Source organism: Nothobranchius furzeri, chromosome 8, assembly GCF_043380555.1.
Source record: "Nothobranchius furzeri strain GRZ-AD chromosome 8, NfurGRZ-RIMD1, whole genome shotgun sequence".
NCBI classification, from domain to species: Eukaryota; Metazoa; Chordata; class Actinopteri; order Cyprinodontiformes; family Nothobranchiidae; genus Nothobranchius; species Nothobranchius furzeri.
Genome location: NC_091748.1, coordinates 34,544,128 through 34,614,928, shown reverse-complemented (window position 1 = coordinate 34,614,928; position 70,801 = coordinate 34,544,128).

Sequence of the window (70,801 nt, the reverse complement as noted above, 5' to 3'; positions counted from 1 at the left end):
GCGCAGTAGCCGACGCCGATGAGCAGAGCAGAAAACAGCAGCAGGACCAGCGCAGTCGCCGACGAGCAGAGCAAAAAACAGCAGCAGGAGATGCGCAGTCGCAGACGCCGACGAGCAGAGCAGAAAACAGCAGCAGGATAAGCGCAGTCGCTGACGCCGACGAGCAGAGCAAAAAACAGCAGCAGGAGATGTGCAGTCGAGACGCCAATGAGCAGAGCAGAAAACAGCAGCAGGATCAACGCAGTCGCCAACGCCGATGAGCAGTGCAGAAAACAGCAGCAGGACCAGCGCAGTCGCGGACGAGCAGAGCAGAAAACAGCAGCAGGACCAGCGCAGTCACAGACGCCGACGACCAGAGAAGAAAACAGCAGCAGGACCAGCGCAGTCGCTGACGCCGACGAGCAGAGCAAAAAACAGCAGCAAGAGATGCGCAGTCGCAGACGATCAGAGCAGAAAACACTAGAAGGATCAGCGCAGTAGCCGACGCCGATGAGCAGAGCAGAAAACAGCAGCAGGACCAGCGCAGTCGCCGACGAGCAGAGCAAAAAACAGCAGCAGGAGATGCGCAGTCGCAGACGCCGACGAGCAGAGCAGAAAACAGCAGCAGGATAAGCGCAGTCGCTGTCGCCGACGAGCAGAGCAAAAAACAGCAGCAGGAGATGTGCAGTCGCAGACGCCAATGAGCAGAGCAGAAAACAGCAGCAGGATCAACGCAGTCGCCGACGCCAATGAGCAGTGCAGAAAACAGCAGCAGGACCAGCGCAGTCGCGGACGAGCAGAGCAGAAAACAGCAGCAGGACCAGCGCAGTCACAGACGCCGATGAGCAGTGCAGAAAACAGCAGCATGACCAGCGCAGTCGCCGACGCCTACGAGCAGAGCAGAAAACAGCAGCAGGATCAGCACAGTCGCCGACGCCGATGAGCAGCGCAGAAAACAGCAGCAAGACCAGCGCAGTCGCCGGCGAGCAGAGCAGAAAACAGCAGCAGGACAAGCGCAGTCGCAGACGCCGACGAGCAGAGCAGACGCCGACGAGCAGAGAAGAAAACAGCAGCAGGACCAGCGCAGTCGCTGACGCCGACGAGCAGAGCAAAAAACAGCAGCAAGAGATGCGCAGTCGCAGACGATCAGAGCAGAAAACAGCAGCAGGCCCAGCACAGTCGCAGACGCCGACGAGCAGAGCAGACGCCGACGAGCAGAGAAGAAAACAGCAGCAGGACCAGCGCAGTCGCCGACTCCGACGATCAGAGCAGAAAACAACAGCAGGACCAGCGCAGTCGCCGACGGCGACAAGCAGAGCAGGAAACAGCAGCAGGATCAGCGCATTCGCTGACGCAGACAAGCAGAGCAGAAAACACTAGAAGGATCAGCGCAGTAGCCGACGCCGATGAGCAGAGCAGAAAACAGCAGCAGGACCAGCGCAGTCGCCGACGAGCAGAGCAAAAAACAGCAGCAGGAGATGCGCAGTCGCAGACGCCGACGAGCAGAGCAGAAAACAGCAGCAGGATAAGCGCAGTCGCTGACGCCGACGAGCAGAGCAAAAAACAGCAGCAGGAGATGTGCAGTCGAGACGCCAATGAGCAGAGCAGAAAACAGCAGCAGGATCAACGCAGTAGCCAACGCCGATGAGCAGTGCAGAAAACAGCAGCAGGACCAGCGCAGTCGCGGACGAGCAGAGCAGAAAACAGCAGCAGGACCAGCGCAGTCACAGACGCCGATGAGCAGTGCAGAAAACAGCAGCATGACCAGCGCAGTCGCGGACGAGCAGAGCAGAAAACAGCAGCAGGACCAGCGCAGTAGCTGACGCCAATAAGCAGAGCAGAAAACAGCAGCAGGATCAGCGCAGTCGCCAACGCCGACGAGCAGAGCAAAAAACAGCAGCAGGAGATGCGCAGTCGCAGACGCCGACGAGCAGAGGCGAAAACAACAGCAGGACAAGCGCAGTCGCCGACGCCGATGAGCAGTGCAGAAAACACCAGCAGGACCAGCGCAGTCGCCGACGAGCAGAGCAGAAAACAGCAGCAGGCCCAGCGCAGTCGCAGACGCCGACGAGCAGAGCAGACGCCGACGAGCAGAGAAGAAAACAGCAGCAGGACCAGCGCAGTCGCCGACTCCGACGATCAGAGCAGAAAACAACAGCAGGACCAGCGCAGTCGCCGACGGCGACAAGCAGAGCAGGAAACAGCAGCAGGATCAGCTCATTCGCTGACGCAGACAAGCAGAGCAGAAAACACTAGAAGGATCAGCGCAGTAGCCGACGCCGATGAGCAGAGCAGAAAACAGCAGCAGGACCAGCGCAGTCGCCGACGAGCAGAGCAAAAAACAGCAGCAGGAGATGCGCAGTCGCAGACGCCGACGAGCAGAGCAGAAAACAGCAGCAGGATAAGCGCAGTCGCTGACGCCGACGAGCAGAGCAAAAAACAGCAGCAGGAGATGTGCAGTCGAGACGCCAATGAGCAGAGCAGAAAACAGCAGCAGGATCAACGCAGTCGCCAACGCCGATGAGCAGTGCAGAAAACAGCAGCAGGACCAGCGCAGTCGCGGACGAGCAGAGCAGAAAACAGCAGCAGGACCAGCGCAGTCACAGACGCCGATGAGCAGTGCAGAAAAAAGCAGCATGACCAGCGCAGTCGCCGACGCCTACGAGCAGAGCAGAAAACAGCAGCAGGATCAGCAGAGTCGCCGACGCCGATGAGCAGCGCAGAAAACAGCAGCAAGACCAGCGCAGTCGCCGGCGAGCAGAGCAGAAAACAGCAGCAGGACAAGCGCCGTCGCAGACGCCGACGACCAGAGAAGAAAACAGCAGCAGGACCAGCGCAGTCGCTGACGCCGACGAGCAGAGCAAAAAACAGCAGCAAGAGATGCGCAGTCGCAGACGATCAGAGCAGAAAACACTAGAAGGATCAGCGCAGTAGCCGACGCCGATGAGCAGAGCAGAAAACAGCAGCAGGACCAGCGCAGTCGCCGACGAGCAGAGCAAAAAACAGCAGCAGGAGATGCGCAGTCGCAGACGCCGACGAGCAGAGCAGAAAACAGCAGCAGGATAAGCGCAGTCGCTGTCGCCGACGAGCAGAGCAAAAAACAGCAGCAGGAGATGTGCAGTCGCAGACGCCAATGAGCAGAGCAGAAAACAGCAGCAGGATCAACGCAGTCGCCGACGCCAATGAGCAGTGCAGAAAACAGCAGCAGGACCAGCGCAGTCGCGGACGAGCAGAGCAGAAAACAGCAGCAGGACCAGCGCAGTCACAGACGCCGATGAGCAGTGCAGAAAACAGCAGCATGACCAGCGCAGTCGCCGACGCCTACGAGCAGAGCAGAAAACAGCAGCAGGATCAGCACAGTCGCCGACGCCGATGAGCAGCGCAGAAAACAGCAGCAAGACCAGCGCAGTCGCCGGCGAGCAGAGCAGAAAACAGCAGCAGGACAAGCGCAGTCGCAGACGCCGACGAGCAGAGCAGACGCCGACGAGCAGAGAAGAAAACAGCAGCAGGACCAGCGCAGTCGCTGACGCCGACGAGCAGAGCAAAAAACAGCAGCAAGAGATGCGCAGTCGCAGACGATCAGAGCAGAAAACAGCAGCAGGCCCAGCACAGTCGCAGACGCCGACGAGCAGAGCAGACGCCGACGAGCAGAGAAGAAAACAGCAGCAGGACCAGCGCAGTCGCCGACTCCGACGATCAGAGCAGAAAACAACAGCAGGACCAGCGCAGTCGCCGACGGCGACAAGCAGAGCAGGAAACAGCAGCAGGATCAGCGCATTCGCTGACGCAGACAAGCAGAGCAGAAAACACTAGAAGGATCAGCGCAGTAGCCGACGCCGATGAGCAGAGCAGAAAACAGCAGCAGGACCAGCGCAGTCGCCGACGAGCAGAGCAAAAAACAGCAGCAGGAGATGCGCAGTCGCAGACGCCGACGAGCAGAGCAGAAAACAGCAGCAGGATAAGCGCAGTCGCTGACGCCGACGAGCAGAGCAAAAAACAGCAGCAGGAGATGTGCAGTCGAGACGCCAATGAGCAGAGCAGAAAACAGCAGCAGGATCAACGCAGTCGCCAACGCCGATGAGCAGTGCAGAAAACAGCAGCAGGACCAGCGCAGTCGCGGACGAGCAGAGCAGAAAACAGCAGCAGGACCAGCGCAGTCACAGACGCCGATGAGCAGTGCAGAAAACAGCAGCATGACCAGCGCAGTCGCCGACGCCTACGAGCAGAGCAGAAAACAGCAGCAGGATCAGCACAGTCGCCGACGCCGATGAGCAGCGCAGAAAACAGCAGCAAGACCAGCGCAGTCGCCGGCGAGCAGAGCAGAAAACAGCAGCAGGACAAGCGCCGTCGCAGACGCCGACGACCAGAGAAGAAAACAGCAGCAGGACCAGCGCAGTCGCTGACGCCGACGAGCAGAGCAAAAAACAGCAGCAAGAGATGCGCAGTCGCAGACGATCAGAGCAGAAAACACTAGAAGGATCAGCGCAGTAGCCGACGCCGATGAGCAGAGCAGAAAACAGCAGCAGGACCAGCGCAGTCGCCGACGAGCAGAGCAAAAAACAGCAGCAGGAGATGCGCAGTCGCAGACGCCGACGAGCAGAGCAGAAAACAGCAGCAGGATAAGCGCAGTCGCTGTCGCCGACGAGCAGAGCAAAAAACAGCAGCAGGAGATGTGCAGTCGCAGACGCCAATGAGCAGAGCAGAAAACAGCAGCAGGATCAACGCAGTCGCCGACGCCGATGAGCAGTGCAGAAAACAGCAGCAGGACCAGCGCAGTCGCGGACGAGCAGAGCAGAAAACAGCAGCAGGACCAGCGCAGTCACAGACGCCGATGAGCAGTGCAGAAAACAGCAGCATGACCAGCGCAGTCGCCGACGCCTACGAGCAGAGCAGAAAACAGCAGCAGGATCAGCACAGTCGCCGACGCCGATGAGCAGCGCAGAAAACAGCAGCAAGACCAGCGCAGTCGCCGGCGAGCAGAGCAGAAAACAGCAGCAGGACAAGCGCAGTCGCAGACGCCGACGAGCAGAGCAGACGCCGACGAGCAGAGAAGAAAACAGCAGCAGGACCAGCGCAGTCGCTGACGCCGACGAGCAGAGCAAAAAACAGCAGCAAGAGATGCGCAGTCGCAGACGATCAGAGCAGAAAACAGCAGCAGGCCCAGCACAGTCGCAGACGCCGACGAGCAGAGCAGACGCCGACGAGCAGAGAAGAAAACAGCAGCAGGACCAGCGCAGTCGCCGACTCCGACGATCAGAGCAGAAAACAACAGCAGGACCAGCGCAGTCGCCGACGGCGACAAGCAGAGCAGGAAACAGCAGCAGGATCAGCGCATTCGCTGACGCAGACAAGCAGAGCAGAAAACACTAGAAGGATCAGCGCAGTAGCCGACGCCGATGAGCAGAGCAGAAAACAGCAGCAGGACCAGCGCAGTCGCCGACGAGCAGAGCAAAAAACAGCAGCAGGATAAGCGCAGTCGCTGACGCCGACGAGCAGAGCAAAAAACAGCAGCAGGAGATGTGCAGTCGAGACGCCAATGAGCAGAGCAGAAAACAGCAGCAGGATCAACGCAGTCGCCAACGCCGATGAGCAGTGCAGAAAACAGCAGCAGGACCAGCGCAGTCGCGGACGAGCAGAGCAGAAAACAGCAGCAGGACCAGCGCAGTCACAGACGCCGATGAGCAGTGCAGAAAACAGCAGCATGACCAGCGCAGTCGCCGACGCCTACGAGCAGAGCAGAAAACAGCAGCAGGATCAGCACAGTCGCCGACGCCGATGAGCAGCGCAGAAAACAGCAGCAAGACCAGCGCAGTCGCCGGCGAGCAGAGCAGAAAACAGCAGCAGGACAAGCGCCGTCGCAGACGCCGACGACCAGAGAAGAAAACAGCAGCAGGACCAGCGCAGTCGCTGACGCCGACGAGCAGAGCAAAAAACAGCAGCAAGAGATGCGCAGTCGCAGACGATCAGAGCAGAAAACACTAGAAGGATCAGCGCAGTAGCCGACGCCGATGAGCAGAGCAGAAAACAGCAGCAGGACCAGCACAGTCGCCGACGAGCAGAGCAAAAAACAGCAGCAGGAGATGCGCAGTCGCAGACGCCGACGAGCAGAGCAGAAAACAGCAGCAGGATAAGCGCAGTCGCTGTCGCCGACGAGCAGAGCAAAAAACAGCAGCAGGAGATGTGCAGTCGCAGACGCCAATGAGCAGAGCAGAAAACAGCAGCAGGATCAACGCAGTCGCCGACGCCGATGAGCAGTGCAGAAAACAGCAGCAGGACCAGCGCAGTTGCGGACGAGCAGAGCAGAAAACAGCAGCAGGACCAGCGCAGTCACAGACGCCGATGAGCAGTGCAGAAAACAGCAGCATGACCAGCGCAGTCGCCGGCGAGCAGAGCAGAAAACAGCAGCAGGACAAGCGCAGTCGCCGACGCCGATGAGCAGCGCAGAAAACAGCAGCAAGACCAGCGCAGTCGCCGGCGAGCAGAGCAGAAAACAGCAGCAGGACAAGCGCAGTCGCAGACGCCGACGAGCAGAGCAGACGCCGACGAGCAGAGAAGAAAACAGCAGCAGGACCAGCGCAGTCGCCGACGCCTACGAGCAGAGCAGAAAACAGCAGCAGGATCAGCACAGTCGCCGACGCCGATGAGCAGCGCAGAAAACAGCAGCAAGACCAGCGCAGTCGCCGGCGAGCAGAGCAGAAAACAGCAGCAGGACAAGCGCAGTCGCAGACGCCGACGAGCAGAGCAGACGCCGACGAGCAGAGAAGAAAACAGCAGCAGGACCAGCGCAGTCGCTGACGCCGACGAGCAGAGCAAAAAACAGCAGCAAGAGATGCGCAGTCGCAGACGATCAGAGCAGAAAACAGCAGAAGGATCAGCACAGTCGCCGATGAGCAGTGCAGAAAACAGCAGCAGGACCAGCGCAGTCGCCGACGCCTACGAGCAGAGCAAAAAACAGCAGCAGGATCAGCGCAGTTGCTGACGCCGATGAGCAGAGCAGAAAACGTCATCGGCGACTGCGCTGATGCCGATGCCGACGAGCAGAGCAGGAAACAGCAGCAGGTCCAGCGCAGTCGCTGACGCCGACGAGCAGAGCAGAAAACAGCAGCAGGACCAGCGCAGTCCCTGACGCCGAAGAGCAGAGCAGAAAACAGCAGCAGGATCAGCCCAGTCGCTGACACCGATGAGCAGAGCAGAAAATAGCAGCAGGATCAGCGCAGTAGCCGACGCCGATGAGCAGAGCAGAAAACAGCAGCAGGACCAGAGCAGATGCCGACGCCGACGAGCAGAGCAGAAAACAGCAGCAGGACCAGCGCAGTCGCCGACGAGCAGGGCAGAAAACAGCAGCAGGATCAGCGCAGTCGCCGACGCCGACGAGTAGAGCAAAAACAGCAGCAGTAGATGTGCAGTCGCAGACGATCAGAGCAGAAAACAGCAGCAGGGTCAGCGCAGTCGCTGACACTGACGAGCAGAGCAGAAAAAAGCAGCAGGAGATGCGCAGTCGCAGACGCCAATGAGCAGAGCAGAAAACAGCAGCAGGATCAACGCAGTCGCCAACGCCGATGAGCAGTGCAGAAAACAGCAGCAAGACCAGCGCAGTCGCCGATGAGCAGAGCAGAAAATAGCAGCAGGATCAGCGCAGTCGCCGACGCCGACGAGCAGAGCAAAAAACAGCAGCAGGAGATGCGCGGTCGCAGACGCCGACGAGCAGAGCAGAAAACAGCAGCAGGATCAGCGCTGTCGCTGACGCCGACGAGCAGAGCAGAAAAAAGCGGCAGGAGATGCGCAGTCGCAGACACCAACGAGCAGAGCAGAAAACAGCAGCAGGATCAACGCAGTCGCCGACGCCGATGAGCAGTGCAGAAAACAGCAGCAGGTCCAGTGCAGTCGCAGACGGGCAGAGCGGAAAACAGCAGCAGGATCAGCGCAGTCGCCAACGCCGACGAGCAGAGCAAAAAACAGGAGCAGGAGATGCACAGTCGCAGACGCCGACGAGCAGAGGCGAAAACAACAACAGGACCAGCGCAGTCGCCGACGCCGATGAGCAGTGCAGAAAACACCAGCAGGACCAGCGCAGTCGCAGACGCCGACGAGCAGAGCAGACGCCGACGAGCAGAGAAGAAAACAGCAGCAGGTCCAGCGCAGTCGCCGACGCCGACGATCAGAGCAGAAAACAACAGCAGGACCAGCGCAGTCGCCGACGGCGACGAGCAGAGCAGCAAACAGCAGCAGGATCAGCGCATTCACTGACGCAGACAAGCAGAGCAGAAAACAGCAGAAGGATCAGCGCAGTAGCCGACGCCGATGAGCAGAGCAGAAAACAGCAGCAGGACCAGCGCAGTCGCCGACGAGCAGAGCAAAAAACAGCAGCAGGAGATGCGCAGTCGCAGACGCCGACGAGCAGAGCAGAAAACAGCAGCAGGATAAGCGCAGTCGCTGATGCCGACGAGCAGAGCAAAAAACAGCAACAGGAGATGTGGAAGCAGGATCAACGCAGTCGCCGACGCACATGAGCAGTGCAGAAAACAGCAGCAGGACCAGTGCAGTCGCGGACGAGCAGAGCAGAAAACAGCAGCAGGACCAGCGCAGTCACCGACACCTACGAGCAGAGCAGAAAACAGCAGCAGGATCAGCGCAGTCGCAGACGCCGACGAGCAGAGCAGAAAACAGCAGCAGGATCAGCGCAGTCGCTGACGCCGACGAGCAGAGCCGAAAAAATCGGCAGGAGATGCGCAGTCGCAGACACCAACGAGCAGAGCAGAAAACAGCAGCAGCACCAGTGCAGTCGCAGACGCCGACGAGCAGAGCAGAAAACAGCAGCAGGATCAGCGCAGTCGCTGACACAGACGAGTAGAGCAAAAAACAGCAGCAGGAGATGCGCAGTCGCCGACGAGCAGAGCAGAAAACAGCAGCAGGATCAGCGCAGTCGCTGACGCCAACGAGCAGAGCAGAAAACAGCAGCAGGAGATGCGGAGTCGCAGACGCCAATGAGCAGAGCAGAAAACAGCAGCATGACCAGCGCAGTCGCAGACGCCGATGAGCAGAGCAGACGCCGACGAGCAGAGGCGAAAACAACTGCAGGACCAGAGGAGTCGCCGAAGAGCAGAGCAGAAAACAGCAGCAGGACCAGCGCAGACGCCGAAGAGCAGAGCAGACGCCGACGAGCAGAGAAGAAAAAATCGGCGGGAGATGCGCAGTCGCAGACGCCAACGAGCAGAGCAGAAAACAGCAGCAGGATCAACACAGACGCCGACGCCGATGAGCAGTGCATAAAACAGCAGCAGGATCAGCGCTTTCGCTGACGCAGACGAGCAGAGCAGAAAACAGCAGCAGGATCAGCCCAGTAGCTGACGCCAATAAGCAGAGCAGAAAACAGCAGCAGGATCAGCGCAGTCGCCAACGCCGACGAGCAGAGCAAAAAACAGCAGCAGGAGATGCGCAGTCGCAGACGCCGACGAGCAGAGGCGAAAACAACAGCAGGACAAGCGCAGTCGCCGACGCCGATGACCAGTGCAGAAAACACCAGCAGGACCAGTGCAGTCGCCGACGAGCAGAGCAGAAAACAGCAGCAGGCCCAGCGCAGTCGCAGACGCCGACGAGCAGAGCAGACGCCGACGAGCAGAGAAGAAAACAGCAGCAGGACCAGCGCAGTCGCGGACTCCGACGATCAGAGCAGAAAACAACAGCAGGACCAGCGCAGTCGCCGACGGCAACAAGCAGAGCAGGAAACAGCAGCAGGATCAGCGCATTCGCTGACGCAGACAAGCAGAGCAGAAAACACTAGAAGGATCAGCGCAGTAGCCGACGCCGATGAGCAGAGCAGAAAACAGCAGCAGGACCAGCGCAGTCGCCGACGAGCAGAGCAGAAAACAGCAGCAGGATAAGCGCAGTCGCTGACGCCGACGAGCAGAGCAAAAAACAGCAGCAGGAGATGTGCAGTCGCAGACGCCAATGAGCAGAGCAGAAAACAGCAGCAGGATAAGCGCAGTCGCTGACGCCGACGAGCAGAGCAAAAAACAGCAGCAGGAGATGTGCAGTCGCAGACGCCAATGAGCAGAGCAGAAAACAGCAGCAGGATCAACGCAGTCGCCGACGCCGATGAGCAGTGCAGAAAACAGCAGCAGGACCAGCGCAGTCGCGGACGAGCAGAGCAGAAAACAGCAGCAGGACCAGCGCAGTCACAGACGCCGATGAGCAGTGCAGAAAACAGCAGCATGACCAGCGCAGTCGCCGACGCCTACGAGCAGAGCAGAAAACAGCAGCAGGATCAGCACAGTCGCCGACGCCGATGAGCAGCGCAGAAAACAGCAGCAAGACCAGCGCAGTCTCCGGCGAGCAGAGCAGAAAACAGCAGCAGGACAAGCGCAGTCGCCGACGCCTACGAGCAGAGCAAAAAACAGCAGCAGGATCAGCGCAGTTGCTGACGCCGATGAGCAGAGCAGAAAACGGCATCGGCGACTGCGCTGATGCCGATGCCGACGAGCAGAGCAGGAAACAGCAGCAGGTCCAGCGCAGTCGCTGACGCCGACGAGCAGAGCAGAAAACAGCAGCAGGACCAGCGCAGTCCCTGACGCCGAAGAGCAGAGCAGAAAACAGCAGCAGGATCAGCCCAGTCGCTGACACCGATGAGCAGAGCAGAAAATAGCAGCAGGATCAGCGCAGTAGCCGACGCCGATGAGCAGAGCAGAAAACAGCAGCAGGACCAGAGCAGATGCCGACGCCGACGAGCAGAGCAGAAAACAGCAGCAGGACCAGCGCAGTCGCCGACGAGCAGGGCAGAAAACAGCAGCAGGATCAGCGCAGTCGCCGACGCCGACGAGTAGAGCAAAAACAGCAGCAGTAGATGTGCAGTCGCAGACGATCAGAGCAGAAAACAGCAGCAGGGTCAGCGCAGTCGCTGACACTGACGAGCAGAGCAGAAAAAAGCAGCAGGAGATGCGCAGTCGCAGATGCCAATGAGCAGAGCAGAAAACAGCAGCAGGATCAACGCAGTCGCCAACGCCGATGAGCAGTGCAGAAAACAGCAGCAAGACCAGCGCAGTCGCCGATGAGCAGAGCAGAAAACAGCAGCAGGATCAGCGCAGTCGCCGACGCCGACGAGCAGAGCAAAAAACAGCAGCAGGAGATGCGCGGTCGCAGACGCCGACGAGCAGAGCAGAAAACAGCAGCAGGATCAGCGCTGTCGCTGACGCCGACGAGCAGAGCAGAAAAAAGCGGCAGGAGATGCGCAGTCGCAGACACCAACGAGCAGAGCAGAAAACAGCAGCAGGATCAACGCAGTCGCCGACGCCGATGAGCAGTGCAGAAAACAGCAGCAGGTCCAGTGCAGTCGCAGACGAGCAGAGCGGAAAACAGCAGCAGGATCAGCGCAGTCGCCAACGCCGACGAGCAGAGCAAAAAACAGGAGCAGGAGATGCACAGTCGCAGACGCCGACGAGCAGAGGCGAAAACAACAGCAGGACCAGCGCAGTCGCCGACGCCGATGAGCAGTGCAGAAAACACCAGCAGGACCAGCGCAGTCGCAGACGCCGACGAGCAGAGAAGAAAACAGCAGCAGGTCCAGCGCAGTCGCCGACGCCGACGATCAGAGCAGAAAACAACAGCAGGACCAGCGCAGTCGCCGACGGCGACGAGCAGAGCAGCAAACAGCAGCAGGATCAGCGCATTCACTGACGCAGACAAGCAGCCGACGCCGATGAGCAGAGCAGAAAACAGCAGCAGGACCAGCGCAGTCGCCGACGAGCAGAGCAAAAAACAGCAGCAGGAGATGCGCAGTCGCAGACGCCGACGAGCAGAGCAGAAAACAGCAGCAGGATAAGCGCAGTCGCTGATGCCGACGAGCAGAGCAAAAAACAGCAACAGGAGATGTGGAAGCAGGATCAACGCAGTCGCCGACGCACATGAGCAGTGCAGAAAACAGCAGCAGGACCAGTGCAGTCGCGGACGAGCAGAGCAGAAAACAGCAGCAGGACCAGCGCAGTCACCGACGCCTACGAGCAGAGCAGAAAACAGCAGCAGGATCAGCGCAGTCGCCAACGCCGACGAGCAGAGCAAAAAACAGCAGCAGGAGATGCGCAGTCGCAGACGCCGACGAGCAGAGGCGAAAACAACAGCAGGACAAGCGCAGTCGCCGACGCCGATGACCAGTGCAGAAAACACCAGCAGGACCAGTGCAGTCGCCGACGAGCAGAGCAGAAAACAGCAGCAGGCCCAGCGCAGTCGCAGACGCCGACGAGCAGAGCAGACGCCGACGAGCAGAGAAGAAAACAGCAGCAGGACCAGCGCAGTCGCGGACTCCGACGATCAGAGCAGAAAACAACAGCAGGACCAGCGCAGTCGCCGACGGCAACAAGCAGAGCAGGAAACAGCAGCAGGATCAGCGCATTCGCTGACGCAGACAAGCAGAGCAGAAAACACTAGAAGGATCAGCGCAGTAGCCGACGCCGATGAGCAGAGCAGAAAACAGCAGCAGGACCAGCGCAGTCGCCGACGAGCAGAGCAAAAAACAGCAGCAGGAGATGCGCAGTCGCAGACGCCGACGAGCAGAGCAGAAAACAGCAGCAGGATAAGCGCAGTCGCTGACGCCGACGAGCAGAGCAAAAAACAGCATCAGGAGATGTGCAGTCGCAGACGCCAATGAGCAGAGCAGAAAACAGCAGCAGGATCAACGCAGTCGCCGACGCCGATGAGCAGTGCAGAAAACAGCAGCAGGACCAGCGCAGTCGCGGACGAGCAGAGCAGAAAACAGCAGCAGGACCAGCGCAGTCACAGACGCCGATGAGCAGTGCAGAAAACAGCAGCATGACCAGCGCAGTCGCCGACGCCTACGAGCAGAGCAGAAAACAGCAGCAGGATCAGCACAGTCGCCGACGCCGATGAGCAGCGCAGAAAACAGCAGCAAGACCAGCGCAGTCTCCGGCGAGCAGAGCAGAAAACAGCAGCAGGACAAGCGCAGTCGCAGACGCCGACGAGCAGAGCAGACACCGACGAGCAGAGAAGAAAACAGCAGCAGGACCAGCGCAGTCGCTGACGCCGACGAGCAGAGCAAAAAACAGCAGCAGGATCAGCGCAGTCGCTGACGCCGACGAGCAGAGCAGAAAACAGCAGCAGGACCAACGCAGTCCCTGACGCCGAAGAGCAGAGCAGAAAACAGCAGCAGGATCAGCCCAGTCGCTGACACCGATGAGCAGAGCAGAAAATAGCAGCAGGATCAGCGCAGTAGCCGACGCCGATGAGCAGAGCAGAAAACAGCAGCAGGACCAGAGCAGTTGCCGACGCCGACGAGCAGAGCAGAAAACAGCAGCAGGACCAGCGCAGTCGCCGACGAGCAGGGCAGAAAACAGCAGCAGGATCAGCGCAGTCGACGACGCCGACGAGTAGAGCAAAAAACAGCAGCAGTAGATGCGCAGTCGCAGACGATCAGAGCAGAAAACAGCAGCAGGATCAGCGCAGTCGCTGACACTGACGAGCAGAGCAGAAAAAAGCAGCAGGAGATGCGCAGTCGCAGACGCCAATGAGCAGAGCAGAAAACAGCAGCAGGATCAACGCAGTCGCCAACGCCGATGAGCAGTGCAGAAAACAGCAGCAAGACCAGCGCAGTCGCCGATGAGCAGAGCAGAAAACAGCAGCAGGATCAGCACAGTCGCCGACGCCAACGAGCAGAGCAGAAAACAGCAGCAGGACCAGCGCAGTCGCAGACGCCGACGAGCAGAGGCGAAAACAACAGCAGGACCAGCGCAGTCGCCGACGCCGATGAGCAGTGCAGAAAACACCAGCAGGACCAGCGCAGTCGCCGATGAGCAGAGCAGAAAAGAGCAGCAGGTCCAGCGCAGTCGCAGACACCGACGAGCAGAGCAGACGCCGACGAGCAGAGAAGAAAACAGCAGCAGGACCAGTGAAGTCGCCGACGCCGACGATCAGAGCAGAAAACAACAGCAGGACCAGCGCAGTCGCCGGCGGCGACGAGCAGAGCAGGAAACAGCAGCAGGACCAGCGCATTCGCTGACGCAGACAAGCAGAGCAGAAAACAGCAGCAGGATCAGCGCAGTAGCCGACGCCGATGAGCAGAGCAGAAAACAGCAGCAGGACCAGCGCAGTCGTCGACGATCAGAGCAAAAAACAGCAGCAGGAGATGCGCAGTCGCAGACGCCGACGAGCAGAGCAGAAAACAGCAGCAGGATCAGTGCAGTCGCTGACGCCGATGAGCAGTGCAGAAAACAGCAGCAGGACCAGGCAGTCGCCGACGAGCAGGGCAGAAAACAGCAGCAGGTCCAGCGCAGTCGCAGACGCCGACGAGCAGTGCAGAAAACAGCAGCAGGACCAGCGCAGTCGCCCACGCCTACGAGCAGAGCAGAAAACAGCAGCAGGATCAGCACAGTCGCCGACGCCGATGAGCAGTGCAGAAAACAGCAGCAGGACCAGGCAGTCGCCGACGAGCAGGGCAGAAAACAGCAGCAGGTCCAGCGCAGTCGCAGACGCCGACGAGCAGTGCAGAAAACACCAGCAGGACCAGCGTAGTCGCCGATGAGCAGAGCAGAAAACAGCAGCATGACCAGCGCATTCGCAGACGCCGACAAGCAGAGCAGACGCCGACGAGCAGAGAAGAAAACAGCAGCAGTACCAGCGCAGTCGCCGACGCCGACGATCAGAGCAGAAAACAACAGCAGGACCAGGGCAGTCGCCGACGGCGACGAGCAGAGAAGGAAACAGCAGCAGGATCAGCGCATTCGCTGACGCAGACAAGCAGAGCAGAAAACAGCAGAAGGATCAGCGCAGTAGTCGACGCCGATGAGCAGAGCAGAAAACAGCAGCAGGACCAGCACAGTCGCCGACGAGCAGAGCAAAAAACAGCAGCAGGAGATGCGCAGTCACAGACGCCGACGAGCAGAGCAGAAAACAGCAGCAGGATAAGCGCAGTCGCTGACGCCGACGAGCAGAGCAAAAAACAGCAGCAGGAGATGCGCAGTCGCAGACGATCAGAGCAGAAAACAGCAGCAGGGTCAACGCAGTCACTGACGCCGACGAGCAGAGCAGAAAAAAGCAGCAGGAGATGCGCAGTCGCAGATGCCAATGAGCAGAGCAGAAAACAGCAGCAGGATCAGCGCAGTCACTGACGCCGACGAGCAGAGCAGAAAAAAGCAGCAGGAGATGCGCAGTCGCAGATGCCAATGAGCAGAGCAGAAAACAGCAGCAGGATCAACGCAGTCGCCGACGCCGATGAGCAGTGCAGAAAACAGCAGCAGGACCAGCGCAGTCGCCGACGAGCAGAGCAGAAAACAGCAGCAGGACCAGCGCAGTCGCAGACGCCGACGAGCAGAGGCGAAAACAACAGCAGGACCAGCGCAGTCGCCGACGCCGATGAGCAGTGCAGAAAACACCAGCAGGACCAGCGCAGTCGCCGATGAGCAGAGCAGAAAACAGCAGCAGGACCAGCGGAGTCGCAGACGCCGAGAAGCAGAGCAGACGCCGACGAGCAGAGAAGAAAACAGCAGCAGTACCAGCGCAGTCGCCGACGATCAGAGCAGAAAACAACAGCAGGACCAGGGCAGTCGCCGACGGCTTCGAGCAGAGAAGGAAACAGCAGCAGGATCAGCGCATTCGCTGACGCAGACAAGCAAAGCACAAAACAGCAGAAGGATCAGCGCAGTCGCTGACGCCAACGAGCAGAGCAAAAAACAGCAGCAGGAGATGCGCAGTCGCAGACGATCAGAGCAGAAAACAGCAGCAGGGTCAACGCAGTCACTGACGCCGACGAGCAGAGCAGAAAAAAGCAGCAGGAGATGCGCAGTCGCAGACGCCAATGAGCAGAGCAGAAAACAGCAGCAGGATCAACGCAGTCGCCGACGCCGATGAGCAGTGCAGAAAACAGCAACAGGACCAGCGCAGTCGCCGACGATCAGAGCAGAAAACAGCAGCAGGACCAGCGCAGTCACAGACGCCGATGAACAGTGCAGAAAACAGCAGCATGACTAGCGCAGTCGCCGACGCCTACGAGCAGATCAGAAAACAGCAGCAGGATCAGCACAGTCGCCGTCGAGAGGAGCAGAAAACAGCAGCAGGACAAGCGCAGTCGCAGACGCCGACGAGCAGAGGCGAAAACAACAGCAGGACCAGTGCAGTCGCCGACGCCGATGAGCAGAGCAGAAAACAGCAGCAGGACCAGCGCAGTCGCAGACGCCGAGGAGCAGAGCAGACGCCGACGAACAGAGAAGAAAACAGCAGCAGGATCAGCACAGTCGCCGACCCTGACGATCAGAGCAGAAAACAACAGCAGGTCCAGCGCAGTCGCCGACAGCGACGAGCAGAGCAGGAAACAGCAGCAGGATCAGCGCATTCGCTGAAGCAGACAAGCAGAGCAGAAAACAGCAGCAGGATCAGCGCAGTAGCCGACGCCGATGAGCAGAGCATAAAACAGCAGCAGGACCAGCGCAGTCGCCGACGAGCAGAGCAAAAAACAGCAGCAGGAGATGTGCAGTCGCAGACGCCGACGAGCAGAGCAGAAAACAGCAGCAGGATCAGCGCAGTCGCTGACGCCGACGAGCAGAGCAAAAAACAGCAGCAGGAGATGCGCAGTCGCAGATGATCAGAGCAGAAAACAGCAGCAGGGTCAGCGCAGTCCCTGATGCTGACGAGCAGAGCAGAAAAAAGCAGCAGGAGATGCGCAGTCGCAGACGCCAATGAGCAGAGCAGAAAACAGCAGCAGGATCAACGCAGTATCCAACGCCGATGAGCAGTGCAGAAAACAGCAGCAGGACCAGCGCAGTTGCCGACGAGCAGAGCAGAAAACAGCAGCAGGACCAGCGCAGTCGCCGACGCCTACGAGCAGAGAAGAAAACAGCAGCAGGATCAGCACAGTCGCCTACGCCGATGAGCAGTGCAGAAAACAGCAGCAGGACCAGCGCAGTCGCCGACGAGCAGAGCAGAAAACAGCAGCAGGACCAGCGCAGTCGCAGACGCCGACGAGCAGAGCAGACGCCAACGAGCAGAGAAGAAAACAGCTTCAGGACCAGCGCAGTCGCCGACGCCGACGATCAGAGCAGAAAACAACAGCAGGACCAGCGCAGTCGCCGACGGCGACGAGCATAGCAGGAAACAGCTGCAGGATCAGCGCATTTGCTGACACAGACAAGCAGAGCAGAAAACAGCAGCAGGATATGCGCAGTAGCCGACGCCGATGAGCAGAGCAGAAAACAACAGCAGGACCAGCACAGTCGCCGACGAGCAGAGAAAAAACAGCAGCAGGATCAGCGCAGTCGCTGACGCCGATGAGCAGAGCAAAAAACAGCAGCAGGAGATGCGCAGACGATCAGAGCAGAAAACAGCAGCAGTGTCAGCGCAGTCGCTAACGCCGACGAGCAGAGCAGAAAAAAGCAGCAGGAGATGCACAGTCGCTGCGCCAATGAGCAGAGCAGAAAACAGCAGCAGGATAAACGCAGTCGCCGACGCCGATGAGCATTGCAGAAAACAGCAGCAGGACCAGCGCAGTCGCCGACGAGCAGAGCAGAAAACAGCAGCAGGACCAGCGCAGTCGCAGACGCAGACGAGCAGAGCAGACACAGACGAGCAGAGGCGAAAACAACAGCAGGACCAGCGCAGTCGGCGCCGCCTAAGAGCAGAGCAGAAAACAGCAGCAGAATCAGCGCAGTCGCCGACGCCGATGAGCAGTGCAGAAAACAGCAGCAGGACCAGCGCAGTCGCCGACGCCTACGAGCAGAGCAGAAAACAGCAGCAGGATCAGCGCAGTCGCTGACGCCGATGAGCAGTGCAGAAAACAGCAGCAGGACCAGCGCAGTCGCTGACACCGACGAGCAGAGCAGAAAACAGCAGCAGGATCAGCGCAGTCACTGACGCCGACGAGCAGAGCAGAAAAAAGCAGCAAGAGATGAGCAGTCGCAGACGCCAACGAGCAGATTAGAAAACAGCAGCAGGATCAACGCAGTCGCTGACGCCGACGAGCAGAGGCGAAAACAACAGCAGGACCAGCGCAGTCGCCGACGCCGATGACCAGTGCAGAAAACAGCAGCAGGACCAGCGCAGTCGCCGACGAGCAGAGCAGAAAACAGCAGCATGACCAGCGCAGTCGCCGACAAGCAGAGCAGAAAACAGCAGCAGGACCAGCGCATTCGCCGACGAGCAGTGCAGAAAATAGCAGCAGGACCTGCGCAGTCGCCGACGAGCAGAGCAGAAAACAGCAGCAGGACCAGCGCAGTCGCAGACACCGACGAGCAGAGCAGACGCTGACGAGCAGAGAAGAAAACAACAGCAGGACCAGCGCAGGCGCCGACGGCCACGAACAGAGCAGAAAACAGCAGCAGGATCAGCGCATTCGCTGACGCAGATGAGCAGAGCAGAAAACAGCAGCAGGATCATCCCAGTCGCTGACGCCGATGAGCAGAGCAGAAAATAGCTGCAGGATGGCGCAGTAGCCGACGCCGACAAGCAGAGCAGAAAACAGCAGCAGGACCAGCGCAGTCGCCGAGGAGCAGAGCAAAAAACAGCAGCAGGAGATGTGCAGACGCTGACGAGCAGAGCAGAAAACAGCAGGAGGATAAGCGCAGTCGCTGACGCTGACGAGCAGAGCAAAAACAGCAGCAGGAGATGCGCAGTCGCAGACGATCAGAGCAGAAAACAGCAGCAGGGTCAGCGCAGTCGCTGACGCCGACAAGCAGAGCAGAAAAAAGCAGCAGAAGATGCGCATTCGCAAACGCCAATGAGCAGAGTAGAAAACAACAGCAGGACCAGCGCAGTCGCAGACGCCGATGAGCAGAGCAGACGCCAACGAGCAGAGGCGAAAACAAAAGCAGGACCAGCGCAGTCGCCGACGAGCAGAGCAGAAAACAGCAGCAGGACCAGCGCAGACGCCGACGAGCAGAGCAGACGCCGACGAGCAGAGAAGAAAACAGCAGCAGGACCAGCGCAGTCGCTGACGCCGGCGATCAGAGCAGAAAACAACAGCAGGACCAGTGAAGTCGCCGACGGCGACGAGCAGAGCAGAAAACAGCAGCAGGACCAGCGCAGTCGGCAACGCCTACGAGCAGAGCAGAAAACAGCAGCAGGATCAGCGCAGTCGCCAACGTCGATGAGCAGTGCAGAAAACAGCAGCAGGACCAGCGCATTTGTCGACGAGCAGAGCAGAAAACAGCAGCAGGACCAGCGCAGTCGCAGACGCCGATGAGCAGAGCAGACGACGACGAGCAGAGGCGAAAACAACAGCAGGACCAGCGCAGTCACCGACGCCGATGAGCAGTGCAGAAAACAGCAGCAGGACCAGCGCAGTTGCCTACGCCTACGAGCAGAGCAGAAAACAGCAGCAGGATCAACACAGTCACCAACACCGATGAGCAGTGCAGAAAACAGCAGCAGGATCAGCGCAGTCGCCGACTAGCAGAGCAGAAAACAGCAGCAGGACCAGCGCAGTCGACGACGCCTACAAGCAGAGCAGAAAACAGCAGCAGGATCAGCGCAGTCGCCTACGCCGATGAGCAGTGCAGAAAACAGCAGCAGGACCAGTGCAGTCGCCCACGCCTACGCCTACGAGCAGAGCAGAAAACAGCAGCAGGATCAACGCAGTCGCCGACGCCGATGAGCAGTGCAGAAAACAGCAGCAGGACCAGCGCAGTCGCCGACGAGCAGAGCAGAAAACAGCAGCAGGACCAGCGCAGTCGGCAACGCCTACGAGCAGAGCAGAAAACAGCAGCAGGGTCAGCGCAGTCGCAGACCACGATGAGCAGAGCAGACGCCGACGAGCAGAGGCGAAAACAACAGCAGGACCAGCGCAGTCGCCGACGCCGATGAGCAGTGCAGAAAACAGCAGCAGGACCAGCGCAGTCGCCGACGAGCAGAGCAGAAAACAGCAGCAGGACCAGCGCAGTCGCCGACAAGCAGAGCAGAAAACAGCAGCAGGACCAGCGCAGTCGCCGACGAGCAGAGCAGAAAATAGCAGCAGGACCTGCGCAGTCGCCGACGAGCAGAGCAGAAAACAGCAGCAGGACCAGCGCAGTCGCAGACGCCGACGAGCAGAGCAGACGCTGACGAGCAGAGAAGAAAACAACAGCAGGACCAGCGCAGGCGCCGACGGCTACGAACAGAGCAGAAAACAGCAGCAGGATCAGCGCATTCGCTGACGCAGATGAGCAGAGCAGAAAACAGCGGCAGGATCATCCCAGTCGCTGACGCCGTTGAGCAGAGCAGAAAATAGCTGCAGGATGGCGCAGTAGCCGACGCCGACAAGCAGAGCAGAAAACAGCAGCAGGACCAGCGCAGTCGCCGAGGAGCAGATCAAAAAACAGCAGCAGGAGATGTGCAGACGCTGACGAGCAGAGCAGAAAACAGCAGGAGGATAAGCGCAGTCGCTGACGAGCAGAGCAAAAACAGCAGCAGGAGATGCGCAGTCGCAGACGATCAGAGCAGAAAACAGCAGCAGGGTCAGCGCAGTCGCTGACGCCGACAAGCAGAGCAGAAAAAAGCAGCAGAAGATGCGCATTCGCAAACGCCAATGAGCAGAGTAGAAAACAACAGTGGGACCAGCGCAGTCGCAGACGCCGATGAGCAGAGCAGACGCCAACGAGCAGAGGCGAAAACAACAGCAGGACCAGCGCAGTCGCCGATGAGCAGAGCAGAAAACAGCAGCAGGACCAGCGCAGACGCCGACGAGCAGAGCAGACGCCGACGAGCAGAGAAGAAAACAGCAGCAGGACCAGCGCAGTCGCTGACGCCGGCGATCAGAGCAGAAAACAACAGCAGGACCAGTGAAGTCGCCGACGGCGACGAGCAGAGCAGAAAACAGCAGCAGGACCAGCGCAGTCGGCAACGCCTACGAGCAGAGCAGAAAACAGCAGCAGGATCAGCGCAGTCGCCAACGTCGATGAGCAGTGCAGAAAACAGCAGCAGGACCAGCGCATTTGTCGACGAGCAGAGCAGAAAACAGCAGCAGGACCAGCGCAGTCGCAGACGCCGATGAGCAGAGCAGACGACGACGAGCAGAGGCGAAAACAACAGCAGGACCAGCGCAGTCACCGACGCCGATGAGCAGTGCAGAAAACAGCAGCAGGACCAGCGCAGTTGCCGACGCCTACGAGCAGAGCAGAAAAAAGCAGCAGGATCAACACAGTCACCAACACCGATGAGCAGTGCAGAAAACAGCAGCAGGATCAGCGCAGTCGCCGACTAGCAGAGCAGAAAACAGCAGCAGGACCAGCGCAGTCGACGACGCCTACGAGCAGAGCAGAAAACAGCAGCAGGATCAGCGCAGTCGCCTACGCCGATGAGCAGTGCAGAAAACAGCAGCAGGACCAGTGCAGTCGCCCACGCCTACGCCTACGAGCAGAGCAGAAAACAGCAGCAGGATCAACGCAGTCGCCGACGCCGATGAGCAGTGCAGAAAACAGCAGCAGGACCAGCGCAGTCGCCGACGAGCAGAGCAGAAAACAGCAGCAGGACCAGCGCAGTCGGCAACGCCTACGAGCAGAGCAGAAAACAGCAGCAGGGTCAGCGCAGTCGCCGACGCCGATGAGCAGTGCAGAAAACAGCAGCAGGACCAGCGCAGTCGACGACAAGCAGAGCAGAAAACAGCAGCAGGACCAGCGCAGTCGCAGATCACGATGAGCAGAGCAGACGCCGACGAGCAGAGGCGAAAACAACAGCAGGACCAGTGCAGTCGCCGACGCCGATGAGCAGTGCAGAAAACACCAGAAGGACCAGCGCAGTCGCCGACGAGCAGAGCAGAAAAAAGCAGCAGGACCAGCGCAGTCGCAGACGAGCAGAGTAGACGCCGACCAGCAGAGAAGAAAACAGCAGAAGGACCAGCGCAGTCGCCGACGCCGGCGATCAGAGCAGAAAGCAACAGCAGGACCAGCGCAGTCGCCGACTGCGACAAGCAGAGCAGGAAACAGCAGCAGGATCAGCCCAGTCGCTGATGCCAATGAGCAGAGCAGAAAAAAGCAGCAGGATCAGCGCAGTCGCCGACGCCGACGAGTAGAGCAAAAAACAACAGCAGGAGATGCGCCGTCGCAGACGCCGACGAGCAGAGCAGAAAACAGCAGCAGGAGATGCGCTGTCGCAGACGCCAACGAGCAGAGCAGAAAACAGCAGCAGGATCAACGCAGTTGCCAACGCCGATGAGCAGTGCAGAAAACAGCAGCAGGACCAGCGCAGTCGCCGACGCCGACGAGCAGAGCAAAAAACAGCAGCAGGATCAGCGCAGTTGCCGACGCCGATGAGCAGTGCAGAAAACAGCAGCAGGACCAGCACAGTCGCCGACGCCGATGAGCAGTGCAGAAAACAGCAGCAGGAGATGCGCAGTCTCAGACGCCGACGAGCAGAGCAGAAAACAGCAGCAGAATCAGCACAGTCGCTGACGCTGATGAGTAGAGCAAAAAAAAGCAGCAGGAGATGCGCAGTCGCAGATGCCAACGAGCAGAGCAGAAAACAGCAGCATGATCAGCACAGTCGCCGACGCCGATGAGCAGTGCAGAAAACAGCAGCAGGAGATGTGCAGTCTCAGACGCAGACGAGCAGTGCAGAAAACAGCAGCATGCCCAGCGCAGTCACCGACGAGCAGAGAAGAAAACAGCAGCAGGACCAGCGCAGTCGGCGACACCTACAAGCAGAGCAGAAAACAGCAGCAGGATCAGCGTAGTCGCCGACGCCGATTAGCAGTGCAGAAAACAACAGCAGGACAAGCGCAGGCGCCGACGCCTACGAGCAGAGCAGAAAACAGCAGCAGGATCAGCGCAGTCGCCGACGCCGATGAGCAGTGCAGAAAACAGCAGCAGGACCAGCGCAGTCGCAGACGCCGATGAGCAGAGCAGACGCCGACGAGCAGAGGCGATAACAACAGCAGGACCAGCGCAGTCGCCGACGAGCAGAGCAGAAAACAGCAGCAGGACCAGCGCAGACGCAGACGAGCAGAGAAGAAAACAGCAGCAGGACCAGCGCTGTGGCTGACGCCGGCGATCAGAACAGAAAACAACAGCAGGACCAGCGAAGTCGCTGACGCCGATGAGCAGAGCAGAAAACAGCAGCAGGATCAGCGCAGTCGCCGACGCCGACGAGCAGAGCAAAAAACAGCAGCAGGAGATGCGCAGTCGCAGACGCCGACGAGCAGTGCAGAAAACAGCAGCAGGACCAGCGCAGTCGCCGACGCCGACGAGCAGAGCAAAAAACAGCAGCAGGATCAGCGCAGTTGCCGACGCCGATGAGCAGTGCAGAAAACAGCAGCAGGACCAGCACAGTCGCCGACGCCGATGAGCAGTGCAGAAAACAGCAGCAGGAGATGCGCAGTCTCAGACGCCGACGAGCAGAGCAGAAAACAGCAGCAGAATCAGCACAGTCACTGACGCTGATGAGTAGAGCAAAAAAAAGCAGCAGGAGATGCGCAGTCGCAGATGCCAACGAGCAGAGCAGAAAACAGCAGCATGATCAGCACAGTCGCCGACGCCGATGAGCAGTGCAGAAAACAGCAGCAGGAGATGTGCAGTCTCATACGCAGACGAGCAGAGCAGAAAACAGCAGCAGAATCAGCGCAGTCGCTGACGCCGACAAGTAGAGCAAAAAAAAGCAGCAGGAGATGCGCAGTCGCAGACGCCAACGAGCAGAGCAGAAAACAGCAGCAGGATCAACGCAGTCACCGACGAGCAGAGAAGAAAACAGCAGCAGGACCAGCACAGTCGGCGACGCCTACAAGCAGAGCAGAAAACAGCAGCAGGATCAGCGTAGTCGCCGACGCCGATTAGCAGTGCAGAAAACAACAGCAGGACAAGCGCAGGCGCCGACGCCTACGAGCAGAGCAGAAAACAGCAGCAGGATCAGCGCAGTCGCCGACGCCGATGAGCAGTGCAGAAAACAGCAGCAGGACCAGCGCAGTCGCAGACGCCGATGAGCAGAGCAGACGCCGACGAGCAGAGGCGATAACAACAGCAGGACCCGCGCAGTCGCCGACGAGCAGAGCAGAAAACAGCAGCAGGACCAGCGCAGACGTAGACGAGCAGAGAAGAAAACAGCAGCAGGACCAGCGCTGTGGCTGACGCCGGCGATCAGAACAGAAAACAACAGCAGGACCAGCGAAGTCGCTGACGCCGATGAGCAGAGCAGAAAACAGCAGCAGGATCAGCGCAGTCGCCGACGCCGACGAGCAGAGCAAAAAACAGCAGCAGGAGATGTGCAGTCGCAGACGCCGACGAGCAGAGCAGAAAACAGCTGCAGGATCAGCGCAGTCGCTGACGCCGACGAGCAGAGCAGAAAAAAGCAGCAGGAGATGCGCAGTCGCAGTCGCCGACGAGCAGAGCAGGAAACAGCAGCAGGATCAGCGCAGTCGCCGACGCCGATGAGCAGTGCAGAAAAAAGCAGCAGGACCAGCGCAGTCGCCGACGCCTACGAGCAGAGCAGAAAACAGCAGCAGGATCAGCACAGTCGCCGACACCGATGAGCAGCGCAGAAAACAGCAGCAGGACCAGCGCAGTCGCCGACGAGCAGACCAGAAAACACCAGCAGGACCAGCGCAGTCGCAGACGAGCAGAGCAGAAAACAGCAGCAGGACCAGCGCAGTCGCAGACGCCGACGAGCAGAGCAGACGCCGACGAGCAGAGAAGAAAACAGCAGCAGGACCAGCACAGTCGGCGACGCCGACGATCAGAGCAGAAAACAACAGCAGGACCAGCGCAGTCGCCGACGGCGACGAGCATTGCAGAAAACAACAGCAGGACCAGCGCTGTCGCCGACGCCTATGAGCAGAGCAGAAAACAGCAGCAGGACCAGCGCAGTCGCCAACGAGCAGAGAAGAAAACAGCAGCAGGACCAGCACAGTCGCCGACGCCGACGATCAGAGCAGAAAACAACAGCAGGACCAGCGCAGTCGCCGACGGCGACGAGCATTGCAGAAAACAACAGCAGGACCAGCGCAGTCGCCGACGCCTACGAGCAGAGCAGAAAACAGCAGTAGGACCAGCGCAGTCGCCGACGAGCAGAGAAGAAAACAGCAGCAGGATCAGCGCAGTCGGCGACGCCTACAAGCAGAGCAGAAAACAGCAGCAGGATCAGCGCAGTCGCCGACGCCGACGAGCAGAGCAGAAAACAGCAGCAGGACCAGCGCAGTTGCCGACAAGCAGAGAAGAAAACAGCAGCAGGATCAGCGCAGTCGGCGACGCCTACAAGCAGAGCAGAAAACAGCAGCAGGATCAGCGCAGTCGGCCGACGCCGATGAGCAGTGCAGAAAACAACAGCAGGACCAGCGCAGTCGCCGACGCCGATGAGCAGTGCAGAAAACAACAGCAGGACCAGCGCAGTCGCCGACACCTACGAGCAGAGCAGAAAAAAGCAGCAGGATCAGCGCAGTCGCCGACGCCTACGAGCAGAGCAGAAAACAGCAGCAGGATCAGCGCAGTCGCCGACGCCAATGAGCAGTGCAGAAAACAGCAGCAGGATCAGCGCAGTCGCCGACGCCGATGAGCAGTGCAGAAAACAGCAGCAGGAGATGCGCAGTCTCAGACGCCGACGAGCAGAGCAGAAAACAGCAGCAGAATCAGCACAGTCACTGACGCTGATGAGTAGAGCAAAAAAAAGCAGCAGGAGATGCGCAGTCGCAGATGCCAACGAGCAGAGCAGAAAACAGCAGCATGATCAGCACAGTCGCCGACGCCGATGAGCAGTGCAGAAAACAGCAGCAGGAGATGTGCAGTCTCATACGCAGACGAGCAGAGCAGAAAACAGCAGCAGAATCAGCGCAGTCGCTGACGCCGACAAGTAGAGCAAAAAAAAGCAGCAGGAGATGCGCAGTCGCAGACGCCAACGAGCAGAGCAGAAAACAGCAGCAGGATCAACGCAGTCACCGACGAGCAGAGAAGAAAACAGCAGCAGGACCAGCACAGTCGGCGACGCCTACAAGCAGAGCAGAAAACAGCAGCAGGATCAGCGTAGTCGCCGACGCCGATTAGCAGTGCAGAAAACAACAGCAGGACAAGCGCAGGCGCCGACGCCTACGAGCAGAGCAGAAAACAGCAGCAGGATCAGCGCAGTCGCCGACGCCGATGAGCAGTGCAGAAAACAGCAGCAGGACCAGCGCAGTCGCAGACGCCGATGAGCAGAGCAGACGCCGACGAGCAGAGGCGATAACAACAGCAGGACCCGCGCAGTCGCCGACGAGCAGAGCAGAAAACAGCAGCAGGACCAGCGCAGACGTAGACGAGCAGAGAAGAAAACAGCAGCAGGACCAGCGCTGTGGCTGACGCCGGCGATCAGAACAGAAAACAACAGCAGGACCAGCGAAGTCGCTGACGCCGATGAGCAGAGCAGAAAACAGCAGCAGGATCAGCGCAGTCGCCGACGCCGACGAGCAGAGCAAAAAACAGCAGCAGGAGATGTGCAGTCGCAGACGCCGACGAGCAGAGCAGAAAACAGCTGCAGGATCAGCGCAGTCGCTGACGCCGACGAGCAGAGCAGAAAAAAGCAGCAGGAGATGCGCAGTCGCAGTCGCCGACGAGCAGAGCAGGAAACAGCAGCAGGATCAGCGCAGTCGCCGACGCCGATGAGCAGTGCAGAAAAAAGCAGCAGGACCAGCGCAGTCGCCGACGCCTACGAGCAGAGCAGAAAACAGCAGCAGGATCAGCACAGTCGCCGACACCGATGAGCAGCGCAGAAAACAGCAGCAGGACCAGCGCAGTCGCCGACGAGCAGACCAGAAAACACCAGCAGGACCAGCGCAGTCGCAGACGAGCAGAGCAGAAAACAGCAGCAGGACCAGCGCAGTCGCAGACGCCGACGAGCAGAGCAGACGCCGACGAGCAGAGAAGAAAACAGCAGCAGGACCAGCACAGTCGGCGACGCCGACGATCAGAGCAGAAAACAACAGCAGGACCAGCGCAGTCGCCGACGGCGACGAGCATTGCAGAAAACAACAGCAGGACCAGCGCTGTCGCCGACGCCTATGAGCAGAGCAGAAAACAGCAGCAGGACCAGCGCAGTCGCCAACGAGCAGAGAAGAAAACAGCAGCAGGACCAGCACAGTCGCCGACGCCGACGATCAGAGCAGAAAACAACAGCAGGACCAGCGCAGTCGCCGACGGCGACGAGCATTGCAGAAAACAACAGCAGGACCAGCGCAGTCGCCGACGCCTACGAGCAGAGCAGAAAACAGCAGTAGGACCAGCGCAGTCGCCGACGAGCAGAGAAGAAAACAGCAGCAGGATCAGCGCAGTCGGCGACGCCTACAAGCAGAGCAGAAAACAGCAGCAGGATCAGCGCAGTCGCCGACGCCGACGAGCAGAGCAGAAAACAGCAGCAGGACCAGCGCAGTTGCCGACAAGCAGAGAAGAAAACAGCAGCAGGATCAGCGCAGTCGGCGACGCCTACAAGCAGAGCAGAAAACAGCAGCAGGATCAGCGCAGTCGGCCGACGCCGATGAGCAGTGCAGAAAACAACAGCAGGACCAGCGCAGTCGCCGACGCCGATGAGCAGTGCAGAAAACAACAGCAGGACCAGCGCAGTCGCCGACACCTACGAGCAGAGCAGAAAAAAGCAGCAGGATCAGCGCAGTCGCCGACGCCTACGAGCAGAGCAGAAAACAGCAGCAGGATCAGCGCAGTCGCCGACGCCAATGAGCAGTGCAGAAAACAGCAGCAGGATCAGCGCAGTCGCCGACGCCGATGAGCAGTGCAGAAAACAGCAGCAGGATCAGCGCAGTCGCCGACGCCGATGAGCAGTGCAGAAAACAGCAGCAGGACCAGCGCAGTCGCCAACGAGTAGAGCAGAAAACAGCAGCAGGACCAGCGCAGTCGCAGACGCCGATGAGCAGAGCAGACGCCGACGAGCAGAGGCAAAAACAACAGCAGGACCAGCGCAGTCGCCGACGAGCAGAGCAGAAAACAGCAGCAGGACCAGCGCAGACGCCGACGAGCAGAGCAGACGCCGACGAGCAGAGAAGAAAACAGCAGCAGGACAAGCGCTGTCGCTGACGCCGGCGATCACAGCAGAAAACAACAGCAGGACCAGCGAAGTCGCCGACGGTGACGAGCAGAGCAGGAAACAGCAGCAGGATCAGTACATTCGCTGATGCAGACAAGCAGAGCAGAAAACAGCAGCAGGATCAGCGCAGTCGCCGACGCCGACGAGCAGAGCAAAAAACAGCAGCAGGAGATGCGCAGTTGCAGACGCCGCCGAGCAGAGCAGAAAACAGCTGCAGGAGCAGCGCAGTCGCTGACGCCGACGAGCAGAGCAGAAAAAAGCCGCCGGAGATGCGCAATTGCAGTCGCTGACGAGCAGAGCAGAAAACAGCAGCAGGATCAGCGCAGTCGTCGACGCCGATGAGCAGAGCAGAAAACAGCAGCAGGACCAGCCCAGTCGCCGACGCCTACGAGCAGAACCGAAAACAGCAGCAGGATCAGCACAGTCGCCGACGCCGATGAGCAGCGCAGAAAACAGCAGCAGGACCAGCGCAGTCGCCGACGAGCTGAGCAGAAAACAGCAGCAGGAACAGCACAGTTGCAGACGAGGAGAGCAGAAAACAGCAGCAGGACCAGCGCAGTCGCAGACGCCGACGAGCAGAGCAGACGCCGACGAGCAGAGAAGAAATTAGCAGCAGGAGCAGCGCAGTCGCCGACGCCGACGATCAGAGCAGAAAACAACAGCAGGACCAGCGCAGCCGCCGACGGCGACGAGCAGAGCAGGAAACAGCAGCAGGATCAGCGCAGTCGCTGACGCCGACGAGCTTAGCAAAAAACAGCAGCAGGAGATGCGCACACGATCAGAGCAGAAAACAGCAGCAGGGTCAGCGCAGTCGCTGACGCCGACGAGCAGAGCAGTAAAAAGCAGCAGGATCAGCACAGTCGCCGACGCCGATGAGCAGCGCAGAAAACAGCAGCAGGACCAGTGCAGTCGCCGACGAGCAGAGCAAAAAACAGCAGCAGGAGATGCGCAGTCGCAGACTCCGACGAGTAGAGCAGAAAACAGCAGCAGGATCAGCGCAGTCGCTGACGCCGACGAGCAGAGAAGGAAAAAGCGGCAGGAGATGCGCAGTTGAAGACGCCAACGAGCAGAGCAGAAAACAGCAGCAGGATCAACGCTGTCGCCAACGCCGATGAGCAGTGCAGAAAACAGCAGCAGGTCCAATGCAGTCACCAACAAGCAGAGCAGAAAACAGAAACAGGATCAGCGTAGTTGCCAACGCCGATGAGCAGGGCAGAAAACAGCAGCAGGACCAGCGCAGTCTCCAACGAGCAGAGCAGAAAACAGCAGCAGGACCAGCGCAGTCGCAGACGCCGATGAGCAGAGCAGACGCCGACGAGCAGAGGCGAAAACAACAGCAGGACCAGCGCAGTCGCCGACAAGCAGAGCAGAAAACAGCAGCAGGACCAGCGCAGACGCCGACGAGCAGAGAAGAAAACAGCAGCAGGACCAGCGCTGTCGCTGACGCCACTGATCAGAGCAGAAAACAACAGCAGGACCAGCGAAGTCGCCGACGGCGACGAGCAGAGCAGGAAACAGCAGCAGGATCAGCACATTCGCTGACGCAGAGGAGCAGAGCAGAAAACACAGCAGGATCAGCCTAGTCGCTGACGCCGAAGAGCAGAGCAGAAAACAGCAGCAGGATCAGCGCAGTCGCCGACGCCGACGAGCAGAGCAAAAAACAACAGCAGGAGATGCGCAGTCGCAGACGCCGACGAGCAGAGCAGAAAACAGCTGCAGGATCAGCGCAGTCGTAGTCGCCGACGAGCAGAGCAGAAAACAGCAGCAGGATCAGCGCAGTCGCCGACGCCGATGAGCAGTGCAGAAAACAGCAGCAGGACCAGCGCAGTCGCCGACACCTACGAGCAGAGCAGAAAACAGCAGCAGGATCAGCACAGTCGCCGACGCCGATGAGCAGCGCAGAAAACAGCGGCAGGACCAGCGCAGTCGCCGACGAGCAGAGCAGAAAACAGCAGCAGGACCATCGCAGTCGCAGACGAGCAGAGCAGAAAACAGCAGCAGGACCTGCGCAGTCTCAGACGCCGACGAGCAGAGCAAACGCCGACGAGCAGAGAAGAAAACAGCAGCAGGACCAGCGCAGTCACTGACGCCGACGATCAGAGCAGAAAACAACAGCAGAACCAGCGCAGGCGCCGACGGCGACGAGCATTGCAGAAAACAACAGCAGGACCAGCGCAGTCGCCGACGCCTACGAGCAGAGCAGAAAACAGCAGCAGGAACAGCGCAGTCGCCGAACGAGCAGAGAAGAAAACAGCAGCAGGACCAGCGCAGTCGCCGACGCCGATGAGCAGTGCAGAAAACAACAGCAGGACCAGCGCAGTCGCCGACGAGCAGAGCAGAAAACAGCAGCAGGACCAGCTCAGACGCCGACGAGCAGAGAAGAAAACAGCAGCAGGACCAGCGCAGTCGCTGACGCCGGCGATCAGAGCAGAAAACAACAGCAGGACCCGTGAAGTCGCCGACGGCGACGAGCAGAGCAGGAAACAGCAGCAGGATCAGCGCATTCGCTGACGCAGACGAGCAAAGCCGAAAACAGCAGCAGGATCAGCCCAGTCGCTGACGCCGATGAGCAGTGCAGAAAACACCAGCAGGACCAGCGCAGTAGCCGACGAGCAGAGGAAAAAACAGCAGCAGTCGATGCGCAGTCGCAGACGCCGACGAGCAGAGCAGAAAACAGCAGCAGGAGATGCGCAGACGCCGACGAGCAGAGCAGAAAACAGCAGCAGGATCAGCGCAGTCGCTGACGCCGACGAGCAGAGCAGAAAAAAGCAGCAGGAGATGCGCAGTCGCAGACGCCAACGAGCAGAGCAGAAAACAGCAGCAGGATCAGCACAGTCGCCGACGCCGATGAGCAGTGCAGAAAACAGCAGCAGGACCAGCGCAGTCGCCGACGAGCAGAGCAGAAAACAGCAGCAGGACCAGCGCAGTCGCAGACGCCGACGAGCAGAGCAGACGCCGACGAGCAGAGCAGACGCCGACGAGCAGAGAAGAAAACAGCAGCAGGACCAGCGCAGTCGCCGACGCCGACGATCAGAGCAGAAAACAGCAGCAGGAGATGCACAGTCGCAGACGATCAGAGCAGAAAACAGCAGCAGGGTCAGCGCAGTCGCTGACGCCGACGAGCAGAGCAGAAAAAAGCAGCAGGAGATGCGCAGTCGCAGACGCCAATGAGCAGAGCAGAAAACAGAAGCAGGACCAGCGCAGTCGCAGACGCCAATGAGCAGAGCAGACGCCGACGAGCAGAGGCGAAAACAAGAGCAGGACCAGCGCAGTTGCCGACGAGCAGAGCAGAAAACAGGAGCAGGAACAGCGCAGACGCCGACGAGCAGAGCAGAAAAAAGCGGCAGGAGATGTGCAGTCGCAGATGCCAACGAGCAGAGCAGAAAACAGCAGCAGGATCAGCGCAGTCGCTGACGCCGACGAGCAGAGCAGAAAAAAGCGGCAGGAGATGTGCAGTCGCAGATGCCAACGAGCAGAGCAGAAAACAGCAACAGGATCAGCGCAGTAGCCGACGCCGATGAGCAGAGCAGAAAACAGCAGCAGGACAAGCGCAGTCGCCGACAAGCAGAGCAAAAAACAGAAGCAGGCGATGCGCAGTCACAGACGCCGACGAGCAGAGCAGAAAACAGCAGCAGGATCAGCGCAGTTGCTGACGCCGACGAGCAGAGCAAAAAACAGCAGCAGGAGATGCACAGTTGCAGACAATCAGAGCAGAAAACAGCAGCAGGGTCAGCGCAGTCGCTGACGCCGACGAGCAGAGCAGAAAAAAGCAGCAGGAGATGCGCAGTCGCAGACGCCAATGAGCAGAGCAGAAAACAGCAGCAGGACCAGCGCAGTCGCAGACGCCAATGAGCAGAGCAGACGGCGACGAGCAGAGGCGAAAACAAGAGCAGGACCAGCGCAGTCGCCGATGAGCAGAGCAGAAAACAGCAGCAGGACCAGCGCAGACGCCGACGAGAAGAGAAGAAAACAGCAACAGGACCAGCGCAGTCGCCGACGCCGGCGATCAGAGCAGAAAACAACAGCAGGACCAGCGATGTCGCCGACGGCGACGAGCAGAGCAGGAAACAGCAGCAGGATCAGCGCATTCGCTGACGCAGACGAGCAGGGCAGAAAACAGCAGCAGGATCAGCCCAGTCGCTGACGCCGATGAGCAGAGCAAGAAACAGCAGCAGGATCAGCGCAGTTGCCGACGCCGACGAGCAGAGCAAAAAACAGCAGCAAGAGATGCACAGTCGCAGACGCCGACGAGCAGAGCAGAAAACAGCAGCAGGATCAGCTCAGTCGCTGATGCCGACGAGCAGAGCAGAAAAAAGCGGCAGGAGATGCGCAGTCGCAGACGCCAACGAGCAGAGCAGAAAAAAGCAGCAGGATCAGCGCAGTCGCCGACGCCAATGAGCAGTGCAGAAAACAGCAGCAGGTCCAGCGCAGTTGCCGACGAGCAGAGCAGAAAACAGCAGCAGGATCAGCACAGTCGCCGACGCCAATGAGCAGTGCAGAAAACAGCAGCAGGACCAGCGCAGTCGCCGACGAGCAGAGCAAAAAACAGCAGCAGGAGATGCGCAGTCACAGACGCCGACGAGCAGAGCAGAAAACAGCAGCAGGATCAGCGCAGTCGCTGACGCCGACGAGCAGAGCAAAAAACAGCAGCAGGAAAGGCACAGTCGCAGACGATCAGAGCAGAAAACAGCAGCAGGGTCAGCGCAGTCGCTGACGCCGACGAGCAGAGCAGAAAAAAGCAGCAGGAGATGCGCAGTCGCAGACGCCAATGAGCAGAGCAGAAAACAGAAGCAGGACCAGCGCAGTCGCAGACGACAATGAGCAGAGCAGACGCCGACGAGCAGAGGCGAAAACAAGAGCAGGACCAGCGCAGTCGCCGACGAGCAGAGCAGAAAACAGGAGCAGGACCAGCGCAGACGCCGACGAGCAGAGCAGACGCCGACGAGCAGAGCAGAAAACAGGAGCAGGACCAGCGCAGACGCCGACGAGCAGAGCAGATGCCGACGAGCAGAGAAGAAAACAACAGCAGGACCAGCGAAGTCGCCGACGGAGACGAGCAGAGCAGGAAACCGCAGCAGGATCCGCGCATTCGCTGACGCAGACGAGCAGAGCAGAAAACAGCAGCAGGATCAGCCCAGTCGCTGACGTCGATGAGCAGAGCAGAAAACAGCAGCAGGATCAGCGCAGTCGCCGACGCGACGAGCAGAGCAAAAAACAGCAGCAGGAGATTCGCAAACACCGACGAGCAGAGCAGAAAACAGCAGCAGGATCAGCGCTGTCGCTGACGCCGACGAGCAGAGCAGAAAAAAGCGGCAGGAGATGTGCAGTCGCAGATGCCAACGAGCAGGGCAGAAAACAGCAGCAGGATCAACGCAGTCGCCGACGCCGATGAGCAGTGCAGAAAACAGCAGCAGGTCCAGCGCAGTCGCCGACGAGCAGAGCAGAAAACAGCAGCAGGATCAGCACAGTCGCCGACACGATGAGCAGTGCAGAAACCAGCAGCAGGACCAGCACAGTCGCCGACGCCTACAAGCAGAGCAGAAAACAGCAGCAGGATCAGCACAGTCGCCGACGCCGATGAGCAGTGTAGAAAAAAGCAGCAGGACCAGCGCAGTCGCCGACGAGCAGAGCAGAAAACAGCAGCAGGACCAGCGCAGTCGCAGACGCCGATGAGCAGAGCAGACGCCGACAAGCAGAGAAGAAAACAGCAGCATGACCAGCGCAGTCGCCGATGATCATAGCAGAAAACAGCAGCAGGACAAGCGCAGTCGCCGACGAGCAGAGCAAAAAACAGCAGCAGGAGATGCGCAGTCACAGACGCCGACGAGCAGAGCAGAAAACAGCAGAAGGATCAGCGCAGTCGCAGACGCAGACGAGCAGAGCAGATGCAGACGAGCAGAAAAGAAAACAGCAGCATGACCAGCGCAGTCGCCGGCGCCGACGATCAGAGCAGAAAACAACAGCAGGACCAGCGCAGTCGCCGACGGCGACGAGCAGAGCAGGAAACAACAGCAGGATCAGCGCAGTAGCCGACGCTGATAAGCAGAGCAGAAAACAGCAGCAGGACCAGCGCAGTCGCCGACGAGCAGAGCAAAAAACAGCAGCAGGAGATGCGCAGTCGCAGACGCCGACGAGCAGAGCCGAAAACAGCAGCAGGATCAACGCAGTCGCCGACGCCAATGCGCAGTGCAGAAAACAGCAGCAGGATCAGCGTAGTCGCTGACACCGACGAGCAGAGCAGAAAACAGCAGCAGGATCAGCGCAGTTGCTGACGCCGACGAGCAGAGCAGAAAAAAGCAGCAGGAGATGCGCAGTCGCAGACGCCAACGAGCAAAGCAGAAAACAGCAGCAGGATCAACGCAGTCGCTGACGCCGATGAGCAGTGCAGAAAACAGCAGCAGGACCAGCGCATTCGGCGACGCCTACGAGCAAAGCAGAAAACAGCAGCAGGATCAGCGCAGTCGCCGACGCCGATGAGCAGTGCAGAAAACAGCAGCTGGACCAGCGCAGTCGCCGACGAGCAGAGCATAAAACAGCAGCAGGACCAGCGCAGTCGCAGATGCCACGAGCAGAGCAGACGCAGACGAGCAGAGGCGAAAACAACAGCAGGACCAGCGCAGTCGCAGACGCCGACGAGCAGAGCAGACACAGACAAGCAGAGGAGAAAACAATAGCAGGACCAGCGCAGTCGGCGACGCCAACGAGCAGAGCAGAAAACAGCAGCAGGATCAGCGCAGTCGCCGACGAACAGAGCAGAAAACAGCAACAGGACCAGCACAGTCGCAGACGGCGAAGAGCAGAGCAGAAAACAGCTGCAGGATCAGCTCAGTCGCTGACGCCGACGAGCAGAGCAGAAAACAGCAGCAGGATCAGCGCAGTAGCCGACGCCGATGATCATAGCAGAAAACAGCAGTAGGACAAGCGCAGTCGCCGACGAGCAGAGCAAAAAACTTTAGCAGGAGATGCGCAGTCACAGACGCCGACGAGCAGAGCAGAAAACAGCAGCAGGATCAGCGCAGTCGCAGACGCCGACGAGCAGAGCAGACGCCGACGAGCAGAGACGAAAACAGCAGCAGGACCAGCGCAGTCGCCGGCGCCGACGAGCAGAGCAGAAAACAGCAGCAGGATCAGCACAGTCTTCAACGAGCAGAGCAGAAAACAGCAACAGGACCAGCACAGTCGCAGACGGTGACGAGCAGAGCAGAAAACAGCTGCAGGATCAGCGCAGTAGCCGACGCCGATGAGCAGAGCAGAAAACAGCAGCAGGACAAGCGCAGTCGCCGACGAGCAGAGCAAAAAACTTTAGCAGGAGATGTGCAGTCACAGACGCCGACGAGCAGAGCAGAAAACAGCAGCAGGATCAGCGCAGTCGAAGACGCCGACGAGCAGAGCAGACGCCGACGAGCAGAGAAGAAAACAGCAGCAGGACCAGCACAGTCGCCGGCGCCGACGATCAGAGCAGAAAACAACAGCAGGACCAGCGCAGTCGCCGACAGCGACGAGCAGAGCAGGAAACAACAGCAGGATCAGCGCAGTAGCCGACGCCGATGAGCAGAGCAGAAAACAGCAGCAGGACCAGCGCAGTCGCCGACGAGCAGAGCAGAAAAAAGCAGCAGGAGATGCGCAGTCGCAGACGCCAACGAGCAGAGCAGAAAACAGCAGCAGGATCAACGCAGTCGCCGACGCCGATGAGCAGTGCAGAAAACACCAGCAGGACCAGCGCAGTCGCCGATGAGCAGAGCAGAAAACAGCAGCAGGACCAGCGCAGTCGCAGACGCCGATGAGCAGAGCAGACGCCGACAAGCAGAGAAAAAAACAGCAGCATGACCAGCGCAGTTGAAGACGATCAGAGCAGAAAACAACAGCAGGACCAGCGCAGTCGCCGACGGCGAAGAACAGAGCAGGAAACAGCAGCAGGATCAGCGCATTCACTGACGCAGACAAGCAGAGCAGAATACAGCAGCAGGAACAGCGCAGTCGCCGACGGCGACGAGCAGAGCAGGAAACAGCAGCAGGAGATGTGCAGTCGCAGATGCCAACAAGCAGAGCAGAAAACAGCAGCAGGATCAACGCAGTCGCCGACGCCGATGAGCAGTGCAGAAAACAGCAGCAGGTCCAGCGCAGTCGCCGACGAGCAGAGCAGAAAACAGCAGCAGGATCAGCGCAGTCGAAGACGCCGACGAGCAGAGCAGACGCCGACGAGCAGAGAAGAAAACAGCAGCAGGACCAGCACAGTCGCCGGCGCCGACGATCAGAGCAGAAAACAACAGCAGGACCAGCGCAGTCGCCGACAGCGACGAGCAGAGCAGGAAACAACAGCAGGATCAGCGCAGTAGCCGACGCCGATGAGCAGAGCAGAAAACAGCAGCAGGACCAGCGCAGTCGCCGACGAGCAGAGCAGAAAAAAGCAGCAGGAGATGCGCAGTCACAGACGCCAACGAGCAGAGCAGAAAACAGCAGCAGGATCAACGCAGTCGCCGACGCCGATGAGCAGTGCAGAAAACACCAGCAGGACCAGCGCAGTCGCCGATGAGCAGAGCAGAAAACAGCAGCAGGACCAGCGCAGTCGCAGACGCCGATGAGCAGAGCAGACGCCGACAAGCAGAGAAAAAAACAGCAGCATGACCAGCGCAGTTGAAGACGATCAGAGCAGAAAACAACAGCAGGACCAGCGCAGTCGCCGACGGCGAAGAACAGAGCAGGAAACAGCAGCAGGATCAGCGCATTCACTGACGCAGACAAGCAGAGCAGAATACAGCAGCAGGAACAGCGCAGTCGCCGACGGCGACGAGCAGAGCAGGAAACAGCAGCAGGAGATGTGCAGTCGCAGATGCCAACAAGCAGAGCAGAAAACAGCAGCAGGATCAACGCAGTCGCCGACGCCGATGAGCAGTGCAGAAAACAGCAGCAGGTCCAGCGCAGTCGCCGACGAGCAGAGCAGAAAACAGCAGCAGGATCAGCACAGTCGCCGACACGATGAGCAGTGCAGAAACCAGCAGCAGGACCAGCACAGTCGCCGACGCCTACAAGCAGAGCAGAAAACAGCAGCAGGATCAGCACAGTCGCCGACGCCGATGAGCAGTGTAGAAAAAAGCAGCAGGACCAGCGCAGTCTCCGACGAGCAGAGCAGAAAACAGCAGCAGGACCAGCGCAGTCGCAGACGCCGATGAGCAGAGCAGACGCCGACAAGCAGAGAAGAAAACAGCAGCATGACCAGCGCAGTCGCCGATGATCATAGCAGAAAACAGCAGCAGGACAAGCGCAGTCGCCGACGAGCAGAGCAAAAAACAGCAGCAGGAGATGCGCAGTCACAGACGCCGACGAACAGAGCAGAAAACAGCAGCAGGATCAGCGCAGTCGCAGACGCCGACGAGCAGAGCAGATGCCGACGAGCAGAAAAGAAAACAGCAGCATGACCAGCGCAGTCGCCGGCGCCGACGATCAGAGCAGAAAACAACAGCAGGACCAGCGCAGTCGCCGACGGCGACGAGCAGAGCAGGAAACAACAGCAGGATCAGCGCAGTAGCCGACGCTGATGAGCAGAGCAGAAAACAGCAGCAGGACCAGCGCAGTCGCCGACGAGCAGAGCAAAAAACAGCAGCAGGAGATGCGCAGTCGCAGACGCCGACGAGCAGAGCAGAAAACAGCAGCAGGATCAACGCAGTCGCCAACGCCAATGAGCAGTGCAGAAAACAGCAGCAGGATCAGCGTAGTCGCTGACACCGACGAGCAGAGCAGAAAACAGCAGCAGGATCAGCGCAGTTGCTGACGCCGACGAGCAGAGCAGAAAAAAGCAGCAGGAGATGCGCAGTCGCAGACGCCAACGAGCAGAGCAGAAAACAGCAGCAGGATCAACGCAGTCGCCGACGCCGATGAGCAGTGCAGAAAACAGCAGCAGGATCAGCGCAGTCGCCGACTCCGATGAGCAGTGCAGAAAACAGCAGCTGGACCAGCGCAGTCGCCGACGAGCAGAGCATAAAACAGCAGCAGGACCAGCACAGTCGCAGATGCCACGAGCAGAGCAGACGCAGACGAGCAGAGGCGAAAACAACAGCAGGACCAGCGCAGTCGCAGACGCCGACGAGCAGAGCAGACACAGACAAGCAGAGGCGAAAACAATAGCAGGACCAGCGCAGTCGGCGACGCCAACGAGCAGAGCAGAAAACAGCAGCAGGATCAGCGCAGTCGCCGACGAACAGAGCAGAAAACAGCAACAGGACCAGCACAGTCACAGACGGCGAAGAGCAGAGCAGAAAACAGCTGCAGGATCAGCTCAGTCGCTGACGCCGACGAGCAGAGCAGAAAAAAAGCAGCAGGAGATGCGCAGTCGCAGACGCCAACGAGCAAAGCAGAAAACAGCAGCAGGATCAGCGCAGTAGCCGACGCCGATGATCATAGCAGAAAACAGCAGCAGGACAAGCGCAGTCGCCGACAAGCAGAGCAAAAAACTTTAGCAGGAGATGCGCAGTCACAGACGCCGACGAGCAGAGCAGAAAACAGCAGCAGGATCAGCGCAGTCGCAGACGCCGACGAGCAGAGCAGACGCCGACGAGCAGAGAAGAAAACAGCAGCAGGACCAGCGCAGTCGCCGGCGCCGACGAGCAGAGCAGAAAACAACAGCAGGACCAGCGCAGTCGCCGACGGCGACGAGCAGAGCAGGAATCAACAGCAGGATCAGCGCAGTAGCCGATGCCGATGAGCAGAGCAGAAAACAGCAGCAGGACCAGCGCAGTCGCCGACGAGCAGAGCAAAAAACAGCAGCAGGAGATGCACAGTCGCAGACGCCGACGAGCAGAGCAGAAAACATCAGCAGGATCAACGCAGTCGCCGACGCCAATGAGCAGTGCAGAAAACAGCAGCAGGATCAGTGCAGTTGCTGACGCCGACGAGCAGAGCAGAAAAAAGCAGCAGGAGATGCGCAGTCGCATACGCCAACGAGCAGAGCAGAAAACAGCAGCAGGATCAACGCAGTCACCGACGCCGATGAGCAGTGCAGAAAACACCAGCAGGACCAGCGCAGTCGCCGATGAGCAGAGCAGAAAACACAGCAAGACCACCGCAGTCGCAGACACCGACGAGCAGGGCAGACGCCGACAAGCAGAGAAAAAAACAGCAGCATGACCAGCGCAGTTGACGACGATCAGAGCAGAAAACAACAGCAGGACCAGCGCAGTCGCCGACGGCGAAGAGCAGAGCAGGAAACAGCAGTAGGATCAGCGCATTCGCTGACGCAGACAAGCAGAGCAGAATACAGCAGCAGGACCAGCGCAGTCGCAGACGGCGACGAGCAGAGCAGGAAACAGCAGCAGGATCAGCGCATTCGCAGACGCCGCCGAGCAGAGCAGAAAAAAGCGGCAGGAGATGCTCAGTCGCAGACGCCAACAAGCAGAGCAGAAAACAGCAGCAGGATCAACGCATTCACCGACGCCGATGAGCAGTGCAGAAAACAGCAGCAGGTCCAGCGCAGTCGCCGACGAGCAGAGCAGAAAACACCAGCAGGATCAGCACAGTCGCCGACGCCGATGAGCAGTGCAGAAAACAGCAGCAGGACCAGCGCAGTCGCCGACGCCTACGAGCAGAGCAGAAAACAGCAGCAGGATCAGCACAGTCGCCGACGCCGATGAGCAGTGCAGAAAAAAGCAGCAGGACCAGTGCAGTCGCCGACGAGCAGAGCAGAAAACGGCAGCAGGACCAGTGCAGTCGCAGACGCCGACGAGCAGAGGCGAAAACAACAGCAGGGCCAGTGCAGTCGCCGACGCCGATGAGCAGTGCAGAAAACACCAGCAGGACCAGCGCAGTCGCCGATGAGCAGAGCAGAAAACAGCAGCAGGACCAGCGCAGTCGCAGACTCCGACGAGCAGAGCAGACGCCGACAAGCAGAGAAGAAATCAGCAGCATGACCAGCGCAGTCGCCGACGAAAAGAGCAGAAAACAACAGCAGGACCAATGCAGTCGCCGAAGGTGACGAGCAGAGCAGAAAACAGCAGCAGGATCAGCGCATTCGCTGACGCAGACAAGCAGGGCAGAAAACAGCAGCAGGATCAGCACAGTAGCCGACGCCGATGAGCAGAGCAGAAAACAGCAGCAGGACCAGCGCAGCCGCCGACGAGCAGAGCAAAAAACAGCAGCAGGAGATGCGCAGTCGCAGACGATCAGAGTAGAAAACAGCAGCAGGGTCAGCGCAGTCGCTGACGCCGACGAGCAGAGCAGAAAAAAGCAGCAGGAGATGCGCAGTCGCAGACGCCAATGAGCAGAGCAGAAAAGAGCAGCAGGATCAACGCAGTCGCCGACGCCGATGAGCAGTGCAGAAAACAGCAGCAGAACCAGCGCAGTTGCCGACAAGCAGAGCAGAAAACAGCAGCAGGACCAGCGCTGTCGCCGACGCCTACGAGCAGAGCAGAAAACAGCATCAGGATCAGCAGAGTCGCCGACGCCGATGAGCAGTGCAGAAAACAGCAGCAGGACCAGCACAGTCGCTGACGAGCAGAGCAGAAAACAGCAGCAGGACCAGCGCAGTCGCAGACGCCGACGAGCAGAGCAGACGCAGACGAGCAGAGGCGAAAACAACAGCAGGACCAGCGCAGTCGCAGACGCCGACGAGCAGACGCAGACGAGCAGAGGCGAAAACAACAGCAGGACCAGCGCAGTCGGCGACGCCTACGAGCAGAGCAGAAAACAGCAGCAGGATCAGCGCAGTCGCCAACGAGCAGAGCAGAAAACAGCAACAGGACCAGCACAGTCGCAGACGGCGACGAGCAGAGCAGAAAACAGCTGCAGGATCAGCGCAGTCGCTGACGCCGACGAGCAGAGCAGAAAAAAGCAGCAGGAGATGCGCAGTCGCAGACGCCAACGAGCAGAGCAGAAAACAGCAGCAGGATCAGCACAGTAGCCGACGCCGATGAGCATAGCAGAAAACAGCAGCAGGACAAGCGCAGTCGCCGACGAGCAGAGCAAAAAACAGCAGCAGGAGATGCGCAGTCACAGACGCCGACGAGCAGAGCAGAAAACAACAGCTGGACCAGCGCAGTCGCAGACGCCGACGAGCAGAGCAGACGCAGACGAGCAGAGGCGAAAACAACAGCAGGACCAGCGCAGTCAGCGACGCCTACGAGCAGAGCAGAAAACAGCAGCAGGATCAGCACAGTCTTCAATGAGCAGAGCAGAAAACAGCAACAGGACCAGCACAGTCGCAGACGGCGACGAGCAGAGCAGAAAACAGCTGCAGGATCAGCGCAGTCGCTGACGCCGACGAGCAGAGCAGAAAAAAGCAGCAGGAGATGCGCAGTCGCAGACGCCAACGAGCAGAGCAGAAAACAGCAGCAGGATCAGCGCAGTAGCCGACGCCGATGATCATAGCAGAAAACAGCAGCAGGACAAGCGCAGTTGCCGACGAGCAGAGCAAAAAACAGCAGCAGGAGATGCGCAGTCACAGACGCCGACGAGCAGAGCAGAAAACAGCAGCAGGATCAGCGCAGTCGCAGACGCCGACGAGCAGAGCAGACGCCGACGAGCCCAGAAGAAAACAGCAGCAGGACCAGCGCAGTCGCCGGTGCCGACGATCAGAGCAGAAAACAACAGCAGGACCAGCGCAGTCGCCGACGGCGACGAGCAGAGCAGGAAACAACAGCAGGATCAGCGCAGTAGCCGACGCTGATGAGCAGAGCAGAAAACAGCAGCAGGACCAGCGCAGTCGCCGACGAGAAGAGCAAAAAACAGCAGCAGGAGATGCGCAGTCGCAGACGCCGACGAGCAGAGCAGAAAACAGCAGCAGGATCAGCGTAGTCGCTGACACCGACGAGCAGAGCAGAAAACAGCAGCAGGATCAGCGCAGTTGCTGACACCGACGAGCAGAGCAGAAAAAAGCAGCAGGAGATGTGCAGTCGCAGACGCCAACGAGCAGAGCAGAAAACAGCAGCAGGATCAACGCAGTCGCCGACGCCGATGAGCAGTGCAGAAAACAGCAGCAGGACCAGCGCAGTCGCCGACGAGCAGAGCAGAAAACAGCAGCAGGACCAGCGCTGTCGGCGACGCCTACGAGCAAAGCAGAAAACAGCAGCAGGATCAGCGCAGTCGCCGACGCCGATGAGCAGGGCAGAAAACAGCAGCAGGACCAGCGCAGTCGCCGACGAGCAGAGCAGAAAACAGCATCAGGACCAGCGCAGTCGCAGACGCCGACAAGCAGAGCAGACGCAGACGAGCAGAGGCGAAAACAACAGCAGGACCAGTGCAGTCGCAGACGCCGACGAGCAGAGCAGACGCAGACGAGCAGAGGCAAAAACAACAGCAGGACCAGCGCAGTCGGCGACGCCTACGAGCAGAGCAGAAAACAGCAGCAGGATCAGTGCAGTCGCCGACGAGCAGAGCAGAAAACAGCAACAGGACCAGCACAGTCGCAGACGGCGACGAGCAGAGCAGAAAACAGCTGCAGGATCAGCGCAGTAGCCGACGCCGATGAGCAGAGCAGAAAACAGCAGCAGGACAAGCGCAGTCGCCGACGAGCAGAGCAAAAAACTTTAGCAGGAGATGCGCAGTCACAGACGCCGACGAGCAGAGCAGAAAACAGCAGCAGGATCAGCGCAGTCGCAGACGCCGACGAGCAGAGCAGACGCCGACGAGCAGAGAAGAAAACAGCAGCAGGACCAGCACAGTCGCCGGCGCCGACGATCAGAGCAGAAAACAACAGCAGGACCAGCGCAGTCGCTGACAGCGACGAGCAGAGCAGGAAACAACAGCAGGATCAGCGCAGTAGCCGACGCCGATGAGCAGAGCAGAAAACAGCAGCAGGACCAGCGCAGTCGCCGACGAGCAGAGCAGAAAAAAGCAGCAGGAGATGCGCAGTCGCAGACGCCAACGAGCAGAGCAGAAAACAGCAGAAGGATCAACGCAGTCGCCGACGCCGATGAGCAGTGCAGAAAACACCAGCAGGACCAGCGCAGTCGCCGATGAGCAGAGCAGAAAACAGCAGCAGGACCAGCGCAGTCGCAGACGCCGATGAGCAGAGCAGACGCCGACAAGCAGAGAAAAAAACAGCAGCATGACCAGCGCAGTTGAAGACGATCAGAGCAGAAAACAACAGCAGGACCAGCGCAGTCGCCGACGGCGAAGAACAGAGCAGGAAACAGCAGCAGGATCAGCGCATTCACTGACGCAGACAAGCAGAGCAGAATACAGCAGCAGGAACAGCGCAGTCGCCGACGGCGACGAGCAGAGCAGGAAACAGCAGCAGGATCAGCGCAGTCGCCGACGAGCAGAGCAGAAAACAGCAGCAGGATCAACGCAGTCGCCGACGCCGATGAGCAGTGCAGAAAACACCAGCAGGACCAGCGCTGTTGCCGATGAGCAGAGCAGAAAACAGCAGCAGGACCAGCGCAGTCGCAGACGCCGATGAGCAGAGCAGACGCCGACAAGCAGAGAAAAAAACAGCAGCATGACCAGCGGAGTTGAAGACGATCAGAGCAGAAAACAACAGCAGGACCAGCGCAGTCGCCGACGGCGAAGAGCAGAGCAGGAAACAGCAGCAGGATCAGCGCATTCACTGACGCAGACAAGCAGAGCAGAATACAGCAGCAGGAACAGCGCAGTCGCCGACGGCGACGAGCAGAGCAGGAAACAGCAGCAGGATCAGTGCATTCGCAGACGCCGACGAGCAGAGCAGAAAAAGCGGCAGGAGATGCGCAGTCGCAGACGCCAACGAGCAGAGCAGAAAACAGCAGCAGGATCAACGCAGTCGCCGACGCCAATGAGCAGTGCAGAAAACAGCAGCAGGTCCAGCGCAGTCGCCGACGACCAGAGCAGAAAACAGCAGCAGGATCAGCACAGTCGCCGACGCAGATGAGCAGTGCAGAAAACAGCAGCAGGACCAGCGCAGTCGCCGACGCCTATGAGCAGAGCAGAAAACAGCAGCAGGATCAGAACAGTCGCAGACGCCGATGAGCAGTGCAGAAAAAAGCAGCAGGACCAGTGCAGTCGCCGACGAGCAGAGCAGAAAACAGCAGCAGGACCAGCGCAGTCGCAGACGCCGATGAGCAGTGCAGAAAACACCAGCAGGACCAGCGCAGTCGCCGATGAGCAGAGCAGAAAACAGCAACAGGACCAGCGCAGTCGCAGACTCCGACGAGCAGAGCAGACGCCGACAAGCAGAGAAGAAAACAGCAGCATGACCAGCGCAGTCGCCGACGAACAGAGCAGAAAACAACAGCAGGACCAGTGCAGTCGCCGACGGCGACGAGCAGAGCAGGAAACAGCAGCAGGATCAGCGCATTCGCTGACGCAGACAAGCAGAGCAGAAAACAGCAGCAGGATCAGCGCAGTAGCCGACGCCGATGAGCCGAGCAGAAAACAGCAGCAGGACCAGCGCAGTCGCCGACGAGCAGAGCAAAAAAACGGCAGCAGGAGATGCGCAGTCGCAGACGATCAGAGTAGAAAACAGCAGCAGGACCAGCGCAGTCGCCGATGAGCAGAGCAGAAAACAGCAGCAGGACCAGCGCAGTCGCAGACTCCGACGAGCAGAGCAGACGCCGACAAGCAGAGAAGAAAACAGCAGCATGACCAGCGCAGTCGCCGACGAACAGAGCAGAAAAAAACAACAGGACCAGTGCAGTCGCCGACGGCGACGAGCAGAGCAGGAAACAGCAGCAGGATCAGCGCATTCGTTGACGCAGACAAGCAGAGCAGAAAACAGCAGCAGGATCAGCGCAGTAGCCGACGCCGATGAGCCGAGCAGAAAACAGCAGCAGGACCAGCGCAGTCGCCGACGAGCAGAGCAAAAAACCGGCAGCAGGAGATGCGCAGTCGCAGACGATCAGAGTAGAAAACAGCAGCAGTGTCAGCGCAGTCGCTGACGCCGACGAGCAGAGCAGAAAACAGCAGCAGGATCAACGGAGTCGCCGACGCCGATGAGCAGTGCAGAAAACAGCAGCAGAACCAGCGCAGTCGCCGACTAGCAGAGCAGAAAACAGCAGCAGGACCAGCGCAGTCGCAGACGCCGATGAGCAGTGCAGAAAACAGCAGCAGGACCAGCGCAGTCGCCGACGCCTACGAGCAGAGCAGAAAACAGCATCAGGATCAGCACAGTCGCCGACGCCGATGAGCAGTGCAGAAAACAGCAGCAGGACCAGCACAGTCGCCGACAAGCAGAGCAGAAAACAGCAGCAGGACCAGCGCAGTCGCAGACGCCGACGAGCAGAGCAGACGCAGACGAGCAGAGGCGAAAACAACAGCAGGACCAGCGCAGTCGCAGACGCCGACGAGCAGAGCAGACGCAGACAGAGCAGAGGCGAAAACAACAGCAGGACCAGCGCAGTCGGCGACGCCTACGAGCAGAGCAGAAAACAGCAGCAGGATCAGCGCAGTCGCCAACGAGCAGAGCAGAAAACAGCAACAGGACCTGCACAGTCGCAGACGGGGACGAGCAGAGCAGAAAACAGCTGCAGGATCAGCGCAGTCGCTGACGCCGACGAGCAGAGCAGAAAAAAGCAGCAGGACAAGCGCAGTCGCCGACGAGCAGAGCAAAAAACAGCAGCAGGAGATGCGCAGTCACAGACGCCGACGAGCAGAGCAGAAAACAGCAGCAGGATCAGCGCAGTCGCAACGCCGACGAGCAGAGCAGACGCCGACGAGCAGAGAAGAAAACAGCAGCAGGACCAGCGCAGTCGCCGGCGCCGACGATCAGAGCAGAAAACAACAGCAGGACCAGCGCAGTCGCCGACGTCGACGAGCAGAGCAGGAAACAACAGCAGGATCAGCGCAGTAGCTGACGCTGATGAGCAGAGCAGAAAACAGCAGCAGGACCAGCGCAGTCGCCGACGGCGACGAGCAGAGCAGGAAAGAGCAGCAGGATCAGCGCATTCGCTGATGCAGACAAGCAGAGCAGAAAACAGCAGCAGGATCAGCGCAGTAGCCGACGCCGATGAGCAGAGCAGAAAACAGCAGCAGGACCAGCGCAGTCGCCGACGAGCAGAGCAAAAAACAGCAGCAGGAGATGCGCAGTCGCAGACGCCGACGAGCAGAGCAGAAAAAAGCAGCAGGATCAGCGCAGTCACTGATGCCGACGAGCAGAGCAAAAAACAGCAGCAGGAGACGCGCAGTCGCAGACGATCAGAGCAGAAAACAGCAGCAGGGTCAGCGCAGTCGCTGACGCCGATGAGCAGAGCAGAAAAAAGCAGCAGGAGATGCGCAGTCGCAGACGCCAATGAGCAGAGCAGAAAACAGCAGCAGGATCAACATAGTCGCCGACGCCGATGAGCAGTGCAGAAAACAGCAGCAGGACCAGCGCAGTCGCCGACGAGCAGAGCAGAAAACAGCAACAGGACCAGCGCAGTCGCAGACGCCGATGAGCAGTGCAGAAAACAGCAGCAGGACCAGCGCAGTCGCCGACCCCTACGAGCAGAGCAGAAAACAGCAGCAGGATCAGCACAGTAGCCGACGAGCAGAGCAGAAAACAGTAGCAGGACCAGCGCAGTAGCAGGACCAGTGCAGTCGCAGACGCCGACGAGCAGAGGCGAAAACAACAGCAGGACCAGCGCAGTCGCCGACGCCGATGAGCAGTGCAGAAAACACCAGCAGGACCAGCGCAGTCGTCGGTGAGCAGAGCAGAAAAGAGCAGCACGACCAGCGCAGTCGCAGACGCCGACGATCAGAGCAGATGCCGACGAGCAGAGAAGAAAACAGCAGCAGGAGTTGCACAGTCGCAGACGCCGACGATCAGAGCAGAAAACAGCAACAGGGTCAGCGCAGTCGCTGACGCGAACGAGCAGAGCAGAAAAAAGCAGCAGGAGATGCGCAGTCGCAGACGCCAATGAGCAGAGCAGAAAACAGCAGCAGGATCAACGCAGTCGCCGACGCCGATGAGCAGTGCAGAAAACAGCAGCAGGACCAGCACAGTCGCCGACGAGCAGAGCAGAAAACAGCAACAGGACCAGCACAGTCGCAGACGGCGACGAGCAGAGCAGACGCAGACGAGCAGAGGCGAAAACAACAGCAGGACCAGCGCAGTCGCAGTCGCCGACGAGCAGAGCAGACGCAGACGAAGAGAGGCGAAAACAACAGCAGGACCAGCGCAGTCGGCGACGCCTACGAGCAGAGCAGAAAACAGCAGCAGGATCAGCGCAGTCGCCGACACCGATGAGCAGTGCAGAAAACAGCAGCAGGACCAGCGCAGTCGCCGACGCCTACGAGCAGAGCAGAAAACAGCAGCAGGATCAGCGCAGTCGCCGACGCCGATGAGCAGAGCAAAAAACAGCAGCAGGATCAGCGTAGTCGCTGACACCGACGAGCAGAGCAGCAAAAAGCAGCAGGAGATGAGCAGTCGCAGACGCCAACGAGCAGAGCAGAAAACAGCAGCAGGACCAGCGCAGTCGCCGACGAGCAGAGCAGAAAACAACAGCAGGACCAGCGCAGTCGCCGACGAGCAGTGCAGAAAACAAAAGCAGGACCTGTGCAGTCGCCGACGAGCAGTGCAGCAAACAGCCGTAGGAACAGCGCAGTCGCCAACGCCGAAGAGCAGTGCAGAAAACACTAGCAGGGCCAGCGCAGTCACCGACGAGCAGAGCAGAAAACAGCAGCAGGACCAGCGCAGACGCCGACGAGCAGAGCAGACGCCGACGAGCAGAGAAGAAAACAGCAGCAGGACCAGCGCAGTCGCCGACGAGCAGAGCAGAAAACAGCAGCAGGACCAGCGCAGACGCCGACGAGCAGAGCAGACGCTGACGAGCAGAGAAGAAAACAACAGCAGGACCAGCGCAGTCGCAGACGCCGATGAGCAGAGCAGACGCCGACGAGCAGAGGCGAAAACAACAGCAGGACCAGCGCAGTCGCCGACGAGCAGAGCAGAAAACAGCAGCAGGACCAGCGCAGACGCCGACGAGCAGAGCAGACGCCGACGAGCAGAGAAGAAAACAGCAGCAGGACCAGCGGAGTCGCCGACGCCGGCAATCAGAGCAGAAAACAACAGCAGGACAAAGCGAAGTCGCCGACGGCGACGAGCAGAGCAGGAAACAGCAGCAGGATCAGCGCATTCGCTGACACAGACGGACAGAGCAGAAAACATCAGCAGCATCAGCGCAGTCGCCGACGCCGACGAGCAGAGCAAAAAACAGCAGCAGGAGATAAGCAGTCGCACACGCCGACGAGCAGAGCTGAAAACAGCTGCAGGATCAGCGCCGTCGCTGACGCCGACGAGCAGAGCAGAAAACAGCAGCAGGATCAGCACAGTCGCCGACGCCGATGAGCAGTGCAGAAAACAGCAGCAGGACCAGCGTAGTCGTCGACGAGCAGAGCAGAAAACAGCAGCAGGACCAGCGCAGTCGCAGACGCCGACGAGCAGAGGCGAAAACAACAGCAGGACCAGCGCAGTCACCGACGCCGATGAGCAGTGCAGAAAACACCAGCAGGACCAGCGCAGTCGCCGATGAGCAGAGCAGAAAACAGCAGCAGGACCAGCGCAGTCGCAGACGCCGACGAGAAGAGCAGACGCCGACGAGCAGAGAAGAAAACAGCAGCAGGACCAGCGCAGTCGCTGATGCCGACGATCAGAGCAGAAAACAACAGCAGGACCAATGCAGTCGCCGACGGCGACGAGCAGAGCAGGAAACAGCAGCAGGATCAGCATATTCGCTGACGCAGACAAGCAGAGCAGAAAACAGCATCAGGATCAGTGCAGTAGCCGACGCCTATGAGCAGAGCAGAAAACAGCAGCAGGACCAGCGCAGTCGCCGACGAGCAGAGCAGAAAACAGCAGCAGGACCAGCGCAGACGCAGACGAGCAGAGCAGACGCCGACGAGCAGAGAAGAAAACAGCAGCAGGACCAGCGCAGTCGCCGACGCCGGCAATCAGAGCAGAAAACAACAGCAGGACCAGCGAAGTCGCCGACGGCGACGAGCAGAGCAGGAAACAGCAGCAGGATCAGCGCATTCACTGACACAGACGGGCAGAGCAGAAAACAGCAGCAGGATCAGCCCAGTCACTGACGCCGATGAGCAGAGCAGAAAACATCAGCAGCATCACCGCAGTCGCCGACGCCGACGAGCAGAGCAAAAAACAGCAGTAGGAGATGCGCAGTCGCAGACGCCGACGAGCAGAGCAGAAAACAGCTGCACGATCAGTGCCGTCGCTGACGCCGACGAGCAGAGCAGAAAAAAGTAGCAGGAGATGCGCAGACGCAGACGCCAACGAGCAGAGCAGAAAACAGCAGCAGGATCAACGCAGTCGCCGACGCCGATGAGCAGTGCAGAAAACAGCAGCAGGTCCAGCGCAGTTGCCGACGAGCAGAGCAGAAAACAGCAGCAGGATCAGCGCAGTCGCCGACGCCAATGAGCAGTGCAGAAAACAGCAGCAGGACCATCGCAGTCGCCGACGCCTACGAGCAGAGCAGAAAACAGCAGCAGGATCAGCACAGTCGCCGACGCCGATGAGCAGTGCAGAAAACAGCAGCAGGACCAGCGTAGTCGCCGACGAGCAGAGCAGAAAACAGCAGCAGGACCAGCGCAGTCGCCGACGCCCACGAGCAGAGCAGAAAACAGCAGCAGGATCAGCACAGTCGCCGACGCCAATGAGCAGTGCAGAAAACAGCAGCAGGACCAGCACAGTCGCCGACGAGCAGAGCAGAAAACAGCAGCAGGACCAGCGCAGTCGCAGACGCCGACGAGCAGAGGCGACAACACCAGCAGGACCAGCACAGTCGCCGATGAGCAGAGCAGAAAACAGCAGCAGGACCAGCGCAGTCGCAGACGCCGACGAGCAGAGCAGACGCCGACGAGCAGAGAAGAAAACAGCAGCAGGACCAGCGCAGTCGCCGATGCCGACGATAAGAGCAGAAAACAACAGCAGGACCAGCGCAGTCGCCGACGGCGACGAGCAGAGCAGGAAACAGCAGCAGGATCAGCACATTCGCTGACGCCGACGAGCAGAGCAAAAAACAGCAGCAGGAGATGCATAGTCGCTGACGCCGACGAGCAGAGCAGAAAACAGCAGCAGGATCAGCGCAGTCGCTGACGCCGACAAGCAGAGCAAAAAACAGCAGCAGGAGATGCGCAGTCGCAGACGATCAGAGCAGAAAACAGCAGCAGGGTCAGCGCAGTCGCTGACGCCGACGAGCAGAGCACAAAAAAGCAGCAGGAGATGCGCAGTCGCAGACGCAAATGAGCAGAGCAGAAAACAGCAACAGGATCAACGCAGTCGCCGACGCCGATGAGCAGTGCAGAAAACAGCAACAGGACCAGCACAGTCGCAGACGGCGACGAGCAGAGCAGACGCAGACGAGCAGAGGCGAAAACAACAGCAGGACCAGCGCAGTCGCAGACGCCGACAAGCAGAGCAGACGCAGACGAGCAGAGGCGAAAACAACAGCAGGACCAGCGCAGTCGGCGACGCCTACGAGCAGAGCAGAAAACAGCAGCAGGATCAGCGCAGTCGCCGACGCCGATGAGCAGTGCAGAAAACAGCAGTAGGAACAGCACAGTCACCGATGAGCAGAGCAGAAAACAGCAGCAGGATCAGCGCAGTCGCTGACGCCGACGAGCAGAGCAGAAAAAAGCAGCAGGAGATGAGCAGTCGCCAACGCCGACGAGCAGAGCAGAAAACAGCAGCAGGACCAGTGCAGTCGCAGACGCCGACGAGCAGAGCAGTCGCCGACGAGCAGAGGCGAAAACAACAGCAGGACCAGCACAGTCGCCGACGCCGATGAGCAGTGCAGAAAACAGCAGCAGGACCAGCGCAGTCGGCGACAAGCAGAGCAGAAAACAGCAGCTGGACCAGCGCAGTCGCCGACGAGCAGAGCAGAAAACAGCAGCAGGATCAGTGCAGTCGCTGACGCCGACGAGCAGAGCAAAAAACAGCAGCAGGACCAGCGCAGTCGCCGACGCCGACGATCAGAGCAGAAAACAACAGCAGGACCAGCGCAGTCGCTGACGGCGACGAGCAGTGCAGGAAACAGCAACAGGATCAGCGCATTCGCTGATGCAGACAAGCAGAGCAGAAAACAGCAGCAGGATCAGCACAGTAGCCGACGCCGATGATCAGAGCAGAAAACAGCAGCAGGACCAGCACAGTCGCAGACGAGCAGAGCAAAAAACTGCAGCAGGAGATGTGCAGTCGCAGACGCCGACGAGCAGAGCAGAAAACAGCAGCAGGATCAGCGCAGTCGCCGACGCCGATGAGCAGTGCAGAGAACAGCAGCAGGACCAGCGCAGTCGCCGACGCCTACGAGCAGTGTAGAAAACACCAGCAGGACCAGCGCAGTCGCCGATGAGCAGAGCAGAAAACAGTAGCAGGACCAGCGCCGTCGCAGACGCCGACGAGCAGAGCAGACGCCGAAGAGCAGAGAAAAAAAAAAAAACAGCAGCAGGACCAGCGCAGTCGCCGACGCCGGCGATCAGAGCAGAAAACATCAGCAGGACCAGCGAAGTCGCCAACAACGATGAGCAGAGCAGGAAACAGCAGCAGGATCAGTGCATTCGCTGACGCAGACGAGCAGAGCAGAAAACAGCAGCAGGATCAGCCCAGTCGCTGACGCTAATGAGCAGAGCAGAAAACAGCAGCAGGATCAGCGTAGTCGCCGACGCCGACGAGCAGAGCAAATAACAGCAGCAGGAAATGCGCAGTCGCAGACGCCGACGAAGAGAGCAGAAAACAGCAGCAGGATCAGCGCAGTCCCTGACGCCAATGAGCAGAGCAGAAAAAATCGGCAGGAGATGCGCAGTCGCAGACGCAAACGAGCAGAGCAGAAAACAGCAGCAGGATCAACGCAGTCGCCGAAGCCGATGAGCAGTGCAGAAAACAGCAGCAGTTCCAGCGCAGTCGCCGACGCCTTTGAGCAGAGCAGAAAACAGAACCAGTATCAGCACAGTCGCCGACGCCGATGAGCAGTGCAGAAAACAGCAGCAGGACCAGCGCAGTCGCCGACGAGCAGAGCAGAAAACAGCAGCAGGACCAGCGCAGTCACAGGCGCCGATGAGCAGAGGCGAAAACAACAGCAGGACCAGCGCAGTCGCCGATGCCGATGAGCAGTGTAGAATACACCAGCAGGACCAGCGCAGTCGCCGATGAGCAGAGCAGAAAACAGCAGCAGGACCAGCGCAGTCGCAGACGCCGACCAGCAGAGCAGACGCTGACGAGCAGAGAAGAAAACAGCAGCAGGACCAGCGCAGTCGCCGATGCCGACGATCAGAGCAGAAAACAACAGCAGGACCAGCGCAGTTGCCAACGGCGACGAGCAGAGCAGGAAAAAGCAGCAGGACCAGCGCAGTCGCCGATGAGCAGAGCAAAAAACAGCAGCAGGATAAGCACAGTCGCTGACGCTGACGAGCAGAGCAAAAAACAGCAGAAGGAGATGCGCAGTCGCAGACGATCAGAGCAGAAAACAGCAGCAGGGTCAGCGCAGTCGCTGACGCCGACGAGCAGAGCAGAAAAAAGCAGCAGGAGATGCGCAGTCGCAGACGCCAATGAGCAGAGCAGAAAACAGCAGCAGGATCAACATAGTCGCCGACGCCGATGAGCAGTGCAGAAAACAGCAGCAGGACCAGCGCAGTCGCCGCCGAGCAGAGCAGAAAACAGCAGCAGGACCAGCGCAGTCGCAGACGCCGATGAGCAGTGCAGAAAACAGCAGCAGGACCAGCGCAGTCGCCGACGCCGATGAGCAGTGCAGAGAACAGCAGCAGGACCAGCGCAGTCGCCGACGCCTACGAGCAGTGTAGAAAACACCAGCAGGACCAGCGCAGTCGCCGATGAGCAGAGCAGAAAACAGTAGCAGGACCAGCGCCGTCGCAGACGCCGACGAGCAGAGCAGACGCCGACGAGCAGAGAAAAAAAAAAAACAGCAGCAGGACCAGCGCAGTCGCCGACGCCGGCGATCAGAGCAGAAAACATCAGCAGGACCAGCGAAGTCGCCAACAACGATGAGCAGAGCAGGAAACAGCAGCAGGATCAGTGCATTCGCTGACGCAGACGAGCAGAGCAGAAAACAGCAGCAGGATCAGCCCAGTCGCTGACGCTAATGAGCAGAGCAGAAAACAGCAGCAGGATCAGCGTAGTCGCCGACGCCGACGAGCAGAGCAAATAACAGCAGCAGGAAATGCGCAGTCGCAGACGCCGACGAAGAGAGCAGAAAACAGCAGCAGGATCAGCGCAGTCCCTGACGCCAATGAGCAGAGCAGAAAAAATCGGCAGGAGATGCGCAGTCGCAGACGCAAACGAGCAGAGCAGAAAACAGCAGCAGGATCAACGCAGTCGCCGAAGCCGATGAGCAGTGCAGAAAACAGCAGCAGTTCCAGCGCAGTCGCCGACGCCTTTGAGCAGAGCAGAAAACAGAACCAGTATCAGCACAGTCGCCGACGCCGATGAGCAGTGCAGAAAACAGCAGCAGGACCAGCGCAGTCGCCGACGAGCAGAGCAGAAAACAGCAGCAGGACCAGCGCAGTCACAGGCGCCGATGAGCAGAGGCGAAAACAACAGCAGGACCAGCGCAGTCGCCGATGCCGATGAGCAGTGTAGAATACACCAGCAGGACCAGCGCAGTCGCCGATGAGCAGAGCAGAAAACAGCAGCAGGACCAGCGCAGTCGCAGACGCCGACCAGCAGAGCAGACGCTGACGAGCAGAGAAGAAAACAGCAGCAGGACCAGCGCAGTCGCCGATGCCGACGATCAGAGCAGAAAACAACAGCAGGACCAGCGCAGTTGCCAACGGCGACGAGCAGAGCAGGAAAAAGCAGCAGGACCAGCGCAGTCGCCGATGAGCAGAGCAAAAAACAGCAGCAGGATAAGCACAGTCGCTGACGCTGACGAGCAGAGCAAAAAACAGCAGAAGGAGATGCGCAGTCGCAGACGATCAGAGCAGAAAACAGCAGCAGGGTCAGCGCAGTCGCTGACGCCGACGAGCAGAGCAGAAAAAAGCAGCAGGAGATGCGCAGTCGCAGACGCCAATGAGCAGAGCAGAAAACAGCAGCAGGATCAACATAGTCGCCGACGCCGATGAGCAGTGCAGAAAACAGCAGCAGGACCAGCGCAGTCGCCGCCGAGCAGAGCAGAAAACAGCAGCAGGACCAGCGCAGTCGCAGACGCCGATGAGCAGTGCAGAAAACAGCAGCAGGACCAGCGCAGTCGCAGACGCCGACGAGCAGAGCAGACGCCGACGAGCAGAGAAGAAAACAGCAGCAGGACCAGCGCAGTCGCCGACGCCGACGATCAGAGCAGAAAACAACAGCAGGACCAGCGCAGTCGCCGACGGCGACGAGCAGAGCAGGAAACAGCAGCAGGATCAGCGCATTCGCTGCCGCAGACAAGCAGAGCAGAAAACAGCAGCAGGACCAGCCCAATAGCCGACTCCGATGAGCAGATCAGAAAACAGCAGCAGGATCAGCGCAGTCGCCGACGAGCAGAGCAAAAAAAAGCAGCAGGAGATGCGCAGTCGCAGACGCCGACGAGCAGAGCGGAAAACAGCAGCAGGGTCAGCGCAGTTGCTGACGCCGAAGAGCAGAGCAGAAAAAAGCAGAAGGAGATGCGCAATCGCAGACGATCAGAGCAGAAAACAGCAGCAGGGTCAGCGCAGTCGCTGACGCCGACGAGCAGAGCAGAAAAAAGCAGCAGGAGATGCGCAGTCGCAGACGCCAATGAGCAGAGCAGAAAACAGCAGCAGGATCAACATAGTCGCCGACGCCGATGAGCAGTGCAGAAAACAGCAGCAGGACCAGCGCAGTCGCCGCCGAGCAGAGCAGAAAACAGCAGCAGGACCAGCACAGTCGCAGACGCCGATGAGCAGTGCAGAAAACAGCAGCAGGACCAGCGCAGTCGCCGACGCCTACGAGCAGAGCAGAAAATAGCAGCAGGATCAGCACAGTCGCCGACGCCGATGAGCAGTGCAGAAAACAGCAGCAGGACCAGCGCAGTTGCCGACGAGCAGAGCAGAAAACAGCAGCAGGACAAGCGCAGTCGCAGACGCCGACGAGCAGAGGCGAAAACAACAGCAGGACCAGCGCAGTCGCCGACGCCGATGAGCAGTGCAAAAAAAACCATCAGGACAAGCGCAGTCACCAATGAGCAGAGCAGAAAACAGCTGCAGGACCAGCGCAGTCGCAGACGCCGACGAGCAGAGCAGACGCCGACGAGCAGAGAAGAAAACAGCAGCAGGACCAGCGCAGTCGCCAACGCCGACGATCAGAGCAGAAAACAACAGCAGGACCAGCGCAGTCGCCGACGGCGACGAGCAGAGCAGGAAACAGCAGCAGGATCAGCGCATTCGCTGACGCAGACAAGCAGAGCAGAAAACAGCAGCAGGACCAGCGCAATAGCCGACTCCGATGAGCAGATCAGAAAACAGCAGCAGGACCAGCGCAGTCGCCGACGAGCAGAGCAAAAAAAAGCAGCAGGAGATGCACAGTCGCGGACGCCGACGAGCAGAGCAGAAAACAGCTGCAGGACCAGCGCAGTCGCAGACGCCGACGAGCAGAGCAGACGCCGACGAGCAGAGAAGAAAACAGCAGCAGGACCAGCGCACTCGCCGACGCCGACGATCAGAGCAGAAAACAACAGCAGGACCAGCGCAGTCGCCGACGGCGACGAGCAGAGCAGGAAACAGCAGCAGGATCAGCGCATTCGCTGACGCAGACAAGCAGGGCAGAAAACAGCAGCAGGACCAGTGCAATAGCCGACGAGCAGAGCAAAAAAAAGCAGCAGGAGATGCGCAGTCGCGGACGCCGACGAGCAGAGCAGAAAACAGCAGCAGGATCAGCGCAGTCGCTGACGCCGACAAGCAGAGCAAAAAACAGCAGCAGGAGATGCGCAGTCGCAGACGATCAGAGCAGAAAACAGGAGCAGGACCAGCGCAGTCGCCGCCGAGCAGAGCAGAAAACAGCAGCAGGACCAGCACAGTCGCAGACGCCGATGAGCAGTGCAGAAAACAGCAGCAGGACCAGCGCAGTCGCCGACGCCTACGAGCAGAGCAGAAAATAGCAGCAGGATCAGCACAGTCGCCGACGCCGATGAGCAGTGCAGAAAACAGCAGCAGGACCAGCGCAGTTGCCGACGAGCAGAGCAGAAAACAGCAGCAGGACAAGCGCAGTCGCAGACGCCGACGAGCAGAGGCAAAAACAACAGCAGGACCAGTGCAGTCGCCGACGCCGATGAGCAGTGCAAAAAAAACCATCAGGACAAGCGCAGTCACCAATGAGCAGAGCAGAAAACAGCTGCAGGACCAGCGCAGTCGCAGACGCCGACGAGCAGAGCAGACGCCGACGAGCAGAGAAGAAAACAGCAGCAGGACCAGCGCAGTCGCCGACGCCGACGATCAGAGCAGAAAACAACAGCAGGACCAGCGCAGTCGCCGACGGCGACGAGCAGAGCAGGAAACAGCAGCAGGATCAGCGCATTCGCTGACGCAGACAAGCAGAGCAGAAAACAGCAGCAGGACCAGCGCAATAGCCGACTCCGATGAGCAGATCAGAAAACAGCAGCAGGACCAGCGCAGTCGCCGACGAGCAGAGCAAAAAAAGCAGCAGGAGATGCACAGTCGCGGAAGCCGACGAGCAGAGCAGAAAACAGCTGCAGGACCAGCGCAGTCGCAGACGCCGACGAGCAGAGCAGACGTCGACGAGCAGAGAAGAAAACAGCAGCAGGACCAGCGCAGTCGCCGACGCCGACGATCAGAGCAGAAAACAACAGCAGGACCAGCGCAGTCGCCGACGGCGACGAGCAGAGCAGGAAACAGCAGCAGGATCAGCACATTCGCTGACGCAGACAAGCAGGGCAGAAAACAGCAGCAGGACCAGTGCAATAGCCGACGAGCAGAGCAAAAAAAAGCAGCAGGAGATGCGCAGTCGCGGACGCCGACGAGCAGAGCAGAAAACAGCAGCAGGATCAGCGCAGTCGCTGACGCCGACAAGCAGAGCAAAAAACAGCAGCAGGAGATGCGCAGTCGCAGACGATCAGAGCAGAAAACAGGAGCAGGGTCAGCGCAGTCGCTGAGGACGAAGAGCAGAGCAGAAAAAAGCAGAAGGAGATGTGCAGTCGCAGACGATCAGAGCAGAAAACAGCAGCAGGGTCAGCGCAGTCGCTGACGCCGATGAGCAGAGCAGAAAAAAGCAGCAGGAGATGCGCAGTCGCAGACGCGAATGAGCAGAGCAGAAAACAGCAGCAGGATCAACATAGTCGCCGACGCCGATGAGCAGTGCAGAAAACAGCAGCAGGACCAGCGCAGTCGCTGCCGAGCAGAGCAGAAAACAGCAGCAGGACCAGCGCAGTCGCAGACGCCGATGAGCAGTGCAGAAAACAGCAGCAGGACCAGCGCAGTCGCCGACGCCTACGAGCAGAGCAGAAAACAGCAGCAGGATCAGCACAGTCGCCGACGCCGATGAGCAGTGCAGAAAACAGCAGCAGGACCAGCGCAGTCACCGAGGAGCAGAGCAGAAAACAGCTGCAGGACCAGCGCAGTCGCAGACGCCGACGAGCAGAGCAGACGCCGACGAGCAGAGAAGAAAACAGCAGCAGGACCAGCGCAGTCGCCGACGCCGACGATCAGAGCAGAAAACAACAGCAGGACCAGTGCAGTCGCCGACGGCGACGAGCAGAGCAGGAAACAGCAGCAGGATCAGCGCATTCGCTGACGCAGACAAGCAGAGCAGAAAACAGCAGCAGGACCAGCGCGATAGCCGACTCCGATGAGCAGATCAGAAAACAGCAGCAGGACCAGCGCAGTCGCCGACGAGCAGAGCAAAAAAAAGCAGCAGGAGATGCGCAGTCGCGGACGCCGACGAGCAGAGCAGAAAACAGCAGCAGGATCAGCGCAGTCGCTGATGCCGACCAGCAGAGCAAAAAACAGCAGAAGGAGATGCGCAGTCGCAGACAATCAGAGCAGAAAACAGCAGCAGGGTCAGCGCAGTCGCTGACGCCGAAGAGCAGAGCAGAAAAAAGCAGCAGGAGATGCGCAGCCGCAGACGCCAATGAGCAGAGCAGAAAACAGCAGCAAGACCAGCGCAGTTGCAGACTCCGACGAGCAGAGCAGACGCCGACGAGCAGAGGCGAAAACAACTGCAGGACCAGCGCAGTCGCCGACGAGCAGTGCAGAAAACAGCAGCAGGATCATCGCAGTTGCCGACGCCGACAATCAGAGCAGAAAACAACAGCAGGACGAGCGCAGTCGCCGACGGCGACAAGCAGAGCAGAAAACAGCAGCAGGATCAGCGCAGTTGCTGACCTTGACGAGCAGAGCAGAAAACAGCATCAGCGCAGTCGCTGATGCCGATGGGCAGAGCAGCAAACAGCAGCAAGACCAGCGCAGTTGCCGACGCAGACGAGCAGAGAAGAAAACAGCAGCAGGACCAGCGCAGTCGCCGACGCCGACGAGCAGAGCAGAAAACAGCAGCAGGATCAGCGCAGTCGCAGACGCCGACGAGCAGAGCAGAAAACAGCAGCAGGATCAGCGCAGTCGCCGACGCCGACGAGCAGAGCAAAAAACAGCAGCATGATCAACGCAGTCGCAGACGCCGACGAGCAGAGCAGCAAACAGCAGCAGGATCAGTGTAGTCACTGACACCGACGAGCAGAGCAGAAAACAGCAGCAGGATCAGCGCAGTCGCTGACGCCGACGAGCAGAGCAGAAAAAAGCACCAGGAGATGCGCAGACGCCAACGAGCAGAGCAGAAAACAGCAGCAGGATCAACGCAGTCGCCGACGCCGATGAGCAGTGCAGAAAACAGCAGCAGGACCAGAGCAGTCGCCGACGAGCAGAGCAGAAAACAGCAGCAGGACCAGCGCAGTCGGCGACGCCTACGAGCAAAGCAGAAAACAGCAGCAGAATCAGCGCAGTCGCCGACGCTGATGAGCAGTGCAGAAAACAGCAGCAGGACCAGCGCAGACACCGACGCCTACGAGCAGAGCAGAAAACAGCAGCAGGACCAGCGCAGTCGCCGACGAGCAGAGCAGAAAACAGCAGCAGGACCAGCGCAGTCGCAGACGCCGATGAGCAGAGCAGAAAACAGCAGCAGGACCAGCGCAGTCGCCGACGAGCAGAGCAAAAAACAGCAGCAGGAGATGTGCAGTCGCAGACGCCGATCAGCAGAGCAGAAAACAGCAGCAGGATCAGCACAGTCGCTGACGCCGACGAGCAGAGCAAAAAACAGCAGCAGGAGATGCGCAGTCGCAGACGATCAGAGCAGAAAACAGCAGCAGGGTCAGCGCAGTCGCTGACGCCGACGAGCAGAGCAGAAAAAAGCAGCAGGAGATGCGTAGTCACCGACGCCTACGAGCAGAGCAGAAAAAATCGGCAGGAGAGTGCAGTCGCAGACGCCAACGAGCAGAGCAGAAAACAGCAGCAGGATCAACGCAGTCGCCAACGCCGATGAGCAGTGCAGAAAACAGCAGCAGGTCCAGCGCAGTCGCCGACGAGCAGAGCAGAAAACAGCAGCAGGATCAGCGCAGTCGCCGTCGCCGATGAGCAGAGAAGAAAACAGCAGCAGGACCAGCGCAGTCGCAGACGCCAACGAGCAGATGCGAAAACAACAGCAGGACCAGCGCAGTCGCCGACGCCGATGAGCAGTGCAGAAAACAGCAGCAGGACCAGCGCAGTCGCCGACGAGCAGAGCAGAAAACAGCAGCAGGACCAGCGCAGTTGCCGACGAGCAGAGCAGAAAACAGCAGCAGGATCAGCGCAGTCGCCGACGCGGACGAGCAGAGCAAAAAACAGCAGCATGATCAGCGCAGTCGCAGACGCCAACGAGCAGAGCAGCAAACAGCAGCAGGATCAGTGTAGTCGCTGACACCGACGAGCAGAGCAGAAATCAGCAGCAGGATCAGCGCAGTCGCTGACGCCGACGAGCAGACCAGATAAAAGCACCAGGAGATGCGCAGACGCCAACGAGCAGAGCAGAAAACAGCAGCAGGATCAACGCAGTCGCCGACGCCGATGAGCAGTGCAGAAAACAGCAGCAGGACCAGAGCAGTCGCCGACGAGCAGAGCAGAAAACAGCAGCAGGACCAGCGCAGTCGGCGACGCCTACGAGCAAAGCAGAAAACAGCAGCAGAATCAGCGCAGTCGCCGACGCCGATGAGCAGTGCAGAAAACAGCAGCAGGACCAGCGCAGTCACCGACGCCTACGAGCAGAGCAGAAAACAGCAGCAGGATCAGCGCAGTCGCCGACGAGCAGAGCAGAAAACAGCAGCAGGACCAGCGCAGTCGCAGACGCCGATGAGCAGAGCAGAAAACAGCAGCAGGACCAGCGCAGTCGCCGACGAGCAGAGCAAAAAACAGCAGCAGGAGATGTGCAGTCGCAGACGCCGATGAGCAGAGCAGAAAACAGCAGCAGGATCAGCACAGTCGCTGACGCCGACGAGCAGAGCAAAAAACAGCAGCAGGAGATGCGTAGTCACCGACGCCTACGAGCAGAGCAGAAAACAGCAGCAGGACCAGCGCAGTCGCAGACGCCGACGAGCAGATGCGAAAACAACAGCAGGACCAGCGCAGTCGCCGACGCCGATGAGCAGTGCAGAAAACAGCAGCAGGACCAGCGCAGTCGCCGACGAGCAGAGCAGAAAACAGCAGCAGGACCAGCGCAGTCGCAGACGATCAGAGCAGAAAACAGCAGCAGGGTCAGCGCAGTCGCTGACGCCGACGAGCAGAGCAGAAAAAAAGCAGCAGGAGATGCGTAGTCACCGACTCCTACGAGCAGAGCAGAAAAAATCGGCAGGAGATGTGCAGTCGCAGACGCCAACGAGCAGAGCAGAAAACAGCAGCAGGATCAACGCAGTCGCCAACGCCGATGAGCAGTGCAGAAAACAGCAGCAGGTCCAGCGCAGTCGCCGACGAGCAGAGCAGAAAACAGCAGCAGGATCAGCGCAGTCGCCATCGCCGATGAGCAGTGCAGAAAACAGCAGCAGGACCAGCGCAGTCGCCGACGCCTACGAGCAGAGCAGAAAACAGCAGCAGGACCAGCGCAGTCGCCGACGAGCAGAGCAAAAAACAGCAGCAGGAGATGTGCAGTCGCAGACGCCGATGAGCAGAGCAGAAAACAGCAGCAGGATCAGCACAGTCGCTGACGCCGACGAGCAGAGCAAAAAACAGCAGCAGGAGATGCGTAGTCACCGACGCCTACGAGCAGAGCAGAAAACAGCAGCAGGACCAGCGCAGTCGCAGACGCCGACGAGCAGATGCGAAAACAACAGCAGGACCAGCGCAGTCGCCGACGCCGATGAGCAGTGCAGAAAACAGCAGCAGGACCAGCGCAGTCGCCGACGAGCAGAGCAGAAAACAGCAGCAGGACCAGCGCAGTCGCAGACGATCAGAGCAGAAAACAGCAGCAGGGTCAGCGCAGTCGCTGACGCCGACGAGCAGAGCAGAAAAAAAGCAGCAGGAGATGCGTAGTCACCGACTCCTACGAGCAGAGCAGAAAAAATCGGCAGGAGATGTGCAGTCGCAGACGCCAACGAGCAGAGCAGAAAACAGCAGCAGGATCAACGCAGTCGCCAACGCCGATGAGCAGTGCAGAAAACAGCAGCAGGTCCAGCGCAGTCGCCGACGAGCAGAGCAGAAAACAGCAGCAGGATCAGCGCAGTCGCCATCGCCGATGAGCAGTGCAGAAAACAGCAGCAGGACCAGCGCAGTCGCCGACGCCTACGAGCAGAGCAGAAAACAGCAGCAGGACCAGCGCAGTCGCAGACGCCGACGAGCAGATGCGAAAACAACAGCAGGACCAGCGCAGTCGCCGACGCCGATGAGCAGTGCAGAAAACAGCAGCAGGACCAGCGCAGTCGCCGACGAGCAGAGCAGAAAACAGCAGCAGGACCAGCGCAGTTGCCGACGAGCAGAGCAGAAAACAGCAGCAGGACCAGCGCAGTCGCCGACAAGCAGAGCAGAAAACAGCAGCAGGACCTGCGCAGTCGCCGACGAGCAGTGCAGAAAACAGCCGCAGGATCAGCGCAGTCACCGATGCCGATGAGCAGTGCAGAAAACAGCAGCAGGACCAGCGCAGTCACCAACGAGCAGAGCAGAAAACAGCAGCAGGACCAGCGCAGTCGCAGACGCCGACGAGCAGAGCAGACGCTGACGAGCAGAGAAGAAAACAACAGCAGGACCAGTGCAGGCGCCGACGGTGATGGGCAGAGCAGAAAACAGCAGCAGGATCATCCCAGTCGCTGACGCCGATGAGCAGAGCAGAAAATAGCAGCAGGATCAGCGCAGTAGCCGACGCGGACAAGCAGAGCAGAAAACAGCAGCAGGGTCAGTGCAGTTGCCGACGCCGACGAGCAGAGCAGAAAACAGCAGCAGGACCAGCGCAGTCGCCGATGCCGACAAATCAGAGCAGAAAACAACAGCAGGACCAGCGCAGTCATCAACGGCGACGAGCAGAGCAGGAAACAGCAGCAGGACCAGCGCAGTCGCCGACGAGCATAGCAAAAAACAGCAGCAGGAGATGTGCAGTCGCAGACGCCAAAGAGCAGAGCAGAAAACAGCAGCAGGATCAGCGCAGTCGCCGACGCCGATGAGCATTGCAGAAAACAGCAGCAGGACCACCGCAGTCGCCGACGCCTACGAGCAGAGCAGAAAACATTTGCAGGATTAGTGCAGTCGCCGACGCCGATGAGCAGTGCAGAAAACAGCAGCAGGACCAGCGCAGTCGCCGACGAGCAGAGCAAAAAACAGCAGCAGGATCAGCGTAGTCACTGACACCGACGAGCAGAGCAGAAAACAGCAGCAGGATCAGCGCAGTCGCTGACGCCGACGAGCAAATCAGAAAACAGCAGCAGGAGATGAGCAGTCACCGACACCGACCAGCAGATCAGAAAACAGCAGCAGGACCAGCGCAGTCGCAGACGCCGACGAGCAGAGCAGTTGCCGACGAGCAGAGGCGAAAACAACAGCAGGACCAGCGCAGTCGCCGACGCCGATGAGCAGTGCAGAAAACAGCTGCAGGACCAGCACAGTCGCCGACGCGCAGAGCAAAAAACAGCAGCAGGAGATGCGCAGTCGCAGACGATCAGAGCAGAAAACAGCAGCAGGGTCAGTGCAGTCGCTGACGCCGATGAGCAGAGCAGAAAAAAGCAGCAGGAGATGCGTAGTCACCGACGCCTACGAGCAGAGCAGAAAAAATCGGCAGGAGATGTGCAGTCGCAGACGCCAACGAGCAGAGCAGAAAACAGCAGCAGGATCAACGCAGTCGCCAACGCCGACGAGCAGTGCAGAAAACAGCAGCAGGTCCAGCGCAGTCGCCGACGAGCAGAGCAGAAAACAGCAGCAGGATCAGCGCAGTCGCCGTCGCCTACGAGCAGAGCAGAAAACAGCAGCAGGACCAGCGCAGTCGCAGAGGCCGACTGGTAGATGCGAAAACAACAGCAGGACCAGCGCAGTCGCCGACGCCGATGAGCAGTGCAGAAAACAGCAGCAGGACCAGCGCAGTCTCAGACGAGCAGAGCAGAAAACAACAGCAGGACCAGCGCAGTTGCCGACGAGCAGAGCAGAAAACAGCAGCAGGATCAGCGCAGTCGCCGACGCCGACGAGCAGAGCAAAAAACAGCAGCATGATCAGCGCAGTCGCAGACGCCAACGAGCAGAGCAGCAAACAGCAGCAGGATCAGTGTAGTCGCTGACACCGACGAGCAGAGCAGAAAACAGCAGCAGGATCAGCGCAGTCGCTGACGCCGACGAGCAGAGCAGAAAAAAGCACCAGGAGATGCGCAGACGCGAACGAGCAGAGCAGAAAACAGCAGCAGGATCAACGCAGTCGCCGACGCCGATGAGCAGTGCAGAAAACAGCAGCAGGACCAGAGCAGTCGCCGACGAGCAGAGCAGAAAACAGCAGCAGGACCAGCGCAGTCGGCGACGCCTACGAGCAAAGCATAAAACAGCAGCAGAATCAGCGCAGTCGCCGACGCCGATGAGCAGTGCAGAAAACAGCAGCAGGACCAGCGCAGTCACCGACGCCTACGAGCAGAGCAGAAAACAGCAGCAGGATCAGCGCAGTCGCCGACGAGCAGAGCAGAAAACAGCAGCAGGACCAGCGCAGTCGCAGACGCCGATGAGCAGAGCAGAAAACAGCAGCAGGACCAGCGCAGTCGCCGACGAGCAGAGCAAAAAACAGCAGCAGGAGATGTGCAGTCGCAGACGCCGATGAGCTTAGCAGAAAACAGCAGCAGGATCAGCACAGTCGCTGACGCCGACGAGCAGAGCAAAAAACAGCAGCAGGAGATGCGCAGTCGCAGACGATCAGAGCAGAAAAAAGCAGCAGGGTCAGCGCAGTCGCTGACGCCGACGAGCAGAGCAGAAAAAAGCAGCAGGACCAGCGCAGTCGCCGATGCCTACGAGCAGAGCAGAAAACAGCAGCAGGACCAGCGCAGTCGCAGACGCCGACGAGCAGATGCAAAAACAACAGCAGGACCAGCGCAGTCGCCGACGCCGATGAGCAGTGCAGAAAACAGCAGCAGGACCAGCGCAGTCGCCGACGAGCAGAGCAGAAAACAGCAGCAGGACCAGCGCAGTTGCCGACGAGCAGAACAGAAAACAGCAGCAGGACCAGCGCAGTCGCCGACGAGCAGAGCAGAAAACAGCAGCAGGACCTGCGCAGTCGCCGACGAGCAGTGCAGAAAACAGTCGCAGGATCAGCGCAGTCACCGATGCCGATGAGCAGTGCAGAAAACAGCAGCAGGACCAGCGCAGTCACCAACGAGCAGAGCAGAAAACAGCAGCAGGACCAGCGCAGTCGCAGACGCCGACGAGCAGAGCAGACGCTGACGAGCAGAGAAGAAAACAACAGCAGGACCAGTGCAGGCGCCGACGGTGATGGGCAGAGCAGAAAACAGCAGCAGGATCATCCCAGTGCTGACGCCGATGAGCAGAGCAGAAAATAGCAGCAGGATCAGCGCAGTAGCCGACGCGGACAAGCAGAGCAGAAAACAGCAGCAGGGTCAGTGCAGTTGCCGACGCCGACGAGCAGAGCAGAAAACAGCAGCAGGACCAGCGCAGTCGCCGTAGCCGACAAATCAGAGCAGAAAACAACAGCAGGACCAGCGCAGTCATCAACGGCGACGAGCAGAGCAGGAAACAGCAGCAGGACCAGCGCAGTCGCCGACGAGCATAGCAAAAAACAGCAGCAGGAGATGTGCAGTCGCAGACGCCGAAGAGCAGAGCAGAAAACAGCAGCAGGATCAGCGCAGTCGCCGACGCCGATGAGCATTGCAGAAAACAGCAGCAGGACCAGCGCAGTCGCCGACGCCTACGAGCAGAGCAGAAAACATTTGCAAGATTAGTGCAGGCGCCGACGCCGATGAGCAGTGCAGAAAACAGCAGCAGGACCAGCGCAGTCGCCGACGAGCAGAGCAAAAAACAGCAGCAGGATCAGCGTAGTCACTGACACCGACGAGCAGAGCAGAAAACAGCAGCAGGATCAGCGCAGTCGCTGACGCCGACGAGCAAATCAGAAAACAGCAGCAGGAGATGAGCAGTCACCGACGCCGACGAGCAGATCAGAAAACAGCAGCAGGACCAGCGCAGTTGCAGACGCCGACGAGCAGAGCAGTTGCCGACGAGCAGAGGCGAAAACAACAGCAGGACCAGCGCAGTCGCCGACGCCGATGAGCAGTGCAGAAAACAGCTGCAGGACCAGCGCAGTCACCGACGAGCAGAGCAGAAAACAGCAGCAGGAGATGTGCAGTCGCAGACGCCGAAGAGCAGAGCAGAAAACAGCAGCAGGATCAGCGCAGTCGCCGACGCCTACGAGCAGAGCAGAAAACAATTGCAGGATTAGTGCAGTCGCCGACTCCGATGAGCAGTGCAGAAAACAGCAGCAGGACCAGCGCAGTCGCCGACGAGCAGAGCAAAAAACAGCAGCAGGATCAGCGTAGTCACTGACACCGACGAGCAGAGCAGAAAACAGCAGCAGGATCAGCGCAGTCGCTGACGCCGACGAGCAAATCAGAAAACAGTAGCAGGAGATGAGCAGTCGCAGACGCCAACGAGCAGAGCAGAAAACAGCAGCAGGATCAACGCAGTCACCGACGCCGACGAGCAGATCAGAAAACAGCAGCAGGACCAGCGCAGTCGCAGACGCCGACGAGCAGAGCAGTTGCCGACGAGCAGAGGCGAAAACAACAGCAGGACCAGCGCAGTCGCCGACGCCGATGAGCAGTGCAGAAAACAGCAGCAGGACCAGCGCAGTCGCCGACGAGCAGAGCAGAAAACAGCAGCAGGACCAGCGCAGTCGCCGACGAGCAGAGCAGAAAACAGCAGCAGGACCAGCGCAGTCGCCGACGAGCAGAGCAGAAAACAGCAGCAGGACCTGCGCAGTCGCTGACGAGCAGTGCAGAAAACAGCCGCAGGATCAGCGCAGTCACCGATGCCGATGAGCAGTGCAGAAAATACTAGCAAGACCAGCGCAGTCACCGACGAGCAGAGCAGAAAACAGCAGCAGGACCAGCGCAGTCGCAGACGCCGACAAGCTGAGCAGACGCTGACGAGCAGAGAAGAAAACAACAGCAGGACCAGTGCAGGCGCCGACGGCGATGAGCAGAGCAGAAAACAGCAGCAGGATCAGCGCATTCACTGAAGCAGATGAGCAGAGCAGAAAATAGCAGCAGGATCAGCACAGTAGCCGACGCCGACAAGCAGAGCAGAAAACAGCAGCAGGGTCAGTGCAGTTGCCGACGCCGACGAGCAGAGCAGAAAACAGCAGCAGGACCAGCGCAGTCGCCGACGCCGACAATCAGAGCAGAAAACACCATCAGGACCAGTGCAGTCACCAACGGCGACGAGCAGAGCATTAAACAGCAGCAGGACCAGCGCAGTCGCCGACGAGCAGAGCAAAAAACAGCAGCAGGAGATGCGCAGTCGCAGACGCCGACGAGCAGAGCAGAAAACAACAGCAGGATCAGCGCAGTCGCTGACGCCGACGAGCAGAGCAAAAAACAGCAGCAGGATCAGCGCAGTTGCTGACCTTGACGAGCAGAGCAGAAAACAGCATCAGCGCAGTCGCTGATGCCGACGGGCAGAGCAGCAAACAGCAGCAGGACCAGCGCAGTTGCCGACGCAGACGAGCAGAGAAGAAAACAGCAGCAGGACCAGCGCAGTCGCCGACGCCGACGAGCAGAGCAGAAAACAGCAGCAGGATCAGCGCAGTCGCAGACGCCGACGAGCAGAGCAGAAAACAGCAGCAGGATCAGCGCAGTCGCCGACGCCGACGAGCAGAGCAAAAAACAGCAGTATGATCAACGCAGTCGCAGACGCCGACGAGCAGAGCAGCAAACAGCAGCAGGATCAGTGTAGTCGCTGACACCGACGAGCAGAGCAGAAAACAGCAGCAGGATCAGCGCAGTCGCTGACGCCGACGAGCGGAGCAGAAAAAAACACCGGGAGATGCGCAGACGCCAACGAGCAGAGCAGAAAACAGCAGCAGGATCAACGCAGTCGCCAACGCCGATGAGCAGTGCAGAAAACAGCAGCAGGACCAGAGCAGTCGCCGACGAGCAGAGCAGAAAACAGCAGCAGGACCAGCGCAGTCGGCGACGCCTACGAGCAAAGCAGAAAACAGCAGCAGAATCAGCGCAGTCGCCGACGCCGATGAGCAGTGCAGAAAACAGCAGCAGGACCAGCGCAGTCACCGACGCCTACGAGCAGAGCAGAAAACAGCAGCAGGATCAGCGCAGTCGCCGACGAGTAGAGCAGAAAACAGCAGCAGGACCAGCGCACTCGCAGACGCCGATGAACAGAGCAGAAAACAGCAGCAGGACCAGCGCAGTCGCCGACGAGCAGAGCAAAAAACAGCAGCAGGAGATGTGCAGTCGCAGACGCCGATGAGCAGAGCAGAAAACAGCAGCAGGATCAGCACAGTCGCTGACGCCGACGAGCAGAGCAAAAAACAGCAGCAGGAAACGCGCAGTCGCAGACGATCAGAGCAGAAAACAGCAGCAGGGTCAGCGCAGTCGCTGACGCCGACGAGCAGAGCAGAAAAAAGCAGCAGGAGATGCGTAGTCACCGACGCCTACGAGCAGAGCAGAAAAAATCGGCAGGAGATGTGCAGTCGCAGACGCCAACGAGCAGAGCAGAAAACAGCAGCAGGATCAACGCAGTCGCCAACGCCGATGAGCAGTGCAGAAAACAGCAGCAGGACCAGCGCAGTCGCCGACGAGCAGAGCAGAAAACAGCAGCAGGATCAGCGCAGTCGCCGTCGCCGATGAGCAGTGCAGAAAACAGCAGCAGGACCAGCGCAGACGCCGACGCCTACGAGCAGAGCAGAAAACAGCAGCAAGACCAGCGCAGTTGCCGACGAGCAGAGCAGAAAACAGCAGCAGGACCAGCGCAGTCGCCGACGAGCAGTGCAGAAAACAGCAGCAGGACCTGCGCAGTCGCCGACGAGCAGTGCAGAAAACATCCGCAGGATCAGCGCAGTCACCGATGCCGATGAGCAGTGCAGAAAACAGCAGCAGGACCAGCGCAGTCACCAACGAGCAGAGCAGAAAACAGCAGCAGGACCAGCGCAGTCGCATACGCCGACGAGCAGAGCAGACGCTGACGAGCAGAGAAGAAAACAACAGCAGGACCAGTGCAGGCGCCGACGGTGATGGGCAGAGCAGAAAACAGCAGCAGGATCATCCCAGTCGCTGACGCCGATGAGCAGAGCAGAAAATAGCAGCAGGATCAGCGCAGTAGCCGACGCGGACAAGCAGAGCAGAAAACAGCAGCAGGGTCAGTGCAGTTGCCGTCGCCGACGAGCAGAGCAGAAAACAGCAGCAGGACCAGCGCAGTCACCGACGCCGACAAATCAGAGCAGAAAACAACAGCAGGACCAGCGCAGTCATCAATGGCGACGAGCAGAGCAGGAAACAGCAGCAGGACCAGCGCAGTCGCCGACGAGCATAGCAAAAAACAGCAGCAGGAGATGTGCAGTCGCAGACGTCGAAGAGCAGAGCAGAAAACAGCAGCAGGATCAGCGCAGTCGCCGACGCCGATGAGCATTGCAGAAAACAGCAGCAGGACCAGCGCAGTCGCCGACGCCTACGAGCAGAGAAGAAAACATTTGCAGGATTAGTGCAGTCGCCGACGCCAATGAGCAGTGCAGAAAACAGCAGCAGGACCAGCGCAGTCGCCGACGAGCAGAGCAAAAAACAGCAGCAGGATCAGCGTAGTCACTGACACCGACGAGCAGAGCAGAAAACAGAAGCAGGATCAGCGCAGTCGCTGACGCCGACGAGCAAATCAGAAAACAGCAGCAGGAGATGAGCAGTCACCGACGCCGACGAGCAGATCAGAAAACAGCAGCAGGACCAGCGCAGTCGCAGACGCCGACGAGCAGAGCAGTTGCCGACGAGCAGAGGCGAAAACAACAGCAGGACCAGCGCAGTCGCCGACGCCGATGAGCAGTGCAGAAAACAGCAGCAGGACCAGCGCAGTCACCGACGAGCAGAGCAGAAAACAGCAGCAGGAGATGTGCAGTCGCAGACGCCGAAGAGCAGAGCAGAAAACAGCAGCAGGATCAGCGCAGTCGCCGACGCCGATGAGCATTGCAGAAAACAGCAGCAGGACCAGCGCAGTCGCCGACACCTACGAGCAGAGCAGAAAACAATTGCAGGATTAGTGCAGTCGCCGACGCCGATGAGCAGTGCAGAAAACAGCAGCAGGACTAGCGCAGTCGCCGACGAGCAGAGCAAAAAACAGCAGCAGGATCAGCGTAGTCACTGACACCGACGAGCAGAGCAGAAAACAGCAGCAAGATCAGCGCAGTCGCTGACGCCGACGAGCAAATCAGAAAACAGCAGCAGGAGATGAGCAGTCGCAGACGCCAACGAGCAGAGCAGAAAACAGCAGCAGGATCAACGCAGTCACCGACGCCAACGAGCAGATCAGAAAACAGCAGCAGGACAAGTGCAGTCGCAGACGCCGAAGAGCAGAGCAGTTGCCGACGAGCAGAGGCGAAAACAACAGCAGGACCAGCGCAGTCGCCGACGCCGATGAGCAGTGCAGAAAACAGCAGCAGGACCAGCGCAGTCGCCGACGAGCAGAGCAGAAAACAGCAGCAGGACCAGCGCAGTCGCCGACGAGCAGAGCAGAAAACAGCAGCAGGACCAGCGCAGTCGCCGACGAGCAGAGCAGAAAACAGCAGCAGGACCTGCGCAGTCGCTGACGAGCAGTGCAGAAAACAGCCGCAGGATCAGCGCAGTCAACGATGCCGATGAGCAGTGCAGAAAACACTAGCAAGACCAGCGCAGTCACCGACGAGCAGAGCAGAAAACAGCAGCAGGACCAGCGCAGTCGCAGACGCCGACGAGCAGAGCAGACGCTGACGAGCAGAGAAGAAAACAACAGCAGGACCAGTGCAGGCGCCGACGGCGATGAGCAGAGCAGAAAACAGCAGCAGGATCAGCGCATTCACTGACGCAGATGAGCAGAGCAGAAAATAGCAGCAGGATCAGCGCAGTAGCTGACGCCGACAAGCAGAGCAGAAAACAGCAGCAGGGTCAGTGCAGTTGCCGATGCCGACGAGCAGAGCAGAAAACAGCAGCAGGACCAGCGCAGTCGCCGACGCCGACAATCAGAGCAGAAAACACCATCAGGACCAGCGCAGTCACCAACGGCGACGAGCAGAGCATTAAACAGCAGCAGGACCAGCGCAGTCGCCGACGAGCAGAGCAAAAAACAGCAGCAGGAGATGCGCAGTCGCAGACGCCGACGAGCAGAGCAGAAAACAGCAGCAGGATCAGCGCAGTCGCTGACGCCGACGAGCAGAGCAAAAAACAGCAGCAGGAGATGCGCAGTCGCAGACGATCAGAGCAGAAAAAAGCAGCAGGGTCAGCGCAGTCGCTGTCACCGATGAGCAGAGCAGAAAAAAGCAGCAGGATCAGCGCAGTCGCTGACGCCGACGAGCAAATCAGAAAACAGCAGCAGGAGATGAGCAGTCGCAGACGCCAAC